A 72,089-nucleotide genomic window follows, 5' to 3' on the forward strand; every position below is an offset into this window, starting at 1 on the left:
CATGTTGTGGTTCTCTGCTGAAACTTCTATTTTCCTGTATCTCTTAATTCATCTCCTTCTTTCCTGTGCATTATTCACGTTACCCCTAAATTATTTACTGTAGCTCATAAAATGTCATTAGTGAGAGTCATTTCACTGGTGAGGAGAACTAAAATCTAGCTTCCAGAAGGAGAGGGGGAGAAGAAAAAACAGTGAGGCTAAAGAAATATCACTGTTGAAAGGGAGGAGATGATAGAAGCTTGAGGTAGAGGAGACACTACTGGGAGAAAGGGCTGGAGTACAGACAGCGCTGAAGAGAGGCTGAGGATCAAAGAGGGAACATGCAGTGATATTAGAGAGGAAAAATAAAGGAATCTTACTAGTTTGAAAATAGGAACACTGATGTAAAAGGCCATTACAGTACATCCAGTGAAAGGATGATATTGACTGAGGCAGAAGGTGGACTTGTTAAGAAAAATTATGAAAGTGATCTAAGACAGAGCCGATGCAAATGAATAGCATTCTTTTAGCTGGAATATGTAGAAAAATAGATTTTAGAATAATGTTGATAGAGTTTAAAAGTACTCATAGGTGGCCTGCAGAGAAAGAAGGAATGAAGATATCTGGCAGAACAAATTTTTGGACAATAATAATGGGGGGAAAGGTTTCTAGAAGATAAACAACTGGCTGTGAAAACTTCAGCGAGACTTTAAACACAGTCTTGATACTTAGCCAGAAGCTACAGGACATCAAAATATACATTCATGAAGGAGAGAAATGGAAATTATACAAGATAGTGGAACAGATAATAACCTTTAAATTATAAATGCAAAAACTGAATGAAATTAGAGGAATGGAAATTTTTTTTTTCACTTTTTGGTGACAAAAACTCTTTCAAAAATATGGAAATACCTGAAAAATGGGGAACCTTTATTTCCCTCCCTCCCCCACCCCCCAAATAACTTCTTTCTTACTAGGATTTGAGGCCATCCTTATCTTCATTCTTCTTTAGAGTCATTTTGTACCTGAGAGGTACCTTCTACACCAGCAGCAAAAAGACAACTTGACATATTCTTAGTTTTGGACTTTTTTACATTGGCCCATATTTTAGAGGCAATGTATGTATTTAGCATCTTTTCCAGGTACCAGCAGGCAGCAGCTCTAAAGAAGATCTTGGATCCTCAGGCTAAGACATGAAAAGGTACATTTTCCAAGCTGCATACAATTACAAAATGTGCAAATCCATTTATTCACTAATAGGGTTTATCCTTAGCTCCCTGTGCACAGCTTTGCAAATTTACTTACAAATGACCATACTTTAGAATCCAGGCTACTCCTGTGGGATAACTGTCTTTTTATTTTTTATTTTTTTTTTCCTCTGAAGGTAATTAATACTTAGATAAATAATACATTATGTTGCAAGTAACTATTCATGTCAAAACCTGGCATGCTTTAAAGTGACACGTTCACTGAATCTTTGTTAAACTGCAGCAGTCTAATCCTTTTTGCCCTCCTCTGGCAGGTTTGCCATGGAACTTAATACTGTACTTGTATGGGATTATGCCTCAGAATTAGAGATTGAGGGAGTGCACATGGATGCTTCATAGGGAATAGCAAATTAACTGCGTGTGTGATTCTTATGATTAAAATAGACTGCATTTAATAGATCATTTTAGATCTGTTTTTGAAAAAAGTTATGAAAACAACCCCAAACCACAAAGAATTAGAAATAATTTTATTACGATTTCTTTAAACACAATCATAAGAAATAGAGATTACAGTTATTTGCTCCAACACCCAGTTTGGTCCCAAAGGTGGAATCCTTTATGGGGATATCTGTATGTCTTTTTGAGATTTAGTGGAACTAGTGGTTGTTTTGAAAATGTTGTGGGCAACAATTAGTATAGTCCAGACCTTCCTACAAACCCTTAGCACATCATGTTTCACTACCATTGAATATTATACATTTAGGCAAATACATACGTTTGAAAGTCTATCTGTAAGCACTTAAAAGGAGAGTGCCAAAAAATTTCACATTACGCTGTTCAGAACAGCATCCAGATTACAAAACAGTGACTATTTTGAGTGTAAAATGGAGGAGTGTCCTTGGAGGCAAGCTTTTGAGCAAATGGCCCATCATTGTAGCAATATTCTGCTATCCTGCTAGGTGGGCAGACAAGCAGACCAAAAACTGAGCTTTTTGCCAACAGGGAGGGACAGTTTGTTTGCTAAAACAGATTACATTTTAATTTCATGACAAGAAAAAGTTCCTGCAAATATTTCAATATAAATATTTTCTATTTTGTGTATGGTTTGGTGGCAAGACAAACAAAAAATATTGAGTAAAAAAATGAATTTAGGGTGCTTTAAACTAGCTTTTTTTCATTTGATTAAAATTTATACCATAAGCTGAGTATTTCTGGAGAGCTCTCCATTTTGCCACCTTCCAGAAAAGTTGCTTTTGAAACTCTATCTTTTGTTTTAAGCTCCATATAAAATTATATTACAAAACTTCGAGATTTAACAAAACAGATCTGCTACTTTCATGTGTAAAAACTCAAGAAACTTGTGCCTTGACACAAAAGTCAGCCTAATAACACATTATCAATGCAGATATCTCCAAACAACTAGGTATTTCAGAAGCTCTGTGGCAGAAGGCATTGAAGAGTGACACATATCAATGAACTGAGGATAATGAATTTAGTGTTGGTCAATGTTCTTACATTCCTGAAAGTAACTAAAAGGCTTTTCTACTGTTCATTTGAAATAATGGAGAGGTTGGTAGCTTTGTCTCTGAAACTGTTGGTTTAGAGCACAAAAGCATCTTCAAGATGATTTGTAGTAAAAATTTATGGGAAAATCTCCAGGCATTAACTCTAATATGTTGAAAGGCTGAAATTTTGGTCTTGATAATGGATATATAATAGTAAGGAATTAATAACATTGTGAATTTAACAAAATTATTGCTTTGGTTAATTATGTGGTAACTTAGAAAAACTCAAATGTGTTTTCATGCTTCAGGAAACATTAAACATTTTTATTTGAAACTCATAAAAGCTTCTTAAAAACCCCAGAATAATGTAGAGGATCTTGTAAGATTCTAGGTGCTTAAAATTTCTTAGTCAGATATTATTAATTACCTATAGTTTTATTTTTCCCCTTTGTTTGAAAGTTGTGGCAACAAACCTTTGCTGCTGCACACTTTTATTAATTTTCCTTTCTTTATCTTATCTAATTGTCATTCAGTACTTGGTAATATGAATATGGAGATAGAATAAAGTAAAGAGTTGTTTTAAATACTCTTACTCAGGGAAATAAGTAATAAAACTTGTTCTGGCTTCAGTGAAGGAGAGATATTACAAACCCCAGCAATCTGCATGCCATGCACACAGTGGCTTTGAAGGAGAATATAGATTATAGGCTGAAAAGTAGGCAGAGGTCTATCATAAGAGGCCAACAACACAACTATTTCTATAGACTTAATAACAAAATATGACCAGTGTTAAAATGTTTTGAGAGACGTGTCACCCTGTAATTCTAGCAGAAGCTATATCACTTTTCACTCTGATTGATATCACTATGATAAAGTACATCCAGAAATGTAATTGTTTCTGAGCATGTTTAGGAGCTTTGGAATGGAAACTACCCTGGGAGGATAGAAGGATGGTTCGTGGATGTAAGTAATCTCTGTATTAATAATGGTGGTAGTGGTAGTAGTAGTAGTAGTAGTAGTAGTAGTAGTAGTAGTAGTAAGAATAAGAATAAGAATAAGAATAAGAATAAGAATAAGAATAAGAATAAGAATAAGAATAAGAATAAGAATAAGAATTCTGCCACTTTCCAAATAATTTTTTGTAAAGGACTATCCTCACCAGAAAGAGGCATCATTTCCTTTTTTTTCCCTACTTTATCCTGTGAGATTTTTTCATTAACCTGATGTTCTGCTGTCACAGAGGAAGTATTATTTTGGCAATTAACATCATTGTTTTGTATGCTCTTTCAAGGAGAAAAGAAAAAGCGATGGGCTACTTACTCCTAAATGAAGGCACACATGATAACATTGTAATTGAAAATATAATCACACAGATGCTCCAGAGAGGTTGCAGCTTTTAAAATCATGGTTGTTTTTATACTTACATGTAAGAATATATAGATATAGATACACATATCATAATATTATGTGTGCTTCAGTTCGGTCTTCACATTAAAAGATGGAACATAATCAAATGTGATAGAGCTGGAATAACATGACAGAATAAACAATGTTGGCTGGTGGGAAAACAGGTAAATGGCAACTGAGCAATGAAAACTCCAACACTTTCATCAGTTCTCCTCTACATAAAGTGCAAGTGTCTTCAAAGCTTATGAAAAGCACAGCATGGAGTCACCCTTAAATGTGCTCAGCTTTATTTTAAACTTGTTTTTAAAAACACCATGGCAATTCTGCGCAGAGAAATGAATGCAAACACCTTTCTAAAGGTATGACCCTGAAATAAATGGGAATGATTCTTCTTGAAGCTGCTGTGAACTCCAAAACATGAAGATCTGTGTGTCTTCAATTGTGACAGCTCAACAGTACTGTATTTATTTAGAATATCTACTGCTAAGACTAGAAGGTTGTGCTGGATACTGCATTGCACAAAAACAGCTGCATAGATATCCCGGAGTCCCAGGATGGTGGGATTTTTCCAAAAGAAAACAGAATGGCATGTCTATTACAACCACACAGAAATGAGAGCATTGAACACTCTCTTTAATGACTCTGTTCTCTATTCCACAAAGTGTACTTTTAATACAAGACTGCAAGAGGAGAGCCTGTACCATTGAAAGGGACCTCGTGTCAAGTCCTCATAAGCTCTAGTACTTCTCTGGGATTTTTTGCTGTGGTTTGAAACTTTCAGTCAAGAAAGAATATGGTATATTATACTGGTGAGAGCTGAGAGAATTCACTGAGCTCAATGCCTGACTGCTGCATTAATAAAAATCAAATGAAAAAAGCAATCTGATTAAACTATGTGTGCCTTTTCCTATGCCAGTGGAGCTTAACTAAGCAAACAGAAGCAGTGAAGTAAATCAGTGTTGGTTTATTAAAGATCAGAATTCAATATCTCAATAGTTGAAGAGCTTATGCACCAGTGTTCTCACTGTTTAGCTTTTCTATGCAAAGAAAGTAAACATAATGGCACTGTGGGACTCTTGTTAGAGAAGTGGCACATAGAAAAGCCTAGTTTTCTTCAAGGAAGATGCTGCTCTGTCTACTTGTACTTCTTGTCTTTTCCCAAATGATTGTAGCAAAAAAGAAATCGTAATATAACTTGCTGTTTGTTGTAATAGAGGTGTTATCCTTTAGATATTCAGGGCCTGCAGATAGAAACGTATCTTAGCTCAGCTTCTTTTCATTTAATACTCTCATCTGCACAAATAGATTCCTCTTCAAATTGATCTTCTAGCACCATCAAGATAGTAACCCTTTGCAGTCAGGAAGAAATCGAGGATGTTTAATCTAGTTTTTAGGACTCTCCAAGTTTATACATCGCAACAATGTACTTTCAGTAATAGTGCACTCATAGGTGATCTCCAGAAGAGTTTGTTGTAGTCTCCGGGGTGAAAAAGCTTCATATAATTCCTTCATCCTAACTCCCTAATCTAAGAAAGATTTGTCTTCTTAAAATTTGGAAAATCAAAATACCTTCTACTCATGACTGGGGTAGGTTGATGGTTTATGATCAGACTAAGTATTTCAAATGTCCTTTTATACATGCCTCACACTCTCATTCCAGAGAGGGACAAAGTTTACAGACATTAATGAATAGAAAAATTCATTTTCTTTGCAGCTTCATTGCTTTGTGCTTCAAAATTTGAAGGGATTAATAAAGAATATGTGTGTAGTGACAAACAGCCTTTAAGTTATTTATTTGGATAAGAGGTTTGAGCTATACCAGACCTTCACCCGAACTGCCTCTTTCTTTAAACTATTGATTTCCAGAAATCTAGGATAAAAGACACATCTTATAAAATGGATAACAAAAGGGTAATCATTAGAGAGACACTTGGAAATTTTCTAATAAAGCAGAATTTTTGGTGTCCTGGGGAGCCATGTGCTCTAATGAGACAGGGTCACCTGCAGCTGCTGTCCAGGCATGTCACATGAGAGACCTACCCTGAAAGTGTCAGCTGTTACTGAGGAAAAATGAGGCTCTTCTAGTAGCAATGATAAAATGAGAAGAAATATTATTGACATAGAACAAAAACAAGGAAGTAAGCAAATAAGAAATGATTCTTCCTGGCTTGTGGAAAAAATTGGAACTTTTTCTTTCCGTCCAGTTAATAATAATAATAAAATTAATTAATTAATTAATTAATTTTAAAAATAAAATTAAAGAGAAGATATAGTTTTCCTCTGAAAACCTGACTGAACATTTTTGGATTAACATACATTAATGAGGGATGGTGACTTTCAGAACAGAAGAATTCAAAGAATGAATTTTCTTCATCTAAGCCTCCTCGCATGTAGGGACAAAATTACAGACTTTAAGTTTCTTCTTGTAGGCTGTGAAGAATTTGAGAATAATTTTGAAAGATGATACTATTATTAATTGTGCAAGTCCTGTATGGCAAGGGCATCTGTCTGATGAGCAAGGTCTGTCTAAATGTGCAGGGTTCAGAATGCACAGAGTCAAAGAAAAAGTGAGAGTGATGAAGGAGGAGATAGCCCAGCTTACATCTCATCCTACAAAGGTAGAGGTGTTTCTTTGCTGTCATTGTGCACAATGTTGGTGAAACCTTTTATAATTTGTTTGCAGTAAAGTCCTGGTAGTGTTTTTACCAGTGGCCTTCATGTTTACAGAGAGCACAGAGTATAGGCATTTCTATTGGAATATGAGAAAACAAGTTAGTATCTCCTTACCTGTTCTGTGCTAAAGCTAAATTGTCATTCAATTCAATTCAATTCAATTCAATTCAATTCAATTCAATTCAATGTCAGTTTTTAATCTTAAAGACCATACCAGACCTCACCTTGTTAATTCAGATCTCTGAAGGTGTTTATGAATACACCAATAAAGTCTTAATAGTTCTTTCATAGAAGTATGTGAAGAAGGCTAAGTGAAAATCTCACTTGAGCACTAAGAAGCCTTAAATATAGCAGAAAAAAATTAGATTGGCAGTTATATTCTGATTGACCCTTAAAAGAAGATATGCTTTTTATCTTGGGTACTAGAGAGTGTCCAACCTGATGTATTTTTTGATCAGCGTTAGAATATCTTGTGATCTGTGAAAAGTGAAGGCAGTAGTCAACATTACTGAGTCTGTGTTTGGATTTAGTGGCTAAGTGTCAATATAGAAGTTGTACTAGGTTCTGTGTTGAAACATTAAGTCTATTAAGGAAGATAAAACACAAAAGCTAGCTTGGTCAGGGCAGGTCATGGACATTATGTTTATTTTAAGCTGCCTTCTAAATACTAGGATGGTTCCTTTGGTAGCACGTGCTCTCATTCTGAAGCCTGTATATTCAACCTCCTTAGCAGAGGCTGGGCTTGAACCCCATGCTGACTATAGAAGCCATAACTAAATTATTTCTAGCTGGTTGGTAGTCATATTGACCTTTAGCTGAGATATTGGAATCCTCTTGCCAATATTCCCACCTCCTGCTTAATTGACACTGTATAAAATGTCTTTCCAAAAGAATGTACAACAGCATCCATGGTCGTGTGCAATATTAACACAGCAAAAGGAGCATGTAATTTATTCCTCTGAAAAATGAATGTGTAATAAAAGCCAGCATAATAAATCTCCTTCTGCAAGGAGTATGATGAATGCAAGTAGACAGATCATGGTCTATTTGAACAGTGCTTTCTTCATCCAAGAAACAATTTTGGTTTTGTATAAAAGTCTTAGTGATGCATTTAGATGGCATCATAACTTACCTTTTATTAACATTCAGTATTAACATTTTGTTGAGGCAAATTAATCCTGTTATTAAAATACATTGTAAATAGTAAGCTGTTAATATAGCACCGAAATACATTTCACCTCACTATATGACAGAGTGAGCTTGATTGCTGATGCCACCATTTCCATCCAATAAAATGTCAATAATTTTCTGAAACTATTGAAAATTGTTTAACTTTTAAAATAAGTATGATGAAATGAAAGAAAAGACAAATCACTTAAATGCATTATTCTTGAAAGTGACTATGCACTATTAGGACTCTGCACTGGCAGAACACTAATAACGTAGGGAAGTAGGTTAGTGAATTTCTGTGTATTTTTAGGATTATTTGGGATGAAACCCCTCATGTAGTCCTCTTACCAAACATCAATGCCTATAGAGCTGTACAGTCCTTTAGAAGGGCCTTGACAGGATGGAGAGATGGGCAGAGAAGAACAGTCTGAAATTCAACAAAGACAAAAGCAGGGTCCTGCATTTCACTGGGGAATAACCCCAGGCACCAGCACAGGCTGGGGCAGATCTGCTGGAAAGCAGCTCTGTGGAGAAGGACCTGGGGCTCCTGGTGGACAACAAGCTGTCCATGAGCCAGCAGTGTGACCTGGTGGCCAAGAAGGCCAATGGTGGCCTGGGGTGCATTAGGATGAGCACTGCCAACGGGATGAGGGGGGTGATCCTGTCCTTCTACTCAGCCCAGGTGAGGCACAGCTGGAGTTCCATGTCCAGCTCTGGGCTCCTCAGAACAACAGAGACATGGAGCCCCTGAAGTGGGTCCAGCAGAGAGTGACGGAGATGGTTGTGGGACTGGAGCATCTCTCTTAAGAGGAAGGGCTAAGAGAGGTGTTTAGCTTTGAGAAGAGTCGACAAGACGAGGCAGCTCAATGTCTGTGAGTATCTGAAGGGAGGGTGCCAAGAGAACTGATCCAGGCTCTTTTTGGTGGTGCTGAACCGTAGGACAAGAGACAATGGGAAGAAACTGATGCACAGAAGTTCCACCTGAGTGTGAGGAAGAACTTCCGTAATGTGCCTGTGACCATATACTGCGACAGATTGCCCAGACAGGTCGTGGAATGTTCATTGGAGATACTTAGGAACTGTCTGAATGTAGTCCTGTGCACTAGAATGAGCCTGGTGGAGCAGGGAAGTTTTACCAGCTGACACCCTTTTGTCCCTTCCAACCTGACCCATTCTGTGATCACATGAAAAGATAGTACTTTTTATTGACACAACAGCTTTTAAAAATATGATCCTTAACATTCTGAAACAAGAGGTTAATTTTTGAAAGATACTTGTATTATGGATCCAGCTGTCTTTACTCTGAAAATAAGAAATGCCATTTCCTCTTCCTCCGCCTATAAAAAAGCCCAACAATGCAGACTTTGATTATATGCAAAAGTTAACTTTAAAACATATCTTGTGTATTTATAGGAATCTTTTGGTGTAGCAGGTGGAAACAGAAGAAGCATCACATGAATATTTACCTCCCTGGAGGCCAACAGCAAATGCTTCTAAGGTCTCCGTAGAGGGGAAAAATAGTGGTTTACAGCAGAAATCACAAATTTGGAAATCTTCTAGGCAAATTATAAAGTTCAGTGATTCAGTTGCACTGGAAAGCTTGTCATTCTTACCAAGATGTGTCACTATTACAAAATGTCAATTTTCTACCTGTAGCGATTTAAGAATGGAACATTCACTGTATTTCTGAAAAACTATAAAAATATAGGCATTATATTTCATGTGTTTTACATCCCTTTTTCTCAGCATCCATAGAATTTTTTAAATAACTCTAATCAGATGTGATAAATATTATTTCATTTACAATGGAAAATAGTGAAGAGATTTTGTCAGAGTACATACCAATTGTAGCACATCTGTTATGCTCATGGTTGTTCCATGTTCACTACTAAGCAGATACCAATGTACTTTATTTAGTAAATAAGAATGATTTCCTTAAAACCAGAAATGCCTACTTTTTGCTATTAGAACAGAGGGCTTTCAGTTACCATGTGTCCCACTGAATGAAACCCTGAGCAGCTATACTAAAGCCGGCTTCATGTCCTCCTGTACTCTAATCTGTGCCACTGAAAGCCTCCCATTGCCTTCCCTCCTGCAAGAATTCCCTGACATATAGAACTTGACCCCAATGTCTCTGGTTTCAGCACAAGGATGTTGTCTCTTGAAGCCATGAGGGAACTGGATTACTCCTTTATTGATCAGTTGTTGAGTTAGCAATCAATGGGTAATTGACTGTTAACCTCCAAGAGATGACTCAAGCACTTAAGTCAGGCACAGTTAAATAGCTTGCTGAACAAGTGCCTGCATACTGTCTGTGGCTTCTGTACACAAATTTCTCAGCTTCACATTATTCAAAGCCACGTAAAAAAAATCTTCTGTAAATGAGCCACACACAAAAGAATAAACCTGTTAAAGAGACAGATTTACAGTGCACTAGCATTTTACATTTAAAAGCCCCCCTCTCTCTCTCTGTTATTACTGAAGCAATCAGAGGTACCTTGAAAGATTGCTAAAAATGATCAAGGATGCTTTATTTTAGATTGATAACTGCAGTAGCAAATGTGAGAAGAAGAGCAAGCAATTGAAGTAGATGGGATCATTATGTACCTTCCTGACATCACTGGCTCAACATTTGTATTTTAGACTATCTCTTAGGCTCTCTCTGGCCTAATAACAGCATGTAGTGAAATAAAGTGTTCGTTCTGGAGGTAATTGTTATGTGGTGGAATATAAAAAAGACCAATTCTGCAGTATATTTACCACAGTGCATATTTATGAGTTGGGTTTAATTAAAAGTCAGGAACACTAGAGCTATTTTTTAACTAGATGCCTATTATCTAGTGTCAAGTGCTTGGTTTTAATCACACATTTTATACCATCGTGACCTAGATCACTGCCTGTGACGTAAAAGATAGTGTGTTGTCTTTACTGAGAAGATGTAGCCAAGCTTGATGGATGTTTTCTCATTCCTAACCTCATTACTACTGGCTTCCCATCCATCTAATAAAATGCTATGATGGAGAGTGGGAAGGTGCTATAAATCATAATATTCCAGCCGCTCCAAGCAGATTCATTAGAAATGCTGACTGTATATCTCACACATAGAAAGTCAACACACAAAGTAGTTTGGTGTTCCTGCCTGTGCTGGAGACATCCCTTCACTCCCTGCAGTCAAGTTAGGATTTGTTTTTAATGGCAAAGATGGCACTTAATGAAGTTCTGTGTGGCAGACTGCTTTGACCTGAGTAACCCAATAAATATTCCAGCTGTTTTTAGTTTTAAATTGTGCCTGTTAGCTCACTCGCATTGTTACTCAACCACTGAGAACACATAATTGCTCACTAATGAACTTGGGTTTGTTTTTTTGGGTTTTTATGAATGAGATAAGGAACTGAGGCATTCTACTTTACTGCTGTTTTTCCAGTGTTTTCCTTAAGGAAGGGTATCCTCATTTCATCTAGGCTGGGGTGCTGAAGGGTGGATATAGGGGGAAGTGGCAGAATATGTCCTGTCTTTCCTTTCAGCTTTTGAAAGAAAATATAGCTGTGAAAATAAAAATTGCTCAGATTTGTGCATGGAGGAGGAGAACTGGACTGGATGCATCCTCTGAAATACAGGTTATGGATTATATCATACTTTATGTAGGTTTTGCTTTTTTGTAGAATCTACAAAGAGAGGTAATGATAGCTGTAATCTTTGCAAAAGGGAAGTATTCACTAAAGGAAGTAGAAGAAAGAAAACAAGCAGTTTTAGCACAATTGAGCCCTTAAAAAATACAGCATGAGTGATTCTTGCTGTTCCAGGTGTTTGCAATTTCTAGATTCTCCTCTGGCAGATGCTCAGTTTCTTACATTACCCTGTGCAGTTTTCTTTTTTGACAATTGTCATGTTGCCCGTAGGAGTTTGCCACTCTAAAGATTTTTGCTGGGAGCTCACCCGGAGTTGTGTACCTCTAGCTAGGTATGTCTTGGTACTGAAGATCTCACAGAAACCTGTTCTGTTGGATTAAGTTAAGTGTGCAGAGCCATAGCATCTGATTTCTTTGATATGTATTGCAATTAAGAATACCAAACTTCAGTGAGCTTTATGTTGGAATTGAAATAACATGTATATTGGCCCTTAAATTTACTTTCTTTGCTTGTGTGTGACATGGGATGTCTGACAAGCATATGGACAGAAGCAGACTGATGGAAGTCTGCCTGCAGGTTTTAAGAATTCATTAGGAGACACCAATGGGCACTCCTGTCTGTGTTCAAAGGCTGTTTCACTCTATTTTGGGGAAATGAGACTGTGTATAAGCTAGTAGTATTCTTTGTTAAATTCCTGAGGAGGAACTTCAATTGTGTCTGTGTGTTATCTTCAAGCACAGTTTTCATTGTAACTCACTGTGGTCTCTAGTACTTAGTGTCAAACTATTTCAGGAAAAATGAATGATAGCTGTTATTAGTAATCCATGGCTTTATGAATGCACAAATTAAAAGTAATCAGAGAGAGAGGGAAATCATACATCAGTTAATATAATCCATTTATTTTGAAACATGCACTAAAGAGTGGCATTCATCTTTATCACAAAGCAAGTCTCATCTTTGTGGTGATATTCTTAAGCAGATGATGGTAAATCATGTAATGGGTTCACTTTAACAGCATAGAGGCTACTTTGTAGTTCCTGAAACATTCTGAAGGACACATGTTGGAAACAGGAGTAGCTCCCTGAATTACAATGAACAATTTAAGATGTTGGTTGAATGTGATTCCCACTGGGTAGACTTGAGGGCCCCTGCTGCCTGTGGACTGCTCATCGGACACTGCACGAGTGTGCAGACACGAAAGAGCTACTGCTTCCCTTGTCCTCCCTCTGGCCTTATAAACATAAATCCAAATCAGCTTCTGATTGGATATGTCTGGAATTGTCACAATTGTGTTTTGGCTTTTTGGCTTTGTGGTTTTGTGTTTAGTTATTTATTTAGATACATTAATAAAATGTAAGGATTATATACAAATATAAAAAAAAAAACCAACATGTCAAATCTGGAAAACTAGCAGAGGTCCCTGCTAGTATCAAATGTCATGTGTAAGTTCAACAAGATAAAATGACTGCAGTTGAGTTGTTTGACAATTATTCTAAATAACTTAAGAATTAAACAAAAAAAACTACCAGATTTTTATGCTTGAGTTTTGTTTTTATGGGATTTTTTTAAAGCTGTTGCAGTCACCTATCACCATTAGTGGTGTGAACAAAAGGACTATTAATATAAGTTATTAAAATTCTTCTATAAAGATAATAATTTTTTTAAAGATCCACAGAATGAATCCAGAAAGATAAACATGCAGGACACAAGTTATTTAATTTTATCTGTTGCAAGCCATGCTTTCATTGATTCCTTTTGTTTTTTTCTTTTGAAAAAATCTCTGGCTAGGAAACACTTTCTGCCCTTCAGAAAAGCTGAATTCTGGTGGAAGAGACACAGAATTATCATATTATTTATGGAAAGATATTTGATGCCAGAATGATCTCTGCTTCCTGATATTAATCACAAATCGCTAGTATTGTTACAGAAAATGAACAAAGAGACACCCCACAGTGTGGTACTGTGGGCCCTAAAATATGAAAAAACTGACTGACAGGAATTTATTAAAATTTGACAATATATGAAGGATTTGCTTTTGTGCATCCTGTTCTATTGTATTCAGTTTTTGGTGATCATGGAACAAAGGAAAACCACTTCATGTTTATGTACTCCCAATCTTCATAAAATAATGCATATCTAAATTTGTTTTTAACTCGGGATGTCATTGTAAACTGAAGGCTATCATACTTATTTATTATGTGACCATGTCTACAGGTGGATCTTATAAAGATTTCTGATTTTCATATCCAACACCAATGTGAAGACAGCAGAATTCAAAGCAGTATTGTTTCATCCAGTGAAAAGAGAAGCTTTTAGTATATGGGCAATGATTACAGCTATTAGGGGAATGTAAGTTCAGAGTCTCCTCTTTTTTCAATTATTAAACATGAATTCCACCTTTTATTCTAATATGGTAACTGCCTTTATCATAATTACATTACATTCAAGATATCTTTACAGATCATAGAATACAGGTAGCAAGATGCAGTATTACCATGGGCTCTTCCAATACAACATACCATCACAAGAGAAACCCTAGAGTCCTAAAATTAGGTTTGGGTGTTGAGTAGTTGCTATAATTTCAAATAAACAAGAGCAAAAAAGCCACAACAAACCTCTGCAAATATAAACTCCTATTTAATTAAAGAACAAAGAAATAGGGGAAAGGCCAAATAAACACAAAAGAATATTAAAGGCTTACTTTCCTAAAATTATTTAGGGATTCAGTCTATGTGATTGTTAAATGTTCATGTCTTGGCTTCATAACTGATACATAAGAGCTGCCAATTATTATAAAACTATGTAATTAATCTTTGTACACAACTGTTTGTGTACTACCTTTGGCTGTGTGTCAAGTTTATTTATAGTAAGACAAAACCTAGGGTATGATATCAGGTTTCTTTCCCTCATTTTGTCTATTGCATCAGAAACATAGAGCTACCCTACCATGTAACACAGCTGTATCTGCTCTGTCTCCCACTGAATTGTATCTGTCTATCTGTTCACTGACCTTGGGTTTTAGTAACACAGAATGTGGTAAAAACCTGTACTGAACTCCAAGTAAATATGGACAATTTTAGGTGCAACTGTTTTCTGAGTTAGAGATTATTTGGGTGTTATTTAGTCAATGCTAGGGGAGAGGGAGAAGGAATTTTACTTCCTAAAGTCTAAGAAAGAAACTACATGGTTTGGTTTCTGTAGTAGAGGTAGAAATTATTGGAGCAGGAACACTCCTTCAGTTTGGAGCAATCCAGGAAAGATGTAATATGTTACTTCCTTTCCTAAGAAGTTGATTCATTTTTCTCCCATCTTCCATTTCCTTCTCTCCACATTTTTTCCTCCCCCATCATCAAAATCCATTTGGCTTGCTCATCTTCATCTCTATACAACTCTATCCAACAATACTTATAGTTCACCTGGGACATGGATTGGGACTAGTGTCCCACTGGGCTGATGATCTGTTTTTTAATTCTCTATTTTTTCCCATCAGTGATGAATAAATAAGTCCCTCTTCTTTTTTCCCATCTTGTCCTCTCTTCATAATAATGGACACCAGTGCTCTCTCAAGTTAGAAGCAAATCTGGAACACTTTCTTGGTCATAGTTTATGTTTAAGCTTGCTACACACTGATACATAACCAGTGGTGGTATAGGTATGACACTGAAATAATTTTGGCTTTTAATTATTTCACATTTATTAGAACTGAACTTCCCGAAAACTTCTCAGACACATAATGCATTAATTTTTTTTTAACTCCACTTTTATTTCCCTGTTTATGAGTTTCACAGGCCAGTCACTGTATCTTCATATTATTGCCATGATAATATGAAACAACAATTTAAGTACTTTTGGCCTTGCCTTATTTCTAAGTATCCCTATCTTCAGCTAAATTGTTGTGCCTCCTCTACAGGTGTTTAAACCTAGAAATAGAAGCATAATCTGACTTACTTGCAATCTTCCGTTTTTCTTCACAGTAACCTACACAGCTGCTCTGTAGCTATACAGTGTATTATCAAAAGCATACAGGTGCTCAGTATAATTGAATGAAGCCCTTGCATTTAGTCTATTGCTATTTTAATTTGGGGGTGACTCTCTGTGGGTGTGATTGAAGAGATGTTTTTCTTATTATGGACATTTCTTTGTGTAGTATTGGAAGAAATTTTTTTTAATTTGTTATTTGTACTCTTCAATCTGGCAGTAATATTTCTGTCTGCCATTGTCAATTATATTGCTCTTGACTGGTGCAGATCAGCAGCCTGGGATATCTCTGAAAAGCCAGTGTGTATCACATGTCAGTAGCAGACATATTAATGTTTGAGTTGAGGAGTACAAGTGATGTAACAAGATTAGATGGCACTGATATAAGGACTAAATATAAGCCCATGAATAACGAAGAAATTGCTAGGTGACAACTCTCAATTATTTACTGTCCCTGTCCAATGTAATAATAATAGGAGCCTGCACTTTTCCTTTGTGTCTCTCTTTTACTAGCTTAGTGTTCAATTTCTCAGTTTTACCAAACTAAGAATCTTTCCAAGGCGTTTTGCCCTGAGCTATTACTAAGTGATTAGCAAAAAAACTGAACAAGCCATGCTGAACTTGATTCACTGATATGCTAGAGGACATCATTTACCAGACAGGAATAATCAGTTTCACAACCATTTCACTTTATCTTAGTTGTTAACATATCACATCTACTTTAGATGATTTTTCTTTTTTTTATACTAAAAAATGCAGTAGGAAACAACTCTGACATGGAAAGCAAACTAACTTGTAGGTTTGAAGGGTTTTTTTAATTTATTCCTGCCAATAAAAATGCCATGTTTTTAAATAACTGATCGAATTAAAAGAAAAATATGATGTGTCTGAAACTGCAGTTGCATGAATGTATCTGCCACAAACTCGTCTCTTCCACAAATAATATGCAAAGGATAAATATTTTTTTTTCATATGTTCATTACAAATAATGGATTATGATTGTGGAGGCTCCTAAAATTTCTACAGCAATTCCACTAGTATATTAAATCTCACCAAATAGACATGAAATGCAAAAATGCAACTGTAAACTTTTAAGTTTAAATGTGTCAGCCTGGTTACTATTTTTAATAACAACTTTTATGCATCAGGATTTACCATGTGTACTTCATAATCAACTTTAAATGACTTCCAGACTGTCAACAGAGCCAGCATCTAAGCATATATCTCCTGTTGGGAATGATAATTTCATGCACTAGGTGACACTAATAGCTATGGCATGAAGGCAGTATGGGAGCCCTCTGCTTCTGCATAACTGACAGTCATCTAGCACAATTATTAGTCCCTTTTTGTCAATAAATATCTGTATATTCATCTTTGTGGGATTATTTCTAAGCCTGTACATACTCTTAGTTAGCAGGTGTAGTAAGACTTTGATTTCATACTCAGTAATATATGTTTTTACCCTTTTTCATAGATTAAACTATTACTTTTTTAGGATTGAGATATTTTGCAGGTCCAAGAAATTATTTAGTACTTGGATTCTAAAGGACATAAAGAGATACAGAGGATACTCAAAGGGCTTCAGCTGGATATACTTTGTAGAACCATCTAGCCTTATTTTATGTCAGAGGAAAGTACATTTCATTGTATTTGTGAGCTACAGATAAGAGAAAAACAAGATCTTCTGACACCTATCAATAAAGCAGAAAAAAAAGTGCATAACAACAAGAGCAGTCTGCTGGGATAACAGATTGGTGCCCACCAGTAAGGGGGCAAGGCTCATAATTCACAAGCAATGAAGCCACAAGTGAATTATAAAGGTCTCGTCCTCCTTCAATGGAGATAAATGAGTCCGTCTAGCACAACCAACCATATGATCTGTTAGGATAAGGGTATTTTTTTTCCATAATCCTTCCTCTCATAAAATTTTTTAGGGGGTTAACACAATAAATAGACAATAAAAGACATTCTGCTCTCTTCTACACTCTCTTGATGAGGATCCTGTACTCTGGTGCAGATGTTTAAGATGTTGACTGTTTTTATTTCTCATTTCATCTAAATTCTTTTAAATTCTTTTGATTTTTTCTAAATTTCTTTTTTTTCTCATTTCATCTGAAACTTTATTAAACTTGTCATGTTTAGTAACAGGCACATAGGACAGAATAGCCTTTTTTGGTTTTTTACCTTTAACTGATGTATAAATTCACTCTTGGCTTTTCTTACTATTACTTACTTACTATCACTGCACTTACCTCGTCCCACCTGTGACTGCAAATATGATTCCTTCTCTAGGGGTCACATATTTTTTTCCCATGCTTTCTGGGGACAGGAAGTTACAAGCCTGCCTTTAAAGCAGTGATCTGTTGCTGACCACTGGTGTTTGTCATGCAAGTCTGGAGAGGTATTAGTTAGATCTTAATAATGCCAGGGACTGAAGCCCTGTTGAGGCAAATAAATTTAAACATGATCAGTTTTTTAAAATTCATTATAACTATGAGATTTTACATATGGTAACCTCTTAATAAGGTGTGTTACAAGCCAGTCCAGCATTTGAATAAGATGAAGCCAAACATCACACCCAAACTTTCACAGTAACTTTATTTGGTACAATTTGAATGGTTTGTTTGATGATTCATTTTTGCTACTGACAAATAGGTCACTTAAACTAAGACATTGAAGTTCAATAGTAGGAGGTGATCTCAGAGAAAGTGAAAACAACATGCTGATTCTAAATAGTAATTAAGATTACAGGCAATGTAAGCACATATGGCAGCAGCTGAGATTCCAGACTGATTTTTCATTATATGGTCTTCTTTCAATTGCTTGTCAATTTGAGAGTTTTGCCAAGTCCAACTAAAATGTTTGATTCCAAATGGCTTCCTAAAGCAGATTTAAACAAAAGAATAAACAGTCCTTCAGCTAACATCTTCCAGTTATTTCTGAGAATCAGCCAAGGTTAAATTGAAATACATCATTACAATATTTTCATCAACCACTTTGGTGAGAACACTCTGTACTTGCAGTAGTCTACACATGTAGCACATGAATATTTGTGGAGGTGTTTTGTTTCAGGTATGTCCTTTAGCTGTTCTTATGGAAAGTTGCCTACATTGAGATAAAAGAGATGTAGTTTCTGTGTGTCTTTATAGATTTATGTGCTTTATAGATTTATGTTAATATTTCCCAGCTAAATTTCCTAGAGACTCTGGCTACAAAAAGACCCTGCTCTTGCTCCTCAGAGCAGATGCACCACAATGCACCAGTGATAGCCTCTGCTTGCAGCTTGAGATTCAAAATGAGATTTCCTGTATGGTTAGTGCTCTGGGCTGTTCTTTTGCCAGGCAAAAAAACTAATCAGAGGGGTTATTTTTCCTAAACTTCATTCAGGTAGTGAAAGAAAGGAATGTCTCTTCCATGACTTGAAATAAGTGTTTGGATGAGAGAGGTAGTTGAAGGGAAAGTGATTAACAGGGAGAAACAGAGAGAGGGAATGGGAGCTAGGTGGGGTTAAGAAATAAAGCCAAGTGAGCAAAACTAGACTAGGGTAGAAATGGATGAGGCAGGACATGGGATTATATGAGATGGCAAAGAGGCATGAAGAACAAGCAGGAAGGAGGTTTAGGATTATGCAGAGAGATAATGAACAGGAAGATATATAGAATGTGAGCACTGCTTCAGTAAGTTAAAACATTTGTTTTATGAAGCCTAATGTCAAGCTGAGTCTTTCCATCTCTGTTGCAAGGCTCTACTAAAATCAAGAGGAGTTATTTCTTGAAAAGAATTGTTTTGAGCCATTTATTGTCAATCATATTGTGACCATGGATAATATCACTGGATAGAAACTGGTTGTCTGTGTCACTAGGTTTTAAGAAGAAAAAATTAAATTACACAATGTCCAATAGTTTGAATTAATTATTCAATTTTCGTTGTAGACTCAATTTTTTCTTCAACAGAATTTTTTCCATAGAAGAATATTTACTTATTCTCATTATGTAAGACCTTTTCAGAAATGAGTTAATAGAAATCATCAAGAAGCTGTATGTTTTCTTAAACTTCATGTTTATATACCAAAATGACCTAGCTTTCTGTGAGTGCCAATTTATGCTGTTGCCCTGCTTGTTTGTTTATCTCAAGACAGAGAAGTTATTTACATTACATTAAGCTGGACTAATGCTTTCCTTACCTTTCCTTTTAAAAACTGAAATAAACACTGATCTTTGTATAAAATATGTATTTAAAAATAAGAATTACTGCCCAGACTGAGTGCAAATATTAACTGAAATTACATAGCATTTAAATATACTTCATTGTACTTGGGACGATTTCTGAAACCTCAAAAGCAACAAAAACCTTATGTAGAAGCATCTCCCAAGTAAAGTCCCTTGGGCTTTTTCTTTTAGGTTTCAGAGAAAACTCAGAACGCAATACTATGACATTGATATTAAAAAGGTATTGGTATTTTACCTGAAAGCATGTTGTTTTTTCTGCTGGTAAGTGAAGTTAACAGAATCTGTCTTTTATATACTTGGAAATCAGACTCTTGCCTTTCAATAGACACTCTAATTTAAAATATCAGTAGCCTTCTTCCTATAGACTCAGTATAAATGTTGGAAAATTCTGAGTAAAGTCACTGACATTTGGGACTAGGGCTATGAAAAAACATTTTATTTGTGTGATGTTCTCAATGTTGCAGGAAAATTTTCCAGAATTTTTATATCCCCACATAGCTGCTGTGGGCCAATAAAAATAGGAATAACAAGCAGTAGATGTTAGGCTGGCCTTGTTCCAGTTGGAGAAGCTCAGGAGAAGCATGCTGGTACAGTGTCTGATGGACGATTTTGACAGAATCTCCCAATAGCTAAGGTTAGAAGGGCAACATCAGGTTCAGCCTCCCTGTTCCAGCAGGGTCAGCCTAGAGCTCATTGCATAGAATTATGCTCAGACTGATCCTAAGTATCTCCAGTGAGGGAGATCCATAATCTCTCCAGGTAAGATTTTCCAGTGCGCAGTCACCCACACAGTAAAGAAATTCTTCCTCATGTTCAGGTGGAGCTTTCTGTGCATCAGTTTCTCTCCCTTGTCTCTTGTCCTATTGCTTGGCACCACCTGTATCCATCCTCTTGACACCCTCCCTTCAGACACTCAGTCACTGATGAGTGACCCTCTTCTTCAGACTAAACAGGTCATGTTCCCACAGTCCCTCCTCAAAAGTGGGGTGCTCCAGTCCCCTCACCATCTTTGTAGCCCTTTGCAAGACTTTATGATGCTTGCTTTTCCCCCTTACAGTAGCAAGAGAACGGTTACTGGAAGGTCTACCCCTATGAAAATACCACTGCTGTATAATCCTAGGGGAATAGCTGTAGATTTGAAAATGACCCTCAGTAAACATCAGTAGAAACCCATACTCAGGAAAATAGAGCAAATGGCCAATGACACACTTCTTCTGTGACAAGGGAAATTTAGGAAACAGTAATCCAGTCACACAGAAGAATTAGAAATGAAAAGGCCTTATTCCTTCCTCTTACTGATCAGGACTTGCCTGTGGAGAGACATCTGAGAATTTCTTCATTCCATCTACTGTCACTTTTGTTTCAAGCAACCCATACAGAATATTTTCCCATACCTGCAGCATTAAAATATCTTAGTTCTTTTTTAGTTGTTAGTTCTATTTTAGTGGAAAACTTGAAGCATTCAAGAGCAATCCCATCATTTTGTAATGATGTTGTTGGCATGAAAATATGCAAAAATCACTAGTTTTGACTCCTACTGTTTGTGTCCTTAAGTTATTTGTCTTGTGCTCAATTTGGGTTATAAATGAAGTAAAAAGGTATATATAAGCTGGATCAAAGAGAGGAAGGAGATGCTTTAAAAGAATGTGTATTTTCTCTATCTGCCCAACCCTTACACTGTCCCCACCTTCAGGTTGAAAAATGTTATTTTCTGACATTATTTTTTCCTCAGATTTTTTATGAAGATGAATATGATAAGATTGGAAGATATTTTAATACTGGACCGTGGATACTTTTACTGCTGTATTCTAACAAGGAGTTTTAATGATTTCTTCTTGAACATACTGATTTTGTCATCAAGTCTGAACTTTTTCTTGTTTTGCATAAACAAATTTCAGTCACTGTAGTAGTTTTCTGTTTGCAATAAAGAGATTTGAAATAACCAGGATCAGTGTTAAGTAATTGTGCCATAAAAAGACTTAGTTTGTAAAGAGGATAGAAACATCAGGAGTGCTTTAGGAAGAAGAAAGGCATAATGAGTGATAAATCAGGACTTTTAGATTAGCAATAACATAGTACAAGAATGAACCTGTGGATAAATAGAAATAAGTGGCAATTATTTAAGATATGTTCAGCTTGGTGGAACTGTTTCCTCTTTTTGACATTTAGGACAAAAGTCCAGACAATTTAGACACAAAAATTAGAAATTACACATCCAGAAAATAACATAACGATAATATAAAATAACGTAAGTACACAGTCTGGCAGTGGCAATTTAAACAGAAAAAGCCAAAATAAAACCAAAAACACATGCACACACAAATTAACCCCAAACCAATAAACCAAAAACCGACCAACCAAGAAAAAAATCCATAAAACCAGAGAAAGATGTTTATAATATTTGGAAAAATGTGTAAACTCTACATAAATATTAATCTAATCTCTTTAGATGTTAATGTCTTCTGTAGGCAATACTGCTTTTTAAAAGTCAGACTAGGATTTTTGGAAGATGTAATTGGGGGGAAAAATATAATAAAAGCACATTAAGGTTGACTTTGAGGTTGAAGATGTATGAGAACTGACAGGAAACTTGAGGTCATGAAACTTGTTTAGCTGAATGACACAGCAGAGTGTCTAATTCTATCTCCGTGTGCATGAGAGAGGAACTCAAAGTGTAGAAGGTACCTAGAGAATACCATCTCACAAAATCCTTTATCTTTGTATTCATAAGTATTTAGTCTGAAATGAAAATTGAGATTCTTTATATAATCTGTGGATTTGGTGCACACAGGAAATTTTTTTTTCCAGTTTTATTAAAGTGCTTTTTGTTTTCATTACTGACTTAAATCTCTTAGTATGACGTTTATACCAAGAGGGAGAATACATGAAACTGTGAAGTGTATGACACTGTTCGATTTAAAGGAGAAATTGAATTGGTTTATGTATGTGGAAACAAAAGTTTTTCAGTTATGTGATTCTGCTGAAAAGAATTTGAATAGGATGATTTGATAAGATGATTAAGTAATTAAAGATCTGTTTTGTCATCCTGACATAGTCGGACCTATTCTGCCCATAACATTGCTGTTTTATCCAATCAATATGGGTGCTGCAGGGCACCCATAAAAAGAGCAGTCCAAATGCAAATAGCTGACTCCCTAAATAAGTGTGCTTGGCTCTTGAAAAATCTGTCAACATTGGTCTCTTTCTCTAAGCATCTGGATACTCAAAGTCAAAAATATTTGTAGTTCTCTAAAACTGGTCCTTTCATCATTAAATTGAGGAGGAATGATATATCAGAAGGTTAGCAGTGTTCTGAGAACTTGGTGCTTCCAAACTACTTTCCTTGCATCTTTCCACCTTGATGGGACAAGTACTGTGGGGCAAGTCAGTGCTGTAGGAGACCCAGGAACTGCTGAAGTCGCTTCCAGGGGCAGCAGTGGGGAAAGAATCAAGACCTTTTTATTTAGTAAATTTAAGTGGCTGTCAAGTTACACTGCTCTACTGATTGCTTTGGATATAAAATCAGTAGTTCTCTTGGAAATTAATTAATTCAAAGTTTAAGAAATTTTGGGCTAAGTATTTGCACATAGCAGAAATGAACCAGGTGTTCAAGAGCAATTGCCATAACATAAACACTTCAAAAATAATTAAATGCAAGGCATTCTTAACAAGGATACTAAATCTTTATTGCATTTATCAAGGATTAAGGATAACTTCCTGTGTTCTCATGAAAAGATATGTTCTTGCCACAGACTGTATTCAACTACTTGATTTTAATCTGCCCAAAGAACTTTTTTCAGAAAGAAAAGGCTTTTCAAATGTCTGATTGTCTTTTTTCTCTGTTTTATAAGCTGACTACTTCCTGGTGTACAGCCATAGAAATATCCCCACACAAGAAAAACCCCAACTCTGCATTAATTCCAGGAATGCAGGCTTAAAAAATACCTTTAATGGGAACTGCTTAGTTGTAACCACATAGAGAGAAACAAAGTTCTACAGATTTTTGGGCATGCCTTATTTGCACTGCATTTTCAGAAGGTGCACATACAATTTTAGAAGATGCAAGAACAATTTTTACCAACTTCTATTTAGAAATTAGTATTCTGTTCAGTTATAGCTGACAGTGTAAGGAATGATTACATGGAGTAGCCAGCTTGACCAGCAATGATTTTTCAAACTGTCATTTTATAAAGCAGAAAATCTACAAAGCATTGATGAAGGTTAGTAATATTGTTTCCCCTTTGAATTTTGGGATAGTATTTTTACAATTTTTGTTCTTGAAAATCTTGACCTACCATGGTAAAACTCTTGCTCTGACTCTGTCTCAAAGACTGGATTTCCTTAGGGACAAGACATTTTTCTTATGCTGCCAATTCCATAAATCTCTGTTTCTCTAACTTCAGACAGAAGTGCAGTAATCTTTTATTCACCTTATTAGTTGTTGGTTGCACTCTAAGTCTGGTCATCACCACTGTGGAAGATATATATTTTTAAGTGTAGCAAAAACAAAGCAAAGCAAAATTTGAAACATATAAAGACTCGTAATGTGTCTCCATGCTAATATGATATAAAAGTGATTTGACAAAATGCTACATAAGGGTAGGTACTGTTCCAGTCATGAAATGCATCCCCCTGCCTTTGAACTCCCAGCTTTACTTGAGGAATGTGTAGATAAGTATGGGGTTCTATTACCTTTCTATTTAAACTTTTGTTTTGGTGAATAGATTACTCATTGATGAGCCTTTATATCCCTAGTCTTAGAAAACTACTTTAATAAATGGATAAAATTAGGAAATTCAAAGTCTTCTGAACGCCAAGGACTCGAGGAAATATCCAATCTGCCATTGTCTTCTCTGGATAGATATTTTAATGTGACATGAACAGTTTTGTAACAATTCATGAAAGAGGAGTCAAAAAGAAATAGAAAGTCAAGCACTTCTTGTCCTGTGAAAGCTTGATGAAAAACTGCTATTTGTTTACCATCAAAACTATCCCAGATAGAATACTTTGCTTATGCTGGAGACATTTTTAATTTAACATTTATTTTGGCAAAAATCAATAAGTGAGAAACTGGTGAATGGAAGTTCCAACTCTTGACCTTCAATAAGATTTTCCTCTAATTTTCTTTGAAGGTCTGAGTCACTTGTTGCTTAATTCCAGCACTCACTTTCACTGATGTTAATCACTTTATGCTGTTGTGGTCTTGTTGGTTGTTCAAATAAACCTGTTGAGACTCTGTTTCTAAATGTCAGTTAGCCACATAATACCCAGAACAAAATTTAAGACTATTAGTTTCAATGCTGCCCTTTCTGAAGAGTGTATAAAAAGACCCTCAATGGCTGTAATGCTTCAAGCAAATTATCAGGTAACTGATCTGTGCACATTACTGTGTGTCTTCTCTCAGATACCACAGTGGCAGGTGCCCTGAAATGGAAATAGATAGACGTCATTTAGGCATGACAGAACAGACTTGCACTTTATCTCCAGGGCCTTGGCCAGAAGCACCAGTGAAGAGGTGTTACTGTTAAGGTGAATGGTACAATTAAATGTGTGGTGGGTGTGACCTGTAACAGAAGGGCTTGGTGTACTAAAACTTACAGGTTTAAGGCCTTCTGGTGTTCTGTGAAGTTTACTACGCTTACCATTTCCAAGTTTAAACACTGCACCAAGTTTAGACACTTCATAAAACCATTTTACCCTTTTCTGGAATTGCATGCTATCTTGCTATGTAGTTATATTAATCAGGTTATAATTTATCACTTATAGATACATAAAATATGTAACAGTAACAACATAACAATACGTAATATAACAATATACTTTTTAAGTTCCAATCTAAGCATTTTTTTATTCAGCTCATTATTTAAATAAGCTTGAATAATACACTAGTGATTGCCTACCTTTTGTGAATTTTCTGCAAGGACTCATTTTTATATTTGTGGTTTTCATTGCTATCTAAGAAAACTTATTCGTTGTAGAAATTATGCATTTGCCTTTGTCCACCTTCCATCTCTCCTACTTTTGGAGTTCAAGATCAGGTAAAAAGGGGATTTGGGAATATTCAAGGGTAAGAGAGTATATGCAAGGGTAAATATCAAAGATTTTCAAATTTCTATTTTAACTTTTCTGGGTGAAGGGAGTCTGACAGGGTGTTGCACACCTGGTCTGCCTTTGACTTTATCCTTCTTTTCTTTTAATATTTACATTTACATTTTTACATTGGCTATTTACATTGACTTTCTTAATACAAGCACATAAAATCCAAAGTAGTGAAAGAAAAAGACAAGCATGTTTGCAGTTAAATAGACATGATCCTGGTCAAGCAACTTTACAGGGGTAGAAATAAATTTACTGAACTTTTGTTTCTGAAGCTCGATATGTAAGGTGATGAAAACCACACATGAATAAGTGGGTTTATGTTATGGTGAGATAAACACCTAAGAAGGAACAAGTGATGCATCTGACAATGAATGTTAGGAAAGAGAAAATACCTGTGATTCTTCACTTGTTACAATTCCCCAAGTTTTGCAATTCTGTGTATAAACTAGGAAAATGTAAACTCCTTTTCAGATATTAATTTACATGACTTTACAGCAAGCCTAGACACATTTCTCTGAAGGTGTCATGTGTTCACCTGAATACCAACTATCTAGCAACATTTTTGAGTATTAAAATGCAAGTACTCGTAAAGGTCTGCTGCGTATGTGCATGTATAGACATGCATGTATCTTCATGATTTGCACAACTCTGTGGGGTTTTTTTTTCGTGCTGCCTTTTTTAAGGGCCCATTCCTTCAGTCAAAGAGGAGAGGTTTGGTTTTTTCTAACAAGTATAAAAGTAACATCGGTAAAACATGAAACTTACTCTGCTTTTTGTGGCTTTAAGAAGGCAAATAATGTTATCAGTGCCCATTGCATTGAATAAATAAATTTCCAGAGCTGATTGTCTCCAAAAATTTCAAATGAGTTGTGATGCACAGGCCTAGCTTGAATTAAAATGTAATTTAAATGCCATAACATAAATAACACATATTTAGTATTACCATAATAAAATGGATTTTGTTCGTGTTTTTAAATTGCAGAATTTTACTTCCTTGGTAAGCTACTATGTAATGTTCTCAGCTATTGCAGTCCCAATGCAAAAATCAATCTTGTCTACCAATATGAATAAAATTGAAATATTTGGATGTATTTTTGCCACAATTCTATTCCTAGTTCTCTCTGTGTGTATATATATATATATGTGTGTGTGTGTGTCATACAGACCCCACCTATCTGCTTTTTCATGCAGATGATTAAAGAGGGGCTGGGCAATATTGGCTGTTTCAGAGGAGTCTGCCATTACTGAATTATAAGCAGATTTAATTATTCTATCACAAAAAGCTAGGAGAGCAAAATAAATACAGCCACTGCAGACAGAAACTCAGCAACTCTAATTGCCAGAGCACACTAAGAGCTTTCAAATAGTAAGTCCTTAAATAATAAATTGATATGGGAGAGAATAATGACACCCAGGTGTGAAACCTTAACCTGAGAGTAGTTCTGCATACTCAATGATATAATTGCCTCTATTACCATATTCTAGTCTAGCATGGGCTTTTGAGTCATAGCAACTGGATTGAAATGAAAGACAAAATATGTTCAAACCACAGGTGAGAATTGAAGTAGAAATATATAATAAAATCCAAGTAACTAAATTGCTACTTGAGTTTTGAAAGTAGGCTAGGTATTATGTGAAAAATTATATTTAAATGCTATTCACAGCCTGACTTGCTCCCACAAAAGCAAGGGTTAAGAAAATTCACACTGGGAACAAAACGAGCCTTTTAACAAAGGTTCTCAAAAATGCCGTAGATCTTTCTCATTTCACTGTGAAAACCCTCCTTGTTCCCAGGTACATTTTTTTCCATGAAATGTATAAGTTTGCTCATCACTGTAAAAAATATGAGCCTACATGAAGTGAGTACAGTTTCATGTATATTTTATACTTACTTTTTTTTGTGTGGTGTTCAATGTAACAGAACATGGGAAGGAACTCTTTCTTTAGGTAGACCTCATTACATCTCAGCACAGCTATAGATGTTAATTCACCAGTTGCCATTCTGAAATACGTTCATCTACCACAACACAGAACAACAGGACTGCTAGCATGAGTGGTACCAGTGCTTTTTTCTCATGGCATCTTCTGGGAGTAACATGTCCAGTAGAAGCACAATCAGGGAAAGGTGCAATCAGTTATATGACCTCATACTTGCACTGCTGAGGCAATTTTTATCGGAATAAAGTACATTAGCAACAAAGAGAGCTGTGGACATAACAAACTGCAGGTGTTTGCTATCATGCCTCCTAATGAAGCCACAAAAAGAAATGCATGAAAATTTTGGTGAATAAGAATTTGACATTTGGACTGCATCAGCATTTTAATCTAAGAGCTGACAGTTTTCATGTTCTGGTGGAGGTTCAAAACTACAGAAGAAATGCAAGTTCCTCCACTTCCCAGAAGATACCTCTTTAGATTGCTAAAAATACCTGTGAAGACTACTGAAAGGCTGACAGTTACTGTCAACATTGGATCTGTATTGTAGGAACTCTCGTTGGTATTAAATACATTTGAAGTATGAAGCCAACAAGTGACCCTTGTTTTCATGTATTGATTTGAGAATGTATACATCTCCCCTGTCCCCATAATGGCTTGTCAGAGGATTTTGGGACTTAGGATCTGGGTTCTTAGGGCAAAGGATATTCACAGAGTTCACAGAATGACTAGGTTGGAAGAGACCTCCAAGATCATCAAGTCCAACCCAGCCGTAACACCTGAACTAATCCATGGCACTGAGTGCCACATCCAATCTTTTATTAAACACATCCAGGGATGGTGACTCCACCACCTGCCCAGGCAGACCATTCCAATATTTTATCACCCTTTCTGTGAAAACTTTTTCCTAATATCCAGCCCTTGGGGCAGCTTGAGACTGTGTCCTCTGTTTTGTTCTTCTCAAGTTGCTGCTTGGAGATAGAGACCAACCCCCACCTGACTACACCCACCTTTCAGGGAGTTGTAGAGAGTGATAAGGTCACCCCTGAGTCTCCTTTTCTCCAGGCTAAACAACCCCAGCTCCCTCAGCTGTTCCTCATAGGGCTTGTGATCCAAGCCCCTCACCAACCTTGTTTCCTTCTGGACACGCTCGTGTCTCATCATCATTCCTGAACTATGGATATGGCAAGCCTATGCCCATGGGCCTCCCCTCACTGAAGCAAGAAGTTTAAAAAGTTTCTTTCTGCCCCTACTAGTTCAGGACCACTCCTGGCTGCAATTTCTGCTGTTGTTACTGGTTAGGAGTCATGTGTTTTAAGACAACTATTCTACAGGAGAAGACAGAAGGCTCAAGAACATCCCTGCACATCACTGACCAAAGAGTGAGCTGGAGGTGTTACTGAAGACATGGGATGAATTTAGCTAGCAGTTCACCAGACTCTGAAGGAAGAAGCAGCTGAATCCTATAGGTGTCCTGCTCTGGAAGTCTCTCTGGTTTCTCATCTTCTGTCATAATGAGGCTCAGGAAAAAAAACACTTGTTTCTTCTGTTATCTTAAGAATTTCTGTCTTGACAAGGGTTCCTGCAGGCACAGGTGTTGGGGAAGAGATGATATTACTCTTGTAAAGATTATAGAGCGTGAAGAAATATGAATGCCCAAATACCACTTCTCTACAGACAGCATGGCCATGTTCTTCATGCAAGGCCTTTCTACATGATAGGTAAGGACCACTTATAGAAAGCAGATAGAGCAGATGCAAAGGGGACTCTTTGTTTGAAGTGTTTGCCTGGACTTTTTTCCCTTCCCATTGCACAGGATGTCATGAGTATGAGTAACAACTTAAATGCACAGCCATATAGTCATTCAAAATTCACATTAAGAGAACCAGGTGGAAAGTGATTCTTTATAGCTAGAACTAACCAAAACACACTTCCATTAGTAGATACTCTGCACCAGTATCTATTGATATTTACAACTGATTCATATAAATAGTAGTTGAATGGCAGAGTTCTTTATTACAGAATACTAGGATTTATGAAACATTTCTTTCAAATGAAGGAGTAATTCTATTTATATGTCTGTTGTTAAAGCTGACCATCTAAATTGCACAAGCAAATTCTGTGCTGGCTGTATTTATGCTAACACTGATAATAGATATATCCTTGCACACACACCAGAGAATAGCTATTTAGAGAAATGGCAGTTTGAGGCTACTTTTTTACAGAAAAGCTGAACAGTTGTCAAGTAGTGCAATCTCTGGATTACTCTAAAATTTTCTTTCATCTGTCCTGTGACCACATTTCCCTTGCAGAAAAACTAGCTATTTCACCGTAGCCTAATGTTTGTGCAAAAAGGGCCTATGCTCTCATTTTCATTCCTTCTTTCAGGATTCTCAGGAAAACTGTAGAAATAGGTAAGGAACCTAAATTCTGCTTCTTGGCTTCTGACTAGTTGTTACGATGTGACAGAACCTTTCAGTATCTTGGGTCTTCTTTCTGTACAGTGGTAGTAATAATAAGAATTCATGTGAAGTGCTCTGGGACCTGCAGCTGAAAAGTGCTTTAAGTCACTCCTGTGTTAATACTATTATCACCTACAGTTAAGCCCCCATAAATTTATGGTTTAGGTTTTTTAATTCTGTTAAACTGAGTCCTGGATAAAAAATTGCAAATTTACTGTGGAGACTTTTCTTCTCATTTCCTGTCATTTAGGTGTCCATCTTTACCTTCTTGTTACTGTGCTCAGGTTCTTGTTACACTCCTCCTTTTGTTCCCACTATAGCTATGAAACACAGACCAAGAAAGCACCCTTTGAGCACAAGAGTGCTCATTGTTCACTGTATTGTGATGCAGAGTTTTCAGCATTAGTTAACTAGGCATTCCAATGTGTAAAGAAGTTGATAAATACATTACCTATTTCAATCCAGGCTGCATAAACTATGGAGTCAAAGGATTTAATTTTTAAGTGGCTTCTGGGTTTGGGCTAGATTTTCAGTACAAGAAAAAATCATTTACAAAAGATGGGTGCTGTGAAAACATATTCTGCTCTTGGTTATCCTTTTAATGGGGCAGTGGGAGATCTGTATATTCAAGAGAGGAGTGCAGCCTCCAGGGTTTGATTTTTCCAAATATTAGAAGCTCAGGGTCACGTGTAAAATTGCCTGCATAATTACTCATTTAATCTGAATGCACGTTTACTGTGATTCAAAATGCAAGTCAGGTTGTGTGTATGGAAATGGTCAGTAGAGTTTCAATACCTGAGAATCACATGAAGTCACAGTAAATGTGCGTGCAGATTAAGCATGCAATTGAGCATACATTTTTGCAAATGGCCTTTTGCTTCAATGCTTTGAAAATGAGACCCTCTGAGCTTGTTGTTAATGGGTGTCTCTTGTTATTTTCTTTTTCTAATGGCAGTGCCAAAGTTAGTATACAATACAAAGAGTTGATCTTGCACTCATTAGTCTGTAATTTGAACTTTGTCAGAGATGCTTTCCAAAGTCTGTTGGGAAGAATGGCCTTTTATGTTTGGGGCACACTTCCAGGGACAATATCTGGGTGAGAAAAAATACAGTAATACTGGGGTCTTTCACATCTAACTCAACATATTTAGTCCTTCTATAGTTTATTTCTGTGGCTATGTCAGCATATATATTTAACCCCAAAATAGTTTTTTTGTACAAGATACTACGTTTTTTCATTCTAGTTGTATTTTCACTGTTAAGTCTTTCAGCTATTTCAGGAATAAAATTAACTTGCTCTTAAATATCTTCTAGTGACCTAAAGGGGCATAATGTATAAAGACTTTTGGTCACATATCTGGTTAACACTTTGATGTTTGCATGGATCTAGGAAGCCGTATTTCGTCAGGATCTGGAAAACTTTCATTAAAATTCACATTCTTTTAATGAAAAATATTTTTTCAAAAATCTAAAGAGTAATTAAAGTATTTTGAAACAAGATTTTGGTTTCAGTCCAGGCAAAAACTAAGCACCACAGCCACTCCCTCCCTCCTCCCTTGTGGGATGGGGACATCCATTGGAAAGGTAAAAGGGAGCATATTTGGGGGTTGAGATAGGTGGTTTAGGTAGGTAAAACAAAAGCTATGTGAATGTGAAAAGCTAGTGAATGCAAGCAACACATAACAAGGAATTAATTCACTGTTTCCCACAGACAGACAAGTATTCAGTCATCCACAGGAAAGCAGGATTCCATCACACGGAATTCCCTTTTCTTGGTAAGAAAATCGTCATAACTCAAAGCATCACCTCTTTGTTCACACAGTTCTTTTGGCTAAGCATGATGCCATACATTATGATATGTGCCTTTGGTCATTTGAAGTCAGCTGTGGCAGCAGTGCCTCCTTCCCACTGATGGTGCACTCCCAGCCTGTTCATTGTGACAACAGTCTGAGAAGTGGAAAAGGCCTTGATGCAATGTAAACACTGCTGAACAGCAAATAAAACATCCCCTATGAAAGTGCCTTTTGAATGGAAAAGAATGGATCCCCCAACCAAAATTCTCTGTGGGAAAGTTTCCATTTTAACAGTAATTTTTTTTTTTTTTTAATGTGGGAAATCATTGTGATTTTTCCCCAAAATGTACAAAATATAACATGATCTGCCTAGTCTGCAGGGAAGCTGAATCCAAATGAAAATGAAAATAAAAGTCCTGTGGTGTTCCTAAGCAGATTACAGTAAAAGATTTTTAATTTAGAATGTCAAAATATTCTGTCTTGATTTCAAATGCTGAAATGAAATGTGGGTAATTTGAATTTTTGTTGTGATTTGAAACAAAGTCAAGCATTTTTCTTCAGAGCAACAGATATTACAAGACATCAGAGAAGGGCTGATAGATACACAAGTACAACTGTGAAGGAACTATGAGGCACAGTTGGTATTAATTTCTGTTGTTGGATGCATTAAAATTAAAAATGCCAGGAATCATGAAGAAATGTTTCAAAAATTGAAGGTGGTAATGTAATCATCTGGTAGTATTTTTGAGGCATTTGATTCTCTGGGCAGGAAATACAGAACAGGAAAAAAATCCATAAGATGTAAATAAATTTTAAAAATCTATAAATACTTATATAAAATCAAGGCTTTGGACAATGTCAGATGAATTTTATGTAAGAATATTAGAAAGTGATGCTATGCCTCCATCTCCAGAATTCTCATTTTGTAGCTGGCTGAAAACCTGGTACACCATATGAGCAGTCTGACTCCACCCCACTTTACACCTGCAGATAGGAAAACTGTTCAAACTTGAGATTAATTACCCCTTCAAACAGAATGTGTAAAAGGTACAGGAAACCCCTGTGGAATCCATGAATTGTCAATCATAATATGAAAAGAATGAATCTCCAAAGATAAACAACTTGGCATGGTAGGGCTGGTATTTTTTTAAAGGCCTATTTTCCCCCCAGTAAGAAAGGGTCTATTAACTTCAAACACATGGAACCACATGAATTAAAATTGGGTCGCTCCTCATGTTACGGTTTCAAATTGCACAGAGTGCAGCTTTGTGGTTATGTCATGTGTTTCACATTGAAAACACTGGTTGATGACTTCCCAAACTCTTCAGTACTCTGCTACCAGTGATATTTACCATAGCTTGACCCCAACACTTTCCAAGCTGGTGTTAATAATACATACCCAGTTTTGTAAGTCTGACCATCTTTTCCTTCTCAATAAACAAATAGCTGTGGTGTGGTTGTGGGTGACTGAGCTATCTGAGTGCCTTGCTATGAGCAGCTTTTCAGGATGAGAAATGTCCTGGCTTAATTATGAGTAGTGATAATGGGTTGTTGAAAGCATCCCTTTAAAAGGTATACAACTGCAAAAGCTTACCTAGACAAGAAGAATGAACAATGTCTAGAGAGCATATACAAATATGTAACTAGTCCAAATTTTTTTCCATCATCTAATAAATTTAATTTCATTTTCTTCTCTAAGGCATTGGTTGGAGATGGTTTGTGTGCATATGACACAGAAAGTTTGTTAATAAGAGTACAGCTGCTTGGGTATAATTTGTTATGAAAATTCTTGGATCACAAATCATTGCTCAGAAAGTAAAAAACTACACATAACAAGAAACTTTTGTTATTTATTGTAGTATGTTACTATTTCCAGAATGAAAACAGAGACATCAGCATGTCCATTTAGCCTTCCTTGTTTCTTTTAATTAATTTTGTTTGCAGACATAACAAACCTATTACTTATTTAGTTTATTCAGTTTTAAGTAAATACCAAAACTAGGATACATTTCTTTTAATCCTTTGACTAAGCAATCACGCATTTCAGGAAGACAAAGGCATTTCATGAAAATGGCAGTAAAGATCTATGCTTCATCTTAGGTTAAAATGTTTATTAAAACATCACTTGAAATATTTCATTGAACTGTTTTTCCTTCATTTGAATTTACTCTGGTGCTATATCCTCTAAAAGTGCTATCTTACTATCTACTGCATGCATTCTTCTGAAGAGTCTTTGAAAATACAAAATCTGAAAAACTTGTATCATCCAGCAGTAAATGTGAGGAAACCAGATAATCTGCCTGTGAAGTATCTGTCTGACTCCTAGTTCTCAACCTGCCCCTAGCACCTGCCATTAGCAACTTCTTTGGTTTTGGGACCTGTACAAGTATCTCTTGCAGAGCTTATTCTACCAATCTGCAAACTAATTAATTTGGCTTTCAGCATGTTGTTTCAAAACCTTAAATTTTTATTACCCTCCCACTGCATCTTTAAAAATGTCAGAGCATTTTGTTTCCTGGATGGTTTTTATAAGTCAAGCCTTCAGTGAGGTTACAACTTTGTGAATAAAGGATCATTTACACAGTGGTAAATGCTGAGAGATATACACAGACTTTGAAATGTAGATTTAAAGTAAATATTAGACTACTTCACTGTACTCAACTATCACCTCCAAACATCAAGTCACAAGCATAAATTTTTCATTGCTAAAATAGATAAATATGCTCCAAATCATCATGCATTGCTGTGTGCAGGGTTTTCTTTAGTAGTTGTTTTGTTTTGTTTTTTGTCTTGAGCACCATTTTGTGGCATTAGCTGGTCATTTGGATCAATGGCTTTATGAAAAAGTTGTCGAAGTGCTCATGCATCTCTAGCTCCATTTTTGTCCTTTTATTGCCTTTGGAATAGTAATGGGGTGATACCTTTCTCTTTCCAGTTCATGTCCTTCTATGGGTTCTGCTAATGCAGATAGGTGTTGACACACCTCTCTCATCTTCACAGGGCCCCTGAACAGATTCACCACAGAGGAGAATGAAACATCAAAACTTCAGCTTTTGAAAAGTAACCAGTTATTCTCAGTTTGGATCACCAAGGCGCAGAAATGAAAGGGTTTGAATGAGGTCTTGGAAATTTTAATACATTGTGCCTTGTAAAGGCATTTCTAAAGTTTGTATGTGTATAATAAGAAGTTTGAGCTGTATAGAGGATTTGGAAATTTATATCCCTTCTTACATTTTACTTGTGATCTGAAAAATTATTTTTAAAGACTCTTTTAGTAACTGATTTTGGCCTAGTTCATGAAAAAGGTATCTAGATGCGTAAATCTGAATGCTGCTTAATTCAAATTCTGTAGCCCAGGCTCAAAGCTGCCATGTGAAAAACCATGCTGCTGTGGTGGCCTAACTTTGGAACAGTCTAAATACAGCACAACCTCTTTGTCTAATCTCTCTGTATCTGAAGTTTCACTTCTACAACTGTCTTGTCTCACACCCCAAGATAAGTCTCCAGTAGCAGAGCCCTAGTCCTCCAGTCCACATTTTCACTGTGTGTAGTTATGGCTAATTTTAAAACGGTCTGCTGAAAGAAAATAAGTTATTACTAGACTAAGTGTACACATTTATTAAATTAATGAGTAATTATAGCTCTGACACAAAGCCTCTCTCCACCTCTGTTTTTGCAGGTAAGCATTTGCATTCCCCAGAATACAGCAGTACTAGTCAAACCAGTAGACTATGGCCCAGACTGGAACTGGAGGTAAATTCTAACCCTCAGCTCCCTTCTTCCAGAAGAATAAAAAACCAGAGAGCTAGGTTATTGCAAAACTCTAAATTTATGTCTTATTTTTAAATTTTCTTCATAAGCTGCTGATGCTATAAAACAATAATAATATAAAAGTTTTAAAAATAAAAATCCAAGGTCTTAAAAGTGAACAGTATCAATAACTACCTAGAGCAATGATTTTCTATTTCATAGTAGCAAAATTTAATGAAAAACAATGCTCCTGAGAATAGAATAGAACAATTATAATTACTTAAGGTACAATTTTTAAAAATTGAAGTACAAAGGTGAAATAATACAAAGGAAATAAATATCAAAATAGAAGTTAACATGCATGAGAAATATTTTTACAATATATAAGACATATATATATGCTTATATATAATATAAGCATATATATATGTGCCTATATATAAAATAAGCTAGGAAATTTAGCACTATTACAATACAAAATGTTACATGCAACTGGAATTGCTTGTGCTCCATGGACAGTCTAAGAAAAATGTAGGGATATAAGTAGCCATAAAGCAGCTCCTACCTAAGCTATACTTCCAAAGGGAAGATTTTCTTTCTGAAATTGTACACTGTTCAAGATGTACAGAGCAATGCTAATACTGCATTTTCAGTCCATTTGACTCTATTGCTATTATATATATTATATACTATAGGAAGCTATGAGATGAGCATAATCTTCCTTAAGAATTATCATATTTTTGCAATTGTAAAAGGGACATGTAGAAGGCAGTAGGGGACCCCTAATGTATCTACAGAAACAAAAAAGCTTGAATGGAATCCTGACAATTGTCTGGTTAATTTGGTCAGAGAGAGGTTGTGTTTGAAAAATACAACCTCTTTTGCATTAACCAAAAAAAAAAAAAAAGGAAAGGACATCCTTTATTAGGCATGCTGCTGTTCCTGTCTATAAAGAAAGGAAAGCACAAGCCTGAAAATAAGATTTCAGTTATGCTATCTCATGTGTATAAGAGAGAAAGGGGTTGTACAGGGGACACGGTGTCACTTTACAGTTACTGTGAAATAAAAGCATTTCACAGTAATAATGTTGCAATTGCATGGTAGTTCTACTGGATATAATAAATGTGTGGCAAATTGCATTATTATGCCATCATTTTCCATGATTTTTTTTATTTTTTTTTTTCACAAATATTACTTAGAAACTGGACTACAGGGAAAACTAACTAAGTACAAGTGAGGACTTTTCCAGCTCTCACTGAACTCACTGTAAAGAGTCCCATCAGTTCAGTGAACCTCATAGAAAACAAATTAATTTTATTTTTATTTACAAATGGGACTCATACAGCTCAGACACACAACTTGAAACCTATGCCAATAAAGGAGTTCAGTGATAAAGGCTACAAACAAGACTAAAAAATATATATATATATTTAAAGAAAAAGCTCCACATTGTGCATATAAACAGAGCAGCTATACCAGAAGTATAAATAATAAAAAAAAAAGCACGTTAGCATCTAAGATGTCTTTTTCTCAGAGCAAATGCAAAGCACAAAGCCATGCTAACCCTTCACCTCTAACTACTACACAGTGGTATTTTATTCCTGCATGCTTTTTTCCACATGAGGATATGAATAAGCTGGATATTGCTCTAATAAATCCAGTTTAATATAATTAAGACATACATACATGTTCATATGAATATCTATATTCCTGTGAGCATGGTTAGACGAAAAAGTACTTACACCTGGAGGCACTGGAGTGAAAGACTGAAAGTAGATTGTAGCTTGTCATGTTTCTCGGTAAATTCCAATGAACTCCAGTGCCAGCAACTGTGTGGTTTTATCAGCATTAAATATTTTAGGTATTTCTCCAATTTAATTGCACTAACAGGGCAAGATTTTTCTGGAACCTCAGTTCATATCCTGTCAACCATTTCTCCTGTTGGAGAAATTGCAAAGCAAACCAAGTAATTCATTCACCATTCCCAACTGTCAGACCTATGCCCACCTTCCATTGCACTCTATCACCAGACAACAGGGAGGACACCACCACATCCCACTCCACTCCTCCCATAAGGAAGTTGTAGACAGCAGTGAGGTCATGCCCCACTCTCATATTCCCTCATGGGAACTCACCCACTCCTCATAAGTCCTGCCTACTAGCCCTTTCATGATCTTTGTTACCCTCCTTTGGACATATTCCAACTCTTTTCCATTACACTTATACTGTTGAACCCAAAACTGCATGCAAGGGGAGGCTGCACCAATGCTGTGCATAAGTGGGATAATCACTTCTTTTGATGAGTTATTTTTACTTTGCTTAGTGCCCAAAGCCTTCAGATCCTTTACAGCATTTCTGCTCTCCAACCTCTTGTCCCTAGTCTATACATACATCTCTCCAGGTGCAGAATACAGCATTTGTCCTTATTAAATTTCACACAGTTGGTGATTTCCCAGTGTTCTAATCAAGATGTCTCTGCAAGCCCTGTTTGGAATCAAAATTTGGAATTCCCCTTAACACGTTAACCCATAAACTTTGTGTGCACTCAACACCTGTGTCCAGGTCACTGATAAAAAGACTGAAGAGAACTGCCCCTAAAACTGAGCCCTGGCTTAGCACTCATGTTACCAGATATTACCCCATTTACTATCATTCTTTGAGCCTGAGCGTTCAGCCAATTGTTTACCCATTCTATCACAGACCTAAGAAACACTCTCAAGCTATTCAGGCCCCAGGACTCAATTACCCTGGAAGCTCTGAGCCTTGCAGGACTGTCAAGACAGTGGTGTAGCTTACCTTATCCACATCCAGCTGGCAAGATGCCTCCTCCATGAGGAAAGGGAAAGAATTTTGCAGAGAAAACAGGGATCTCTCTTGGGCCCTGGTAAATGCTACTTCCTGTCTCCCCCAGTAACATTCATGGGATATCTGGTAATGGGGCAGCTCAGAGGAGTTTGCAGTGCCTTCTCCACGGCACTTGGGGAAAATAAAACCAAAATACCTTTATTTCTGAGTTATTTTATAATTTTATAATCTTCTATGTCTTCTTAATATTTCCCTGAAGAATGTAGCTTGTTTTAGTTTTGAGTGTTCTCATGGTACACTCAACCCACTATTTCAGCCAGTTCATTTTATGAATTTTATTTGTGATAGTGGATATTAATCTGCTTCAACTAAATGATTAAAACCTACCAAAAGGCAAGAGAAATCTTACCAATGACTTCTCTCTGGAGATGGAAAGTTGACAGGAAATATTACATAAGAAACTAAACTGATCATTATGAAAACAGCTGAAATAACAGATGATACTAGAAAATATTGTATTTTTTAAAATGACATTTATATAGGGCCTACAGACGTAGTCTCAAGAGAATGGCAAGTATAGAGTAGCTGACAGAATGACAGCAAAAGATTTGATATGTTTTAATGTAGATTTGCCTTTCCCCTGCCTCTGTGAAGGCAATAGCCATCAAATATGTGGCAGTCTTTTCCAATGACTGGAAGAGATAATGAGACCACTTAACAAGAAGGGTTTTATTCATTTCAAATGGAAACTTTTGGAAGAGAGATTGATTTACTTATACCACTTTCAGGTGTAGTTGGTGGTCTAGGAGACTCCCTGGCTTCAGTTTGTTCCATCTTGAGAAAACTAAAAGACTTGAAATTAATAGTTTTGTTTAGCTTCTCTAGATGTAAGACAATTGTATAAGGAAAAGAAGGTGAAAACAGAAGGGATAGGTATTTTGCAGTAATTAAGTACTAAATCCTTATGAACATTTTTTAGTGAGTTATATCTACTTTTAGAAAGATTAGACATGGCCTGGCTTCAGAGATCAGTAATGGCATGCAAACTGTCTTCATTTGTTCTGATTTCAAATTACATTGATTAATAATGTCACCATCTGATGAACTACATAGAAATGCTTTCCACTTTACAATGATCAAAACACAATGCATTTTCTCGAGCCCTGAGGGAACTAGCCATAACTCAAGGCTTCCCCTTTCCATCATGTGTGCCACATCCTCTCTCAGCTGACTTCTTAGATGAGAACTCAGCTTCAGTATCTTTGGAGTTTCCATAAAATGGGATAGTTTCAGGTGTCACCACCATTGAGTCAGATTGCAGCTTTCTAGACTGCAAAAGGTAGATATGGCCCCTGAGACTCAAAGGAGAGACTGTCAGCCTCTGGGGCAACTGGTCTAATCATGAGAGCTGGCAGGGCATGACCAAAGGGCCTTTATGTGTATGTGTTAGGAGAAAATGGTGCTTCCTGTTATGGGGGGCTTTTTGCAAGGTACGAGGTAGATCTTTCCCTGAATATTGTCTTTAAACTGTAGTCTTAGGTGTGAGATGAAAATGACACTACTCATACCCCTCATCCTTAGACTCTTGATTTACAACATGGTCTGCACTTCAATGTTCATGTGGGAGACTGAACACAGTAGTGCTGATGGTAGTTGGTATTGTTGGCACTGTGAGACCTTTTCTCCTGCATACATTGTACAATTAATAATTTTTAATTATTTAGAATTTTGTTACCTTTAGATCTCAGAATGTTACACAAAAAAAATATTATGTCCTCTGTTTCCAGATAAGTAAATGAAGAGGCAAGTGAAAAACAAGCATACCATATAGCATAAGTATACCATCTATACTTGTAGCACAAGTATACCATGGAAGCCAAGTAGGGAAGGACACAGAGTCCATTTCTTTCTCTGTTAGGCCACATTAAATAAAGTGACCAACAAAAATAAGGTATTTTTGTCTGTTTCTACCTTCTTGAGGGGAGAGAATACTGTTGAACAGAAAATCTTGAAGAAATCTCTAAAATACTATGTATTTTTAGTGTGCTTCATAGCACACTACATAGCACACAAGAATATTGTATGTTTTTGAGAGATGTTATATGTGTAGATATGTGATAATGCTCCATAAATCTGTCTAAGTAACTTAATTATTGCTCAATATCCTGTTTAATACAAATGCCTTATTAGCTAGATTTAAGACAAGCTAGCATTTTATTATTTGGATATTTTTCTGGAAGAAATTTTGCTAAAAATGTTTTAATTATTTTCTGTTTCTCTAGGAGAACAGATGCATTAGACAATGAGTAAAAACTATCAAGGTGTTTCTGTATGTTAGTTGCTTGTTAGCTGTGAATATGTGGTGCAAATGAATACTGAATGATGGCAGTGTTACTAGGACCAGGGGAAGTCAGAGACTTAGGAATTAGAAATCTCGCAGAGTCAAATTGACTTTACCAGCATGAGTCTAACAGCCATACCAGCCAAATCAAGCAAAATCAAACCATTATCATTGAGGGAGACATTGGAGTGAATAGCAGAATAGCAGCACAATCATTCCACCTCTCAAAAGATTATCTCAGCAGTTGCTGTAATTACAGTGTGGTGTTATGGTTATGCTCATGCTGCACTCTGGTGCACAATGAGGGGTTCAAACACTTAATGGGCACTACAGTTTATATGTTATCCACTACTGCCTCTCTGGACAATGTTACACTGAGTTCAATCAAGGCGCCCTGATGAGTGAATGCTCCTAGTCACACAGGTAACAGTCTCGTAGATAAACAAGAAAAAACCTGAAAACCTCAGGTCTCCTGACTCATTTTTAATTGGTTCCTTTCCAAAATGCTTTGGTCTCAACCAGCAGCAGTGATTTTTTAATACAAGCTGTAATTTTCTCTCTCTAACTTAGTCAAAGATCACACAATGGCCAAAACTTTATCAAGCTATTAGTAAAAAATCAATATGGTGCTTATCTCCCTGAATCCTCTTCTGTAGTCTTAATTACAGTAACAATGAAGCCAGTATTGCAAGAACCATCTGAGATGGACTATTCACAGGATCAATATGTTTGCACTCATTATAATCCTGGTGGGATGAAATTTTCTTTCAAGAGTATTAAATGTCCTTATGTACAGGTTTGGGTGCTTGTATACATTTTAAATATGCTGTGTAAAATCTCCATTTGATATCTGTTAGAACAGGACAATAAATTCATAACTATATAGTCTTTACCAAGTGTCATCTTGACCTTCCAGTTTTCACTATTTAAAAAATCTGAAAAGTGTGTGCACATAGTACTCCAGGCTGCATGATAAAAAAAGAAAAAGACGAAAACCCATTGCACAAACTATGAGTAACAGAAACATTTCAGAAACATTTAGTACATTTTTGCTAGACTGTAGTGCCTTAAGAAGACAGTATCTACTCAATGAAAATCAGTTATCTTCTCACACTAAAATGATACTTTAAAAATGTCCCTTGAAAACACTCTGTAAACCATGAGACTACACATTTATTTTTGGGAGTGTAGGAAGAGAGACTGGTAGAGTACGTGGAAAGAATACAGAACCAGTTCTTTTCAAGAGCACCCTTTGTAGCCTTCTTTCAGAGATGATGATGCCTACCAGGACTGGTGCTTAAAAAAAAAAGTCCTCATTCCAGTGTGTATGCACACAATTCAGCATGCAGATGAAGTCTTCTCTTCTGGTTTTTGAGCAACACCTCTATAGGACAAAATTCCCTGTAAAATGCTTCCAGTGTGCAAATCTGGTATCTTGGAAAAGTGAGGCCTCCTTCTAATGCACAAAAATCTAGCTCTTACACTTGTAATCAGGACATTAGGTAGAACTTACAGTTCTGGTTCCATCTCCTTTCAGCCAAGCTAAATGTGTTCCTTCAGTGTTCACTTATTTTTTCTCAGATGACCTTATTGTGTAATGGTTTTTATCACTAAAATCTAGTAAAGTACTAGACTAGTAGGGATAGATCTTTCTCTGTGAGGTGGTCTCATGAAACATCAGACTCTAGCCATATGTATGGGCTCCCACACACACACTAATATCAGGAAGTTTTCACCATGCTTTGACTAATTTTACAAGTAATTCTGTTGCCTTCCTAGTGTGTTGTGAAGAATTAATTTTCAGTGCAGCTGCAATCTTTTTAAGAGACTGAGAAACAAGTGTGAATGCTGAGAATATATTGTAATTCCTTATCTTCATCCATGAGAAACTGCAACTGCCACAGATGGTGTTGCGACTTCAAACCCTACTGGTGCTGAACAGCACTGTAATGTTAATTTAAAACAAAAATGTAGAAGTCAATTCAGGATGCTGCTGAATGGTATCAGAAAACCTTTATTATACTGAATGAAAGCAAGGATAAATTGTCAAGCAAATCTTGGATTTACAGGCAAGCTGCTTTTAATAAAGGATTTGGAGATTTCTCTTCTAATTAGGTTAATTTCTTCTTTCAAAGTTTAGTAACTAGAATAAAAGGACACATGAAGACAGAAAGGGTATAAATATTTCTGATTGCACATGTAATTTGTTAACTGTGTACCAATTAATTATTTTTTGCAATGACTGTATCTCTTGTTGTGTCTTTTGTAAAGTCTCTGTGTGTGCTGTACTATTTTGCCAGCACTTGACATTAAAAAAGCATCCATTGAGGACTGGAACTATATTTTAAACATTAAAGTTTTTTGGCATTTCACCACAAGGATACTTCAATGAAGATTTATGTTGTAGAAAAGGACAGGCACCTGTGATGGCTTTTTAAGTGCTCTAAAAATCTTGTTGCAAAACATTATTTTACTTTAGCAGATGGTGTGGTGTCTTCTTCTTAAAAAAAAAAAAAAAGTTCCTATTCATGGGCTGAGTTGAGGCATATTCATGTTTACTGTTGCTGTTATCTGGTAGGGACTTAATTGAAAGCATGTGATTTTCTATGAGGCAAGAACATCCTAATAGAAACAGACAATTTACTGTGCAGTAACATGCAGTAGAATGCACTGACTGAGTCTCATACTGATGTCTGATAAACATCTTCTCTCTGCACTGGAATGGTTCTTTCTTCATTCTGTTCTATGAAAAACATCCAGATGGTTTTCATCAAGAGGAGTCACAAGAAGAGTTCCAGCAGTGGGGCAATGCACAGGGGAAATACATAAGAGGTCATGCTAGAGCTGTCTTAATGATTGAAAGATGTCATTCATATTTTCTTCATGAAGAACATACATTTGGCTCTGACTGGTATGTATAGGTTCTCCTAGTTTAACTTGCTTATCTAAGGTTTGATTCAAAAACTTAAGTTGGATCTTTTTTGCCTCTAAGATCCCATTCAAATACTATGACATCAGTTAGTTTGCCAGACCCTTCTTTTCAGTAAATGGTTAGCTACATATTTTCAATCTATATAATTTTCAGCTGAAGAATACAACAATATGTAACAGAAAGCACATGTGATTAAGTTTAATTTCAAGGACAGGAACTGTTCTTATTACAGAATTTTTATTGTGTCTTTCATATAATGATATCCTATTGGCCATATACCAAATCCGACCTGCAAAATGACTGATCAAAAATCTGTTTTTCTTTATGTTCAGACAAAACCTGTCCAATTATACCTCTTTGGAGAAAGCTGTCATTTGGGCAGGATTGTGTTATACCACAGTTCACAATTGTTCATTAATACAAATACTGTTCACAGAAACTGTAACAGAGGTTGGATTGCTCCCAGATATGCAGATCATACTTTGTTTCTTTTCTGGAGTGGCTTTGTATAAAACCCCACAAAGCATTTTTACTGATTTAATCAACAAATCATTTGCCTCTAGTTTAAGCTTCCACAGGTATATCTGCAAAAGAGATGGTATTATAGCAGGTTTGGAGGTTTTTTTTCCTAGAAAAGTGAAGTAGTTAAATATGTTCATCACATAGTAGGGTTTTGTAACTGAGACTCCACCTATGAAACGCCCACTGAATGACTGAATCTAATCAAAGTGCTTGCATAAGAATCTTAAATTAATGAGATAATCAAAATATAAAAGGTAAGTGTAAATAAATTTAAAACCTTTCCAAAATTTTACATTATGTTTCATATGTCACATTCAATGTATTTTGTATTTGAGGACAAAAGAAAATTAAGACATATATAATTTTGAGAATAGTGCAAATATAGAGTGTATGCAAGTTGCACTACAAACAGAAAATGTTATCATATTTAAAGAACACTATTCTACTAGGTGTTTTACAGTGACATTTTAGTCCTCAGTATTTAATGAAATCTGTCTTATGATGCAGTAATATTATGTTTAGGTAAAGAATATGAGACAATAAAGAAAAACCTGTTTACAGGGTCAAGAATACTTCTAAGCAGAGACTTTTCAGGTTAAAGCAATGATGCTGAAAATCTGGGCTGTGGGTTTGGGGTTGGGAGGGCTGAAGCAAAAGGGTGGGGCAGAAGGGAAGAGAAAACTCAATACCCAGTTAGAGAATTGGCAGCTTTCCCTTTTTCACCATTACATAGATGTGCACAAAAGAAGTGTGTTACAGGGTGACCTTATGGCTCTAGTTAAGCAGCAGGCAGTAGCATTAAATGGAATCTTTAAGCTTCCTTTTTGTTAGACATGTCAAAAGTTTAAAAAGCTGTTATTTTAAGGGTCTTTTTCTTCCCCCACCCTCAAAAGATTCCAGGTGTGCTGGGGGTGGGTGAGAAGTAGGAGAGAAAAAAATTCTTACCATCAGAAATACTATAATTATTTTTCCTCATATTAAAGTTGAAAAATGTTGCACATAAAAAGTGAACACCAATTTCTAGTGTCTGTATTTTAAGTATGACATACTTAGCAGAGCTCCAGTAGGGTCACTTTTCAGTCATATGTACATCTCTCTGGAGATGTCCAGGCAACAAAAAAATTCACTATATTCACTATATTTGTATTATTTTTAGAAGAGAGCACATAACATTTTAGAGGCGCCTGAGGAGCTGCATCCATTTGACTTATGGTTTTCCAAGAAATGTAGAATACTCTCATGGTATAGACCTATAAAGATATAAAATATAAAGATATAAAGATATAAAAATATCCTCAGCTGGTCTGGTCACATTTTTAACCTTAACAGTTGTAAGTTTTAGAAAAGGGAACTTGTTTTAACTTTCTTGTCTGAAAATACTGGGTAGCACTGTGTGCTATGTTGTAGTAGTAGCACTTACACTCATCTTCTGAAACTCTTCGCCCTTCCTTTATAGCAAAAGTTTAACAGTTACAGCTGTACTCTTAATTTCAAAAAATTGTCCCTTTAGAGATCACCTAGCCTGTACTTTTTCAACAGTTAATTACTGTGGTTTAAATTGGTGATTAAGCTCCCACGTGTCTCTTTCTTCCCTCTGTAATCTGAGAGTAACCATGAGGTTACTCTCAAGAGGAGTATTTTTAAATCCATTAAAAAAGTGGTTTTGGACCAAAAAAGAAAACTGAAACTTCTCAAATACAGGGGACACAACAAGCAGCAATGTAGCAACAGAGAAGTAGGCAGAAATAGAGGGAGGTTCCTTCGTCTGCTTGGAAGTTAATAAGCAGTAAGACATTAACAGGCACAGGTATGGCAGCATTTTTAATCTAATCTTATTCTTCTGAGGCAGATCTCCCATAAATATTCAAGTCTGGATTCAGCAAGATAACCAGGCTTAGGTTCAGCATTGAACAGTCTTGAGGGTTTCTTTGGAACTGCATCTTCACTTGAAGCACTGTCTTTTCATCTTTGTAAAGGATAATTTCAAGACTTTACATCTTCCTTTCTCAGTCTGCCCAGAAAACACTGGAAATTCTGTGATTTTTTTCTGGTGATTCATGGTAGTCCAGAGTGATAGTATTCCTATGGTAGAAATATTTTGCTATATATGAGGGAACTCAGCCTACTCCATTAATCAATGTAGCAAAAACCATACAGAAACAGATTTGTGAACAGCTTGTGAGGCATATTATCAAAATGTTGTAAATTTTGGTAATCAAAACAGAAATACTTTTTGTGTATCTGGTGGTGCAGGCCCTCTAAATTAGTCTGGGAAAGGACTATCAGCATTTTCAAGAGATTGAACATGATTTTGGCAGTAATTTGATGCTGTTGATGAAGTTGTTGGAGTTGGAATAACAAGAGGAAAAAGATTTTGCTTATCTTTAGTCTTTTCTATTAAAGTAGTCTTTTCTATAGCAAATAGTATGTGGAACAAAAACTATTCATGGCTGCATCTAGCTCTGCAATTGACATTAAAAATGAAAGCAAACTTTACCTGGAAATGAAAGAAATATGTTTATAATTTATCTCTATTTTACTTAAGCAGAAACTTTTAATGTGGTAGTCTAGAAAACCAAGTCTAAACTAAAATAAGACAGTTTTATCCACTGTGTAATGATACCAACTTCAAAGAAAAAGGATCAAGTATGTATTTGGCAAAATACCTCATAATGTTTTTTATGGCATTTATCTTTTTTCAGAGTTTGAGCTTGAGCTTATTTGCTGTTATGAACTTCAACAGCAAAAGAGGGAAGGCACGCATAAGAAAAATCCCTGTTAAATGAAATAGTTCTCTCAGTAATTCCAATAACTTGATGTGCCTGTGATCTTAATGTCTAGGTTAAATACTCATGTAAGTATTGCAGTATAATCTAACTAACCCCTCGCAATTCCTTTTTTCTTTTAGAATAGTGTAGGCCTGCTTCACAGAAGTAAGTAAACTAGGTCTTATCTCTAATAAGACAGACTTAAAATATTTTGGCAGTTTCTAAATAATTCTGAGTAAAGAGGGTTGTTTCCATAGTCTCTTGGGTACATTAGACCTAAATTCTCATTGTAATTCTCACAATTTATAGCAACTGATGCTTTGGTCCATTTCTTGAAAGTCATGCAAGAACATGTTTATATTGTTATAAGACAGAGACTGCTTGCCACTGTAATATTGTTCCCTAAATCATCACTTGCTCTGTGATTATTTATTAATTTTTTAGGCCCATTAACTAACACAGACTTGTTTGTACGTTCAACTTTCATGCAAGTCTGCATTTTACCAGATTTTGTTGAGAATATACTCTCAGCAAGCTTTGTCCTATCAATGACCATAGAATTTAATGTTAATACTAAAAACTATTTTTATAATTAATTGAATTTATATTGAATTTTATATTGAATGTTGTTTTTTCCTAACTTGAATGCAAATATAACATTCCTAACAATTTTTTTCTCATGTCCTGTGATATTATGGACTAATTTTTAATATAGTGTTCTCTATTTTCACTGTTCAGTATCTTGTGGAGTATAGACAACTTTCAACTAACGAAAAAAAGGCCATAAACTCTGACCAAACACTTTATACCTCTTATATAAGTATTGCAACAGGATATTTGTTTCCTGTATTTTCTTCTGCTTCTTTTCTTTGCTTTCACAAATCATGTGTAGTGATAATGGAGCAATATATTATTACATGTGCATGACCACAGTCATGTAGGAATCATGATCTTGGATTAGAGGGTTTGATGGTAAGGCTTTAGAAGGAGGTGAGAAGTGGGGGAAGTGTCCATATGTTATTTAAAATAAAAATATGATACAGTCTGTAACAAATGGATGCCTGACCATACTGCAAAGAAAAAAAGTAACATGCTTGACAAATTAAGTCCTTAGAGGGTATACCTTTAAATGTGCAGAAATATGACTGGTCTTTAAATATGTACAAATGAAAATATGTACAGACTATGTCTGTCCTTTAAACATGTGCAAAACTTAGCACCAGAAATGAAAATTTGAATATAAAGAGATATCATGTCAAAAGTGTATTCTCAAAGGTAAACTTGCAAATAGAAATGAAGGTGACAAAATAGAAATTGATAGGTTTACATTGAAAATACTCTCTTATGTGTTCAGGAGCTTAAATTCTCTTGCCAAAGAGAATTTTAAAACAATTAAAAACAATTTTAAAATTTTTGCAAACTCTGTTGTTATAAATAACTTTGGTGTTTGTGTAAGTAATGTAGCATATGGTCTACTATATTGTCTTTACATATCTTCCCGTAGCCAAAATTCTCAATCTGTCTTTGACTTGAAATTTGGATTTGACTTGTAAAGAGTTTGGTAAACCATAGTTACCCTCTTGGATTCTGCATTCAGAATTGCATTTTATGTTCCATTCTCACAATAGCTTCAGTTTATATATTATGGTTTAGTTTTCAGCCTCACATGCTTTTTTCATGTCCATTTTTAATCCTATGAAATGTCTGTCTTCTGTACCTTTTGTTTTCTTGTGTATTCCTCACCTATAACTTTTTATTTGGTTAGCCATTATTCCTTTGTCTCTTTATACTCACTCACCTGCTTCCTCTTTCTTCAAGACTCACTTATTTGATTCCATATTCTTTCATGCCCAGATGCTCAGTTTTGATTCAAGGAGATAGAAGGTACTGCAGAATTTGGTAAGACTGGGCAAGCAGGTACCTTCTGGTTTTGTTACAATCTTAGGTTTGCTGCACAATGCAGCTGGAATACCATATTTGACTCCAAGTAGTGAAGAAAAATTGATCAGTGTTTCATTCATGAATTTAAGGACAGGTTGACAATGATATTGTGTCTTGTGTTTATAAAACCAGACCCCAATGCTTATTTGGGCAGAAGCTAGGTCTGATCGTATAAGCATTGGTGTCTCATATTTTTAGTTGATTTCTTGATGACGAAGCACATCTGACTTGGGTTTTTATAAACTTAAAATATCCCTGCACTTTTTGTATATATTTCTCAAAAATTCAAACCAAAATACAGAGGATCTTGGAAAAGGTCAATTACCTTTCAGTAAAAATGAGGCTTATATTATCACTTTTGGTTTTTTTCAGAAAAACAATTATCATTTAAATACTAGTTTCTTACTGAAGCTAAAGATTCATGAAGTTTTTCAACATATTTTGTTTTCAAAAACAGTATTGTAATTATTTTAATGCCATTGACTTTTATTTATCTTTACATTATTATTTCCCTTGCAATTCAAAGAGCGCCAGATCTAGCTGAAATCAGCAGTATTTTTCCTTTGACCTTTAAAAATTTAGATTTCTCACTTTTCTAAGAGTACATATCACATACAACAGGGTACCTATGAGATAACAAGAAAAAAGCAAGAAAAATGTGATTGTTTGTATTCTTTTCTCTAGGTATAATTTTCAAAATAATGAATCAAATGTCAAATGACAGTTTTTGTTTGATACCTGACCACCGTTTAGACTTCTAGGAGATCAGTCAACGTATTTCACCTTGTGGTGAAACGAAAAAGCTACACTGAATAAAGCTTTTGAATTCAGGTCAGCCAGTAAAAAGGCACTGAATCTTCTTAACATCTACTTTTTTAATAGTAAAGGTAAATCTTAAAATAATTTGTAACTGTGTTACATCTGCCACCATAGTTATTGAGAGCTTTCCTTCTGTGGATAGCTGCTGCAAGCTTTAGATTTCAACCAGCTGTCATCCATTAAATATTTTAATATTGAGGGAAATTAACTTTTAAATCAATATTAAAGATGAAAAAAAAAAAAAAAAAACCCTTCCCTTTAGCCAGAGCAGGCGATGTCAATGTATAATTTGTCATTTTCTAATTCAACTCTCTCCATTTGGTTTTGATTTAGCATTAGACCTCGGAAACCAGAGCAGGCATCCACACTCAAGAGCTGTTTTAAATTATGTGCAGCAAGATTTTAAACACATTAGCAACAAGAACAAGCTGTCCTCATACTAACTGGTCCCGCTTTGTTCTTGATTGTGGAAAATCTCACTTTAACTGCCCTCTAATTTGTTTCAGATAGCTACTGCACCAGCAGCCGCCTTGGCATAGGATTAAACATGCATGAAAATATTATCTTTCCACACAAATTATTAGTAGTGCCTAAAGCCATAAAATCTCTTTTGGAAAAATTATTTCTTATTTTCCTCTTTTTTTTCTATTTTCTTATTTTTATTATTAAAGTTCAGTTCCCCATGTTCTTATCCAAAGTCTTTCTTCATCCAATCCTGTAAGAAGTACTTGAAAGGAATTAAAAATACAAAATTGCCTGGTTTTTTAATATAGAAATACAGTTTTGATTGAAAAGTTGGTTAAAAAGTTTGCACATCAACTTGAATGAGCTGAATATCTATTGCAATATAGAATTCTTCAAAATTAAGGCACTTAATTACGTAGTTATATTAATTAAGTAGTTATAAGCATCTAAGATAAAGATAAGAGAAAGGATAACCTAGCAAGGTCACATACTTTCTCTTTCAGATATTTTACTTTCAAATGAGAACACACACGGAGAATCCAGAACCACAATTCAAAATTACCACAATTCAAAAGTACCACATTCAGGCAACTAGTGACAAGACAAGAGGACACAGACTCATTTTGAGCCAGGGCAAATTCAGGCTGCCTTCAGGAGTAACTTCTTCTTGGAAAGGGTTGCTAAACATTGGAATGGACTGCCTGGGAGGATGGTGGAATCACAGTCGCTGGAGGTGTGCAAAAATCCACTGTACAAGGTACTCAGTGCTATGGTCTAGTTGACATGGTTGGACTTAATGATCTCAGAGATCTTTTCCAACATAAATATAAAGGGAGTGAAAAAATTCTTTTAATTGCAGTTGTGTACCAAAGATTGATCTTTAATGTCATATCTCTGATGATCTCTGATGCCATTGGCATTCCTCAGCAAAGCTGTTTCTGTGATATATATTGAGTGTTTGTAAGTATCTTAACATTTTTGTGAATGGTGACAAGGGAAAATCGCGGGACTTCTTTTTCTGTGATCGTTGAAAGGATCCTTGGTGATTAGTTCACTGTGAAAAGAAATATGAATATACTTTTAGTTTAATCCCTGGGAAGTACTGGAAGATTTGGTGGTGGTGATGGTGTCCCTTCATTTGAAAATTTTTCCTTTTTTCCATTTCATTGAAGGACTCTGCCACATTCAACTCAATAATTTTATACCCTTTAAAAAAGTTTGCTTTTCACTAAGGTCTCTAAAAAGAGAGAGTAAAAGTTGCTTGACAAAGGAGACAAGTTGGTGACATGCTTGTGTCTCCCCCAGACCTACCAGAGTGTGTGGAAAGTAACTTCCTGACACACTTGGTAATTGACTGTACCAGGGCTGCTCCCACCTAGATCTGCTGTTTATGAACAGAGAAGGGCTTGTGGGAGATGTGATGATCAGAGGCCTTCTTGGACACAGTGAGCATGAGCTGAGTATTCATTTCTTGGTGAAATAAAGAAGGGGGTAAACAAAACACATGCCTTGTGCTTCCAGAGGGTGGACTTTGACCTGCTAAAGTGAGTGGTTCAGAGAGTCCCTTGGGAAACAGTCCACAAAAATAAAGTGGGCCAGGAAGACTGGACACAGTTTAAGAAGGAAATATTAAAGGTGCAGGAGCAGGCCATCCATTATGTGCTTACAAACAAGCCAGTGTGGAGGAAGAGCCATCTGTCTGAATAGGGAGCTTTTGTTGCAACTCAGGGGGAAGAAAAGAGAGTTTATGATCTTTGGAAGAAGGAGCAGACATATCGAGAGTACAACAATGTCAGTAGAGGCATTATATAGAGGCAAAATCGGAAATGCAAAAGTTCAGCTAGAGCTCTATGTGGCAAACACTGTGAAGGATAGTAAAATGTATTTTTATAAATCATAAAATGTATTTTTATAAATATATCAAGAAAAAGGTGTTTTTATAGACATATTTACAACAAAAGAAGGGCCACGGAAAGTCTCCACTCTCTATTGGACATTGTGTGGAATATTGTTGCCAAGGATGAGGAAGAGGGTGAGGTACTTAATGCCTTTGTCTCAGTCTTTAACAGAAAGACTGGTTATTCTCAGCTCCTTGGGCAGGGTGGCAGGGACACGGAGCAGAATCCATGAGGAAGTAGGTAGTGACTTGCCACTTTGACAATCATGACTCTGTAGGGCTGGATAAAATAAACCCAAGGGTGCTGATGGAGCTGGCAGAGGACCTCACCAAGCCACTCTCAATCATTTATCATCAGTCCTGGTTAACTGGAGAGGTCCCAGAGGAGTGGAGGTTGGCCAATATAATGCCTACATACAAGTGTTGAAAGGAGGATCCAGGAAACTACAGGCCTGTCAGTCTGACCTTGGTGCTTGGGAAGGTCATGGTGCAGATCATCTTGAGCGTGATGGCATGGCACATACTGTAAAACCGGGGAATCTGGCCCAGTCAGCAGGGGTGTAGGGAGGGCAGGTCCTGCCTGACAAACCTGATCTTGTTTTATGGCCAGGTGAGATAAGTGAAAGGCTGTGATTTTTGTCACCTGGACTTCAGTGAAGGCTTCAATAGAGTTTTTCACAGAATTCTCCCCAAAAAGCTGGCAGCCCATGTTTTGGGCAGATGTTCTCTTTACTGTGTTAAAAACTGTCTGGATGGCTCAGCCCAGATAGTTCTAATGATAATATCAAGTCCCAGTTTTAATAATATTACCAAGAGGTGCATTGTTTTGGTTTGTTGAAAATTGAACTAATTGCAAATATCTCAGTTTTATTAACATATAACTGTGAGTATTAAGTAAGGTATTTGTATGAAGTGAAAGCTTCATTGTGCTGACAAAAACCATTAGGAAATCTTCAGGAACTCAAGCCTGCTGCCACATTGACCAAAAAATTATTTCTTAGGTTTAGATTTGGTCATTATTTACCTGTGCTCAAGAGTAGCTGCCAGAAGGCATTGATTGCCACACACACAGGTGATGACAGCTGCCTGCTGTTAGCATTTTGAGAGAAGGTGGGGGCAGCCAATCGTTAGGAATCAAGAAGTGTCTAAATTGCCTTTTGATTTGGGATCATTAAGAAAGCCTCTGAGTACTGGCAAATTTGAATCTGAATACTCTACCAAGTGTTTAGGGTATAAAAGAAACCTCTTAAAATTAGATTCTCCTTCATGAATGAACACTAACTACTAGAGTGTGCTTGAGAGCTGGATCATCAGCTTATACACCTGTGGAGAGGCAGCTAGATACTTCAGAGTGAGAAAAAACTGGATTTATTTCAGCTAACAGACACATGCATGTTCTCTTAGTTCTGACCACCTATTCTTTAAGCTTTGTGATTTGTGTTTGAAGCTGATTCGGTGCTGCATTTTTTTCAGAAAACTGAATTAAAGTATTAATTGTGTTTTGGCCTATAAAGAGTCAGGGAAACCAAAATGAAGGGATATATTTCTGCATATCCTATTTAATATACTTTTCAGACTAATTCCACTTGATTCTTGTAGGTTTCTGATTACATGTCAATGTTCCTCAGGCTCTTCAAAGAATAGTTTCCTTTGTTAATAAATTCCTTTTTCTGTTCCCTAAAGAATCTGGGGTTTTTTTCTGATACACTTCCTGAAGGAAATTCACTTCCTTTTTTTTTTTTTCTCCACTTTCCTTCTTCATGGTATTGGAGACATTTAATGGCTTTAGAAGTTATTTTAAAGATTCAATATTTTTCTTCTCTTAGAGCTGAAAAAGGCATTGTTTCCCTAGATCCAGGTCTTCTGGCTGCCAGTTTGAGTTTGGCTTCAGCCTGCAGTCAAACTTCCTGTCCCAAACACTGGACCATAGAGTAGCGGCTGGACTTCAGCAGTGTGGGTCTGTGCAACTTAGTGAAACACTCTGCTCTGCAGGTTTTGATTCCAGTATCCCTGGCCAAGTACTGAGTTTAGAACTCAGTGAACAAGGAGCTTGGCTGCAGTTTTGTGGTCTGGATCATACTTTCTGCCAGTTGAAATTTATTCATATCTCAAGTGGAGGTCTTCCTGGAAACAAGCCACAGATCTGTTTTTCCCTGAGGTGAGATAATAGTAAAATGGGGGCTGTATCGGGATTAAAATTAGTAATTTTATCACTTAGTAGTCTCCCTGGCTAACTTCCACTAAAAAAGCAGAGTTAAAAAGGGATAAAACATCCCTCCTTTTTCTCTTCATGCCTGGTATCAATACTGCTTAAGAACTTCAGAAAATGAGTTGCAAAGCAAGGATAAGGCTTCTCAACTTTGAGAGCTTGTCTTTCATCTTTTGCAATTCCTTCTCTTTGAGGGCAATGTGTGAGCTATCCTGTTACTCTTTGGAGATCACAGGCTTCTCTGGTGTCTCTTCAGGAAGAAGGTGGTTAGATTAGAAAGGTTAGGAAATATTAGGAGACATCATCTTCTAGGTCTTCTATCCTGGGAGCTGGATAGAAAAAGAGTTGCTCCATTCTGTAAAGAAAGCCTTCAGCACTAGTCCCAGAATTTGGCTCTGAAGTATCATGATCATATTTTCAAGTGAGGAAAAAAATCAAATCCTTTTTTTGTTTTTGTTTTTGTTTTCTCCGTAAAATATTTGAGGAACAATCAAGAAATAGATGCAGAGACTTAACAGAAGAAAGATTCTTCATTCTTCAGGGAAAGGGATGAAGTATGATGTCCTGGAGTGACTTTATGATACTGGTATTCCCAATCGCCTGCTTTATACATATTAAGTTCTGTACCTTTAAGATTAGCTTTGAGAGCTAGGGAAGTTGAAAGTGCTGGAGGCTGATGGGAGTTTTTTCTCCTAGCCAATAACTGGCCATTTCTGAGAACTGACAGTGGATTTAACCATTGAACAGTGAGATCAACCTGTGAACACCACCTGAAGATGTAAGGCCAGGAATTTCTTGTTCTCTTTAGTTTCCAGCTTCTGAAGCAGTAACGGGCTCTGGCTCAGCCTCCTCCCCCTGCCGCCACCAGGCCAGACAAGGCCGCGGAGGGTGGGGGGGGAAAAGTGGGGCCGGCCGGGCCAGGCCGGTTCCTGGCTCGGCTGCAGTTTCTGCCGCCGAACTGAAACCTGACACTATGAACATCTGCAGCTTGAGCAAGACTCCAACTCTTTCACTACCCGGATGAGACTTGCAGATTAATTTTTTTTTCCCCCAAGAGAGGGGAAGAGAGAGAGGGAGTGATCAACATGTAAGGAGACACCATAAAACCATCAAAGACAGTGAAGAAAGGAATTAAGTTTTAGAGGAGGAAGAGAAAATAAGGAGATGTTTTAATAAGCTGAAATGATTTTCTGTTAAAGCTATGGAGATGGAGAGTAGTGTTCTTAAAAAAAAAAAAAAAACCTCCTTTAATTCATGACAGTATATTGGGAGGAATGGAATGTTTCAAAGTGTGGATTTTGAGCAAATGGTGAAGTGGTTGTGATCCTGTGAGATGCTGGAACAGGGGGGGAGAAGTAATAGTTGAAGATTTGTAGCCTTTAAGAGGCAAAGAGAAAACTTCTGTTTCCAGAGAGGCTAACAAAAACAGATGAAGAGAACTTTTGCCTTTGAATAACTCATCCTTAAAAATGACATCCTAGACTCATTGGCCCATACACACCTCAGAGTGATGTGAAATGGGAGGAGTGAACTGATGGCAGAATTTCCAGGCAGCTGGCATCAGAGAACTGGAAAGCTATGAAGAAAAATAGTTTTCTTGTGAAAAACTCCATAGATTAGCAGAAAAAGCCTTCTTTTTCTCTACAAAGACTGATGAAAGGATTGTAGCAAGAATTGGGACTGTTTTAACCACCAAAGTTTTTTTATCTCTATGTTGTCATGTGAACAAGGGAATAGTTGGGTAGTGGGGGAAAAAAAAGGTTTTCTGGAGGCTTTATTCTGGTTTCTTATTCTTGTAGTTTTTTTGTTAATAAACCTTCTTTGTTCCTTTTAAGTTTTAAGCCTGTTTTGCTCTTGTTCTAATCCATATCTCACAGCAAGAAATAAGTAAGTTTTCTAGTGATTTTTTAGTTACTGCTTTAAAACCACGACATATGGACAAGATTTTCACTCCAGAAATTGACTTTTTGGTATGAATTATTAGCTGTTTTTGAATAAAGTTTTCAGATGAACAGGATTATATTCCATTTAGCAGTGGTTTAAATCCCTCAGTCTTTAATAACACTATTTAATTGTTTCCGCAGAGTTGCTGTGGAAACCAGACCCGAGACTTCTAATGCTATACTCTAACTAAAATGTTACTATATTCTTGAAAGAACTGCCTTGTCAAGATTTTGCATATGTCCATATAGATGCACCTTTCTCTTTTAAAATCTTACCTGACTTCTGAGTAAGCCTGATTTGATCTCTGATGCTCCAGTTTTACAATGCATTATGTCTTATATATGAACTGTAAAAAAGACGTAATATTTCTCCTGTGAAACATGGGAAAGATCTTTGAGGTTAAGCTACATCTCCAATGGTTCGTTTGGGTGGTTTGATGATAGCTGCTATGGACTGTTTTGACATTATTTTGAAAAGTTTTTTCTCACTTCCAGACTAAAAATAGAAATGTAGATGCATTGATTAATATGAAACACAAAGAATCAAATTTTGTCCTTAATTACACCCTTATAAATTTGGGATAAATTCACTGAATCTAGTTCATTTAAATTGGGTATCTCCCAATGTAATAACCCTGTCTTCATCTCATTCTTTAGAAATTCTTCTGCTTTAACAGGCACCCACCATGATAGAAAAAAATAGTTATTCATCTTTGAATGAGTACATAAAAAACGAGAATGTTTCTGATTTGTTCTAGTGTAAACCAGTTTCCACTTTTATTTAAGAATACTTTTCCAACGTTGCAGTTTACCAAAGAGACCATGAGGATTACTTTTGCCAAAAAATTGAATTATATTCTTTTTTCCCTCATTCTGTTCAATTTTTGGCTGCTGATTCTTGACAATAATCCAACACCTTCCACAGTGTTTTTCAATCAAAATTTAGAAAGCAAAAAACCCCATCAAATTCAGCATTACTTTTCTTTTATTTTTCATCTTCTTTTGGTAAATTTTCATTTTAACTACCAATAGAAACATTCTGCTGCATATTTCAGTATACTCTCTCTTTTTTAAAAAAAAGTAAAACAAAGCTGGCAGAATTTAGCTTCTATTACCCATATTCCACTGATACAGCAAAAAGTATTTTGCAAATTCTAACTGAAGATCAAAATGAATAGAATTTTAGCATCACAGAATAATTTTGATTTGAAAGGACTTCTAATAATTTTCTAGTTTCATTCACTTCTCATAGCAGAGTCACTTTAAATTTAGATGATTTTACTCAAGATCTTGTCCAGGAGAGTTGTGAATGTGTGCAAAGATGGAGACTTTGAAAGTTCTTTTGGCAGCCTGTCACATTGTATTAATACCCTCATTGTGAAGATCTTTCTTGTATGATTGGCTGGAATTTCTCTTGCTGCAAGAGAAAGAAGGTCTTTGGACCTTCTGCTGGAGATCTGGCTCCATTTTCACTATAATTTCTTATTTTAGTTGATGACGGCAAGTTGATACCCTGAGCTTTCTCCTCTTGGATCTAGAGGGAGTGCTCAACTCCCTGAGCCTCTTTTATGTTTTGTCCTTCAACTTCCTAACCATCTTGGTTGCCCTCCTTTGGACTTTCCAGTTTTTCAACATTTCTTATACATTTGGATGCAGTACTCCTGATGTATTCTGTTAAGGATTGAACAGAATAATAATTTCTCTCTGATATTTGGTTTCTGTGTATGACTTTTCAACATGTTGTCACTTGCTGCTGGAATGCTGACTTGTGGCTTGGAAGTTCAGGATAGATTCCTGGTTATTTGAAACTGTCATTGTTTCAATGAGTCCAAAATGACTAAGATAATTTACCAGAGATAAAGAATTTCCTCTTGCCTTGATGAAGCCAATATGTGTTTTGGTCTGGCAACAGCTGCTAAATGACAGGTTCCCTCAAAATCAGTGTCAAACATACTTTGATGTTCTTTTTTATGTTGAATGTTTCCTAGTCAGTAGCATACATTTTTTTCATTCCAAGTTTTATGAAAAATTTTCTGTAATTAAAATTATTAAGATAGCCACTGAAGAATTGTGTGCTGTCATAGCTGTAATTATACACTCATGTACAGAAACACAAACGTACTACAAAGTGCCATTAAACTCCTTTTTCTGTACAAGTGTAGTCACAATATAAGATTTTCAAAATAAAAATGAGAATTTCTTTCCACACTAAGCAAGTAGAAGTAGGAATGTTACTGCTCTTCACATCACTTTAATCAGGCCTCTTCAACTTACTATTGTATTCGAGGTATTAAGACTCAGGGACTAGAATCATCTTCTCTCCCTAAGGCTAATTCTTTTCAATAAGGTACTCACAATGCTACATTATTAATGTATATATTTTAATAGCCATAAAGTCAGAAATTCATCTTTGTATCAGTGTTAGCTAACTAAAAGTAGAACTCCTATAATTTTCTTGCTTAAATCTTCATAATGAAGGCTTCTGGAGAATACACAGTAGTGCTTCCTACTTTAATCAATGGAAAATTAAGATAAAAAAGATCATCTGACTTACCATTTAATAAAATTATCTACAGAGAACTAATATAAGGAAATGGGAAGGTTTTCTGGAAGCTTTCCAGTATTCAATAGCCTGGCCTGGCTTTGATTCTGGTGAAAAATGTATTTCAATTTCAAACTGATTTAATTTTGAATCTAGAACCAGTATCTCAATCTTTAAATAATTTGAATTTGTCTATGGTTATTGTGTCACTGGCACACTGTTCATCTTTCAGAAAGAGTTTTTCTACTATATCATGCATATATGCAGTTCTGACTTCCAGGACCTAATTCTGGCATTTCTAACAGAACTATTCCCAGCCAAATTCAAAAGGAAGGACTAATAGGCATTTCAGAAAATAATGGGTTGTTCCTTATTCACTCTCCAAACACAAATATTTTATTCTGGATTCACTATCATGTTTTCATAATTAGTATAATTCCAAAATGAACAGATACAATTTCTTGGAAATTTCCAACATACTTCCAATATGCTTTCCAGGCTCCTCTACTGTCATTCTTTGTAATGACTTCAATTCTCTTCTTTCTGTTTGTTTGCATATACTAAAGTATTTGAAAGAAAAACAAAAGTGATGATGTGGTGTTAACATTCCAACCTGAAAATATTCTCTTCAGAAAGAAATCTTACTCTTTGGGCAGTGGAACGCTGTCTCAGTATCTCTTCGTTTTATCACCTATAATGCTTCATTAATTATTTAATTGTACTCTCACTTTCTAAATTAGAAACAATCTAAAATATTTAAAACACTAGTATATTATTAAAATAATTAGCAGGCAAAGTGGCAAGTTGCTCACCAAAGCATACACTTAACAACTCTAGTTGTCCTCAGCCTGTGACAAAAGTACTGAAGAGATGATTTACTTTCAGAATGGCTTGCAAAACTCTGGGCAGCCAGCACTCCCAGTATAGATCACATTTCAAAGGCTTCAGTTAGTTATTTAGTTCAGATGTGGAGGATTTCTGTCTATTTCCACTTTTCCTTTCTTTGAGCAATTCTAAAGTAGCTGGTAGAATAGTGGTCTAATTCTTCGTTGATGTTTGCGGGTGAAGATCATGTATTGTGTCCAGAAGTTAAAGCTGCGGTAATCAGGCTGCAGCTGGGATCTCCACATAGACAATATCGGCTATATTAACCTGTCATAAACCAGCTGCATAATAAGATATGAGAGTAATAAGTAAATTAAGGACTCTCTAATTTGGCTCATGGACAAACCTGAGAACTGAACTTTCATTGGCTTTTAGTAATCTGAATGGAAAAAAAAAAGAGAACTTTGGAGATAAAGTGCGATATAAGTGTTTTAATCTTGCATTTCTGATTCATTAACACTGGGTGTATATACCTAAACTGATTAAAGTGTATTTACTAATATGAATTTCAGGGGTTATTTCTGGTCATTTTTCAAATTCATGTTTACTTGTATTTGAAATTTTATGTGTATAGAATAGAAATATGTTGTAAAGAGGGGTGGAACCTTTAGAAGCTGCTGTGTTGACGGCATACCTTTTCCACCAAGGCGAGAGAGAACACAAAAAATCATTACTGAATCCTCAGTTCTACTCCATTTTGGGGCAACTTGAAAAATTTTTGCAGAACACTGGTAACATTGTTCCCCTGTGTTTATCGGGCCTCCATTTGAGAGGTTGCTTGTTACAACAACAGAGAGAAACACTGGAAATAGTTTTGTGACTTAGCTGTAGGCAGCAGCAGGTCGTGATACAGCCTCAAAAAGATATGCTGAGAGAATCCCTTGACAGAATAAGCTGAATCTCAACAGCATCAACATCAAACTGGAAGCTCTGTCACTGTATCTCTTCAGTTCCAGGTCCTCAGCTTAAAGTTCTTTCCCCTTCACTGGAACATCTGCAATGACAATGTTGCAATAAACCAGCATCAAATATCAACCCAGGTATGCAATAGCTTTCTGAGACAGAGAAGACTTAGATTCAAAGCCGTTCCCTGCGACAGGTTGAGATAGGTTTCAAACATTTTCTGATTTCCAGAAAACCAACTCATTTAATAGGCCAACAGAGGAGCAGGTCATCCAAGGACCAAGGTAAAACTTGTGCCTACCTTACTCATGAGCCTAACTTTTAAAAGAACCAAATCTTCTTACCTTAACTTAACTTAACTCAAATATTTTGACATTTTTAGTCAGAATTTTTCACTAGATTTCTCAAAAATCCCAAGCCAACTTTTTGACATATAATTCATTCACCAAATAAAACACACTTAAATACATTAGAAAACATAGTTCAGAACTGATGTAATTCAGAGCTGTTACACAGGCATCAGCAGAATTATATTAAATTTCTCCCATGTAAATTTAATGCTCTAACTTCATATTATGACATTACCATAAGTGCAAAGGTCTTACAAGGAGTAATTCTGTGTTTTCCATGGATTCAAATTAGTTATTTTTAGCAAAAGCATTAAATTGCCCTTCATAAATCATAAACTCACTGTTCATAAACAAAAATGAAAAAGTGTATTTCTGCACAATATGTGAAGTTATCTCACATGTAATGAACGTGATAAGAACCAGAAAAGAAAATAGAAAGAAAAATAAAAATTCCACTCCTTTAAAGCCTCCAATCCTCTACTTTTATAAGTATTTCAAAATAGACATGCAAAATATACCAAACTCTTCTTTCTTCCTGTTTGTACACAAAAATTAGCATGTATATGCATGTCATTATGCCTAAAATATTTAATATAATTTAGAATAAAGCAATTATGTTAAACTGCTCCACATGAGAGAGTTCCTATTGGTCTGTAATCTGCTTAAAATGATTTTCTCTAGAGAGTGGTAGAAAACAATAGCTTTGTTACTATTATCTGGTCATAATAGAAATAAAAACATTTATTTGTTTATCTTCCACTTTATGTAAATGTATATGAATTCTACAACTTGAGACAGCAATGAAGACAGCCAAAGTTGAATTATAGTGCTGTTCTTTATGGAAATACCTTATCTTCAACGCTTGTTAACATTCTTAGCTGACCACAAAAAGAGCGAATCAAGATTAAGGCCCTCTTATAAAAATATGTGTATTTTTATAGCACATATAACTTTATATACTCTGAATAAGTTCTTTAAATTCCTTTTGCAGGTGTTCAGTGGGATCTCAAAAATACTGAGGGCTGGTGTATTGCACTAGGATGGTTATTGTATTTTCACTGAATGGGTTTTCCCTGTTGCTCCCTGCTGGGTGTGTGGTGTTGGATCCTTCCCCTCACTCTTCCCCTTCAGTTTCATCCCACTGGTTGTAATTCTACTCTCCCCCACCCCTTTCCCCCCAGTTTAAAAATCCCCACAATCTATTGTGTCTCTCTCTTCCTCCTGGAATTTGTTCCAGGAATAAACTGTGGGACAGTGTCCTGAGGGAAAGAGCCTCCTTGTCTTTTGCCTCGTCCTTGTGGAATCTCCTTCCCCCCAGTGGACCTTGGAGCTAGCTGGGAGAACACCGGGGCAGGGGATAGGAAGGTTGTGACAGAGGACAAGCCAGAAAGCTGACAAAAGCAAACAATTGACATCGAAAACCAATGCATCTACTGGCAATGTGTGACCAGTAACAGAGAAGACGTTAAGAAATTCATAAAAATCTATCAAAACCCTGTGGAATGCATGAGTGGAAGAGGTGTAATACAAGAGAAATGCAAGAGAAAATTACTTATGAGGCTTAGAAGGAGCAAGTGCTCAGTATATATATATTTTTTTCCACATTCAGAAAAAAAAGCAGATTGATGCATTATACAAAAATTTTTTTTGTATATATAGAGTTATATATTATTTGGTAGATATAGAGTTTTGAGTTTCTTAATAAAGTTCATTTAAAAACTAAAAATCCTATGAAGTGTAAAAAGTTAGACTGTTATTTAAAAAGTTAAGCACTCTAACAATATCTCTTTGAATAATGGAATTGGAAGTATCTCATATACCTTGTTATTTACTTTTATAGAAATCATAGTGTAGTGGAAAACAATTAGAATTTCTAGTTAAGGAAGACTGAACTTCCTAGTTCAGGAAGACTGATGGAGAAAAACCTGTATGAGATTTCTGAAGGTGTTAGGTATGTTGTTTGCCACCTAAGAACATGACTCACTTAGTAGCTTGCAGAAACAAGAATTATTTAGTGTTCTATAAAACCTGCACATTAAAAGTCAAAAAATAGGTTTCTCAAAAATCAAGAAAATGTTCTGCCTTTTCTCCCCACTTGTGCTCCACCAGCTTAATAATTCAGGGTTTTATTTGTTTATCACTGATATTGATTCAGAGTAAATGTGTGGGTGTATTGATATGAAATGCAAAGAGTAGAGATAAGAACTTTTGCATAATTAATAAGAATGGCTGTAGTATTTCAGAAAGAGGCCTGTCAGCCATGTGTTTTGTTTCAGTGGTCACTGGATCAAAAACAAAAAGAGCAACCACCAAAGAGCTGGAAGAAAACTAATAAAAAAAAATCCACAAGTGGACATCTAAGAAAGCATGAGAAACATGGTTCTCCTACTACCTTTCTAATTATCCAATAAAATACTTTTTAAAAATAGTCGTGTTAAAAACCTAACACTCAGTCAATACTGGTAATGTGCTGAGGAATAGACTTCTATGTGATGTTTGAATTGGCTCCTCAGTGTAATGGGGGAGGGAAAAAAAAGCACTCACAAAATCAATGCCATCACAAAATACAATAATCCCTGTATTAAAGGGATTAAAATTTGGCTAACCAGTAGACCACAAAATGTAACCCGTAAATGAAGACTCGTATTCCTGTTGAGGTTGCTTCTTCTAGTTCAGATATTCAGGAATCTGTCTTCACCCCATTGATCTTCAATACCTTTTTAAATGAACTGGAATAAAATATAGAAGCATTGCTTGTAAAATGTGCGGATAATACAAAAACTGGTGGAGAGAGAAGTTACAATGGTCATAGGTCAGTTATAAACCAGACTGATCTGATTCATATAGTGAAGTTGGTTCATTTGATCAACATGAGGCTGAACATTGCCAAATGCAAGGTCACGCAATGTACAAAATAAAAAAAAAGCAGGCTGTGATTACTGGATGAGAGATTGTATCATATAGTGCATTACAGTGGAATGGCTTACCACAAATAATCAAATAAACATGAGCTTTTCGGTCCATACAGCTACGAAAGAGTCTTCCTAGATGTATAGACATTACCATACAGAATACGGCCATCATATGAGGTCTTCACCGTGCCTAGAGAATAATGCTGGCAACTCTGCTTGAAAAGGGGACATTAAGACATCAGAAAGGATTTTGGTAAAAGCCATAGAAAATGTTCAGAATAGAATTTTTTTTTTATTAAAAGACAGCTAAGGCACTCCATGTGCTACATTTATCTAAAAAAGTTTGAGAAGAGTCTTCATTATCAACAATGTGTCTACATACATACAAGTTGTCTTATAGTGAATGCTTCTGCATTTTATCAGGACAAGGCACAGAATCCTAATTATTGGATAAAAAAGCCAGGGAAATGAAAAGCGGACAAATCTTTAAATTCAATTATGATTTTAAAAATGCAGTTATTTTTGTTTTATTAGTAATTTACTATTTTAGCAACTTGTTCAGACAGTAAATTTTTATCACTTGAAATTCTGATATCAAATTACCACCTTTCTGAAATATTTGGTGATTAAACACAAGTTACATGTTGAACAGCTTATTGAACAGAAAAATTCATTAGAAAATCAGATTACTCTAATTCTCTCCTCAGGCCTTTAAATATTTTTAACTACTTGGAGTTTTATGCAGGTTTTTCTTCCATTTTGGAGCCAGTCTTATCTACTTCTGCTACAGCCCTGGGATGCTATGGCTTCCCAACATAATGCCAAATGCAGCACACAGGCATTACAAAATGACTGATAGATGGGGAGAAATAGAAGGCATGCTCAGGAAGGCTGACACTCACCCATTCCTTTTTACTGCATTTGCATACACAATTAAGCTTTAAAAATATTGATGCTTTTGAGATTCAAATATTTTTAAAAGACTCAGCTGGTTACTTCTCAGATGTTCATGTTTTATGTCTATCACACACCAAATGAGAAGTGTTCTCTGAATGGAACAGAAGAATTCGTTTGGAAGGGACCATGTAGTCCAACTGCCTGGTTACTCTAGGGCTGAGCAAAAGTTAAAGAACAATATTAAAGGTATTGTCCAAATATCTCCTAAACACTGACAGGCTTTAAGTATCAACCACCTCTCCAGGAAGCTTGTTCCATTGTCTGTTCACCCTCTTGGTAAAGAAACAGTTCCTAATGTCCAGACTAACCATTCCCTGTCACAACTTTGCACAATTCCCAGGCATCCCGTTGCTGAACCCTAGGGAGAAGAGATCAGCGCCTCCCTCTCCAGGTCCCCTCCTCAGGGGGCTGTACCAAGCCATGAGGTCACCCCAAGCCTCCTTCTCTCCAGACCAGACAAACCCAGAGCCCTCAGCCACTCTTCACAGGATGTGCCTTCCAGCCCTTCCACCAGCTCTGTTGTCCTCCTCTGGACCATTCAGGGCCCTTCCCACCCTTCTCAGGCTGTGGGGCCCAGCACTGCACACAGGACTCAGGGTGAGGCTGCACCAATGCTGAACTTGAAAGAATGTACAGCCCAAGGTCTATCAGTATAAGGCAAAAAGCCTCATTGGATATTTCTTCTCTTTCATGTTCCCTAATGATCTACAGAACATAGTAGTCAAATGGTCAAATGGCTTTCTTGGACTCCCTCTTGCTATTAACACATCTAAAAAAGCCTTTCTTTTTGTCTGACAGAACACTGGCCTGTTTCAACTCCAGCTGAGTTTTGGCCTCTTTCTGCAATTTACCTGGGTATGTGAACCACATATCTGTAATCTTTCTGCAGTGCATAAATTCTTCCATAGATCATAAAATTTCCTTTTTCTGTTGAGTCTCGAGAAGAATTATCTGTTCAGCCAAGCTAGTTTCCTTCCATTCCTTGCCTTACAACAAAATGGGGCTCTGAATCTTAGAAATCTAGAATAGTAAAGGTTGGAAAACACTCTTAAACTCTACTGTTTACCTAATACCATCATGTTCACTACTAAACCATGCCTCCCAAATCCACATGGATTTTGAACATTTCCAATGATGGTGATTCCACCACTTAGTGGGCAACTTGTTCCAAGCCTTTGGATGGTCAGTCTGACCATCCTTTCAGCAAAGAAATTCCTCCTAATACCTAATCTAAACCTCCCTTGGTGCAAGTTGAGACCTGATCTTCCTTTTCTCCAGGCTGAACACCCTCAGCTGCTCCTCACAGGACTTGTGCTCCAGACCCTTCACCAGCTCCATTGTCCTTCTCTGGATATGCTCCAACCACTCAATGTCTTACTTGTCATGAGGGGCTCAGAACTGAAAACAGGATTTGGGGTGTGGTCTCACCAGTATGGAGCGATAATCCCTTATATGGTCATGCTGACTATTGCTGATACAGGCCAGGATGCCCTTGGTCTTCTTGGCCACCTGGCCACGGGCTGGCTCCATGTTCAGTTACTGTTGACCAGCAGCACAAGGCCCTTTCCTGTTGGACAATTTTCAGCCAGAGTGCCCGAAGTCTGTTGCAGTGAATGAACTTGCTGTTGTCTACAAATTGACTGAGAGGAAACTCAGTCAACCCGTCACCCACGTTGTTGATAAAGTTCTAAATAGGACTGGACCCAGCACTGAGCCCTAGGAAACCCCACTGTTGACTGGCCACCAGTTGGATGTAGCTCCATTCACCAACACTCTCCAGGCCCTGCACTACAGACAGCCTTCTACCCAGCTAGGGGCACGCCTATCCAAGCCATGGGAGGACAGTGTCTCCACGAGAATATTCAAGGGACAGAGTCAAAGGCTTTAGTTCAGTCCACAGCCTTCTCCTCATCCAGTAGGCAGGTCAGCTTGTCACAGAAGGAGGTTGATCAAGCAGGACCTGACTTTCACAAACCCCTGCTGGCTGGGCCTGATCCTGGGCTGTCCTGCATATGCTCTACAAGAGCCTGATTGTGATCTGCTCCATGACCTTTCCTGGTACCGAGGTCAGATTTACAGGCCTTTAGTTCCCTGGATCCTTCTAATAATCTCTCTTGTAGATAGGGGTCACATTTGCCAAATTCCAGTCAACTGGAATCTCCCAGTTATCCAGGACTGCTGATAGATGACCAAAAAGTGTTTTGTTAAACATTTTCACCAGCTCTGTTCTGTCCTGTTGGACAGATCTTGTTCAGCCTTTTAGACTTGTGTATGTCTAATGGTCATAGCAGGTCATTGACCATTTCCTCTTGGATTGTGAGGATTTCCTTCTGCTCCCCATCCTTGTTTTCCAGCTCAGGGGGCTTAGTACCCTGAGGATAATGCACCTTTACCATAAAGACTGAAGGAAAGAAGGCATTAAGCACACCAGCCTTCATATCCTGCTTTGTCACCGTGATTCCCTCTGCATCCAATAAAGGATTAACTCTCCTTTTGTTCCTTCTGGTACTCCCAAATTGCTTGCCCCTTTTTCCAAAGGTGAGCCTCTTTCTGTGTCTCTCTGTTTCTCTGAGTTCAAGCCAAAACTCTCTGTTCGATCAGGCTGGTCGTCTTCCCTACCATCTTGTCTTTCAGCACATGGGAACTTGCTGAGCAGCAGGCCATTTTTTTCCAGTGGAATCTGCCATCAACTATATTGAAAAGATTTGAGGTTTGACAGAAGAAGCTTGAAATAAAACCCAACCTTTCTTCCTTTCTCTTTTGAAATAATTTTTTCCCTTCTGTTTATAGAAGAATCATTTGGGATTTGGCATTAATCTCTGTTATATAAGCCCTGGTCTACAGACTATTTATGTAAGTGTTTTCATAAATTGCTCAATTATTTCCATTAGGTCCTGAATTCAAAACTAAAATATGTAAGTGCCTTAAGTGCAACTAGAGGAAATTTCCAAGTCCTCATGAGTTACCTATAAAGCTTCACCCAAGCACTTAGGTGCCTATGAGGGTGTAGGCTTTTTTGAGTCTGGTTGGCTTTTATCTCTTTTTTGTAAACATTTTCTCCTACCCTGCTGTATGACTCTTTAATGCAGGATGAGTAAGCAATCCCTACAGCCAGGACTAGAAACCTAGGCTGCTCATGCCTTATAGAAAAATCTCCTCAGAGAAACAGATCTCCCTATAATTCTCAGCCTTTACAAATCCCTGAAAACTGGATTCACACTATTTTTTAACTTCCACAGAAAAGATGGAAGGTGCCTTCCATTCATACAGGCCACAGAATGATGCTAGGCACCTTTCTAGGAGGCAAGAAATGTGTTTTGAAAAGCTTCAGGAGGAAGGAAGTCTAGAAGTCACATTTTTCACTTCCTAGTACCTCAACCAGTACCAGTGCTCCTGCCATCTTTTCAATGCAAACAGTGGAACACTTCCATTTCCAGCCATTCCTGTTTCCATCCTGTGTCCAGAATGAGTGGCATGAGAAGCTTTTGCCTGTGAATACAGGTGTTGTGTAGCCTTTCTGGAACAGGAGAATAAGATAAACCCTGAGTAACTTCCTTGTGAGCTGTTCTTCATGTATTTCCATGTATTAACAACCATGTTAGCAGACTGCAGCCTAGGGATCTGACTTTTCCCATGTGTTGTATGGGGTGTGTGGCTTGATTTTATGACTTCTTGAATTGAGCAATAAAAGGAGAAAATGGAAGGACATGCATTTCACTGACAGGTCTTCTTTTGTGAATCTGGACCTTCATGTTTCAAGGCAATGTATACAGCCCAGACAAGAAGGTCATATTTCTCCTCTTGACAGGGCCAAAAGAAAATAAAGAGGACTTTTAAGTCTGAAGTTGTTTACCATAAAATAAATATAGAAATTAATATCCTGATTAAAAGCATAATTGCCACATCATTCTGGCTGTTTAGAAATCATCTTAAAACTAGTAACTTGATTATTAAACATGTAAAGGTGAAGAAAAAGTATTTTAGTAAAAGTGTAAATAAAATAGCACAATACAAATAACTGTAAGTTAGAGCCTGGAAATTAAAAACTAAAATTATAGACAGCAAACTCTATAAAACACAGTCAGTAAATTTGGTTTACCACTATTATTGTCAGGATAATGTTTCAAATGGATGATTTAATATAATTTGGTTAGCTAATTTTAACAGGCTTGACTACAAGTGTTAACTAATTTTTATATATATATTTTTTTACTGTGCTTTCTTATCCCAACTTTCACAATAAAAGCTCAGGTCTGCACACAAGTACATCTGGTGAGATGATGTTAGCAGAATATCATAAAGTCTCAATTCAAATAAATTATCTTTTTGTCGCCTCCTCAAAAAAAAATCCTCCTTGATTTGCTTTTGCAATGCATAGGGATTGTTGAAAGCCACCACATTACTAAGGGCCCAGAGTCAAAATGACCTTCAAACCTCTGCACCCCAGAATGCTGCCATGCAAGATGTACCAATTAGCTGAGTCAGCAGGTGCTATTAGATGCAATTTTTAAGTCTTCCTGTGGCAAAAAAAAAAAGAAAAAATCCAACAACAACAAAGTAGCCTTCTTTCTGATTAAATACTAAATCTGCATCACTTTCAGGTCAAATTAAGCATAGTACAGTATCTCAAAAATATGAGTTAGGAAAGAAAGAGCACCATTACATGACTCGTAGAAGCAGGTACCTGCAGTTTCTATTGAACTAGTTGCAATGTGTGCTATATTATATTAATGTTTCGCTTTATCAACGCTGGTATTCAACTGGTACTTATTTGAGAACCTATTTAGTAATATTCACCAAATTGGTTATTAACTTTAGTTGCCACAAAATTATAATTATTTTCCATAGAGATAGAATGAATCCATAAAAATAAAGTATTATGAAGTAGCTATTACAACACCAAGAACACTAGAAAAAGCTATTTGACTTCCCACAGTGATTAGGCTCATTACACTTATAACTGGAAGAACATTTCTGAGAATTTGGTCTCAAGAAATAGAGCTGCCTGATCCAGATGATGGGAGGTAATTATTCATGCTATTCCCAACTTGTAGTACTTCATAGATTTTTGTCATTTTTGCTAGAGTGTGAAAAAAACCAAACCTGAAAATGTGTATATGTATATTTACATCAAGAGATTTATGTCTACTTGCACCAATAGAACTTATTTTGATTACCTCAAGCTAAAAAACAAAACAAAACAAATGTTTACATCATGTAGGGGACAGTAGTCTTGTTTTCTTATTGAGTTTTTTCTTATTGTTTATTTGTTTCAATTTTGGTAGCAACCTTCTATTAAATTTTAGTCAAGTGAGCAAAATTGTTTCATTTTAAAAATACGTTTTTCTACCTGGTTGTGTTTTTAGAGTCAAATAGAAGAGAAGGTACCCACTGATTTTAGCTGGACATAGAATAGAATTTCAAACTTTCTTAGACCACAGTTGGGAGATTATTGCTTACTCTTTTTAGCAGTTTTTCTTAAGAATTACCACTAACATTATCTGGCAGAGACTGTAATAATAATTTCCATTAGGCAATAAAAAGCAATAAATAAAATATTTAACTTGTAAAATACTTGGATCCCTGCAGCATGTAAATGAAATGTTGTTTTGATTTTTTTTTCATGAATAAATGAAAAAATGTCAAATAGTGTCCATTAAAATATATCTATATATATATTAATATATTGATTACATTTCCAGAGGACATGAGTCTAATCTGTTTAATGTGACCCAGCACTGAAGAAACAATAATCTTCTTTTTATTATGAAAATCTAACGAGAATGACAGCAAGGCTAATGTTACAAGCAGATGAAAAAAGTAAAGCAATTGCTTCATATTAAATGAAAGAAAATGCATAAGTGAGAACCAAGTCCTACAGTCTTAAACATGAAACTACAGTAAAAATAACTGGAAAAACAGATAAAGAGGGGAAGATTTCATATATTTTTTGCTATGATGAGAAAGCAGTGAATGGCAAAACAACTTGTCAAATATCCGCAGGAATGACAACATTGCATTTGTCAAGGCCACAGATCTGTTGTTTCTGAGATCAAGAGTTTGAATGATGAAAATAGAACTGTGGAATAAAATTATGAGGGTTTTTTGATGTTCCCCAAAAGGATGTAACAAAACTGAAACATGGCTTGATTATGAGATTGTAATTTCAAAAATCCCCAGCAGGCTGAAAGGTGGTTGAGGATGATCAGAAATGATGGAAAGTGTGATCAGGGAAGGGAAATTATTGAAACATATGCCATCTTAAAGCAATATCTGATCATGAGAAGTTACCAGTATGTATACGGGAGGAGAAATAGATATCTGAGCTACTGGCATAGAGAATTTAGATGAATTTATGCTTGTGTGTACCCCAAGTGGAGATGTAAGAAAAGACAGAGACAGAACATTAAATACCATTCACAGCCCACTGTAGAAGGGATGAGAAGCATTTCTTGGAGGGAGTGATAAGAAACAATTCAAAAATTACAGAAGCTAGGGTTAGATACAAACAAATTCTTAGAGCAGATATGAATTATTATTGTAAATTTTGTTTGATTAGAAAAAGATCATTATAAGAATACACTGGGGAAAGAAATAGAAATTAACAGATTTTGAATTGGTTTGAAATACACTGCTGTAGAACAGTGACATGCTTAAGTTCAGTGTATTGCAGTCAGAGGCTTACCACCTAAAAAGTCTTATATATCACTGTATAATTTACTGTAGTTGTTTTATGCATCATTATCTTAATAGCTATGCCCAGATCATTACAATTTATTGTAGGATAATTTATGCATGTTTCAGTACTGTTTTATGCCTCTACTCATTGCTAGATTAAGAATTAACCCAGCCTGAAATTAGGTTTTACAGACTCCATTCTAAATATTGGAATAGAATGAAAGAAACAACATATAGGTTGGTTTTCTTTTTTTTTCGGTGAGATGTAGGGACATAAATTCAAGGAGTGTATATGGATGTGGAGCACAGTGACCTGTCAGGAGTCAGGCTGACCTAGATGTACTTGACAAACTGACCTTCAGCATTCAGTTTAACTATTGCAGATGTGATAGTGCAGGATACT

This window comes from Pseudopodoces humilis, chromosome 4 (genome assembly GCF_049639895.1).
Source record: "Pseudopodoces humilis isolate 2021_Gansu_Grassland_sample_001 chromosome 4, ASM4963989v1, whole genome shotgun sequence".
Lineage (NCBI taxonomy): Eukaryota > Metazoa > Chordata > Aves > Passeriformes > Paridae > Pseudopodoces > Pseudopodoces humilis.